At 37.8% G+C, this 52282-nt stretch overlaps 2 protein-coding genes and 1 long non-coding RNA gene across 5 annotated transcripts; all 3 read left to right on the top strand.

Annotated features, from left to right (window-relative positions):
- Window positions 1-12905: 12905 nt before the first annotated feature.
- On the top strand, window positions 12906-13831 carry LOC137012033 (uncharacterized). The gene is made up of 3 exons (XR_010893533.1): window positions 12906-13098; window positions 13179-13433; window positions 13523-13831. It is a non-coding gene; the product is annotated as an uncharacterized lncRNA (long non-coding RNA).
- Window positions 13832-16196: 2365 nt separating this feature from the next.
- On the top strand, window positions 16197-49239 carry fnip1 (folliculin interacting protein 1). 3 transcript variants are annotated; one of them, XM_067375488.1, is made up of 18 exons: window positions 16197-16394; window positions 28828-28957; window positions 30546-30677; window positions 32456-32559; window positions 32634-32708; window positions 32793-32884; window positions 34827-34910; window positions 35246-35317; window positions 37779-37914; window positions 38254-38455; window positions 38536-38621; window positions 43666-43812; window positions 43908-44077; window positions 44497-45808; window positions 45887-46052; window positions 47231-47425; window positions 47581-47696; window positions 47777-49239. In XM_067375488.1, exons 1-18 carry the CDS (start codon window positions 16306-16308, stop codon window positions 47853-47855), a joined length of 3387 nt encoding a protein of 1128 aa, XP_067231589.1. In that variant the 5' UTR covers window positions 16197-16305; the 3' UTR covers window positions 47856-49239. The 3 variants fall into 3 exon arrangements, with proteins under 3 accessions (XP_067231589.1, XP_067231591.1, XP_067231590.1); XM_067375489.1 differs by lacking the exon at window positions 16197-16394 and adding an exon at window positions 18443-21148; XM_067375490.1 differs by lacking the exon at window positions 34827-34910.
- A 246-nt stretch (window positions 49240-49485) lies between these two features.
- LOC137013321 (gastrula zinc finger protein XlCGF7.1-like) lies at window positions 49486-51998 on the top strand. Its single transcript, XM_067377017.1, has 3 exons — window positions 49486-49507; window positions 50149-50288; window positions 51278-51998. Exons 2-3 carry the CDS (start codon window positions 50204-50206, stop codon window positions 51949-51951), a joined length of 759 nt encoding a protein of 252 aa, XP_067233118.1. The 5' UTR covers window positions 49486-49507; window positions 50149-50203; the 3' UTR covers window positions 51952-51998.
- Window positions 51999-52282: the final 284 nt, after the last annotated feature.

Raw genomic sequence — 52282 nt, 5'->3', positions numbered from 1 at the left:
GAGCCATCGTATTTCATCAAACATATCTTAATTTGTGTTCTAAAGATTAACGAAGGTCTTACGGGTGGTGGTGGGAGGGGATTGGGGCAACCGGATTTCAGTGGGGGCCGGTGGCCCCCCTGGCCACCATGTAGACCCACCCCTCCTCCCCAAGTGTAATAAAGTAGGTGAGACGCCCCTCCCCGACAGCTCTCATTAAAAATACACTGTATGTAATAAAATTAGACAATATTTATTTTCCTTTAAATATTCTATTTTCTTTATCAAGTATTATTACTGCACTGTAAAATCTAATTAGTTACACTTACTTAAAAAGCCTTAAAAAACAAGTAAAGTCAAGTTTGCATGCTGAATGTTGAAGTGTCTGTGTGTGACTCAAGCATCGTCAATTGCAAGATATTGGTACAATACAGAGGAATTATATAAAACCAATTAAAATTTTCACAAGGTGTTTATGACATAAATGCAACAAAATTTTGAAAGACCATTATTTGACATTAAATATAATATAATAACATAAATATTGCATTGCTGCGTCAATAAAAAGAGAATTTCAAGTGTCCAACCAAAGGGAACACTAAAAACATTTGAGGAAAATCAACATCAATTTATGAAGTCAGATTGTTCAGTTTGTATTGACAATTGATTATTTGAGATGACTCAAACAGAGAAAAATAACTGCAGAAGTGGAGGAAATTAGTGAAAAGAGAAAAGAACTGACCCACCTTTTTTTTCTTTCTTTCTTTTTTTTTTTTTTGCTTGACGAAATTGCAGTCAATTAATCTTAACTGAGGAAAAAGGCATAGTATGTGAATAATACAGATCACTAGATTTGTACAATTAAGTTAAGACATTATGTAAAGTAAACAGAATCACTGTTGGATTTTACAGTGTGTTTGAATAATCAATTAAATAAAAATAATAAAACGTATTTACATTCACAATCACCTTCAATGTAAAAGTTGTAAATTTTACACTTGCAAAATATAAAGTCCTAAGTGATACCTGAAAAATGAAAAACCCTTGTAATGATTCTCAACGTGAACAAAACCTAGGATAAAGATCACTTTGAAAAACATACACAATGAAATCTTACTTCAAAATGAGCACTTAAATGAAATGCCCTTATAAACATTCACTCACAGTTCACTTTTCTTCAGTTCAAAAATAAATTAAATAAAAAAAATTTGAAAATACCAGTCTATAGAATGATGAATAGAGATCATTGATGCATTGAAATGAACTTGAGATAGAAGATGAAGCAGCTAACTTTATAGTCCACTAAACTTCAAAGAAATGTCCCAAATGAATCAAACTGTGGATGAATCGAACTGAAATGTTGTTTGGATGTAACAAAATATTCTGGAATCTTCCCAAAATTATGTCTCTGTCTAAACTGCTTCACACAGCAGTTTCAATTTCACGTGTGGAAAACTCAACTCAAACTCCATCCAAACTCTTGAAGTACAGCAAGAATGTAACAAAACTTTTTATCAAGCAAAATTTAAGCACACACGGTTCTCGTGGCTTTCACAGCATATTATTTTCATTTTCAAATTTTGCATCAAAATAATTATGGAAACCCAACTGAGATGGAGCATATGTTTCCTTTTCCTACTGCACTAACTTGCCAGATCCCATTGTTCTGGAATCTCTGAATTTACAAATTAAGCACTGAAAACATGTAAGATGCAACAACAAAACTTAATAACAGAACACATAAAATGCAAAGCCCTGAAGCTCTTTCTGATTCTGATTCTGATTTTGTTTCTGATTTTAATACTTTTTCAATTATGTCTTTTGTTTTCTTAAAGTCATCCATGATGTTCTGTAACTCCTGAATTACTTTCCTCATTTCAACAATGAATTTCCCAGCATTGGACTTGATCTTACTTTCACTTATTTGGACATTTTTTGCAAGACTGTCCATGTCATTGAGGACCTCATTATCATCGATAACTGATAAAATGTCGAGCACAAGGCCAACGCCAGCAAAAAGTGTTGTAAAGGTTCTAGTAAAACGTACAGTTTTAGACATCTGTGCAGCCACTTCACCAATGTCATCTACACATATGAAGTGTAGAAGCGCAAAACTTTTACTAAAACCACTGATTACTGGTTTATTCAGGTGGCTCTGTATTTCATTATCATATTGACAAATGCCTTTCATGATGTCAGCCAGAGGGATGATTTTTTTTTTAAATTTTTCAAGCCCATTTATGATGTTTTGACTTAATTTTTTCTGCTGGTTCATTTTCATGAAGTTGAAGATTCCACCACCGATTCCCCCACCCAAAGCCACCGCTGCTCCTGCTCCACCGACAACAGCTGCAGCCCCCAGAGTGAACGGAGCTAAAGCTGCTCCTGCAATCATGGCGACCCCTCCAACTACTCCTGCTATTCCTCCATATCTGGATGCTTCAGTAGCACTTCTGAAATCTTCTTCAAAAGTTTTAACGAGATGGCTCAGTCTCTTTATGCACTGCTGGAGTTCAAGGTGATCTCTCTCATAGAGTCTAATGAATTCCTCTCTGAGACAAATAACATCAGATATAAAGAGAACATTAAGAATGTATTACTCTATATTATACAATTTGTAATATGAGTATTTTTAACTGTAACAGCTGATATGTTGATGAAAGTTTCTTTAGTTTATTTTGATTCTTTATGCTAGATGGCTTCATAATAAAATAATTAAATTTTAGCTTAAAAAACAATTCTGGTCCATTGAACCAAGTGAGTAATTCATAAGAACAATCTCTTACAGCACACTGGGACGTTCATCCACGCTGCTGCGCCGGCGCCGACGTGATGATGCCATTGTTGCTGTGATTAACAAAATACAAGTGAATACATTATCTGTTTGCATTTATTATATGATCACATAATATAACAATAAACAGGTTTTTGATAAAAAAATTGTTTACATTCTTATTTCACATTTCTTTTTCAAAATTGTTTAACAGATTTTAATAATTTAAAAATTGTTTTTGCTTTTTCCAGTGTTCAAGAACAATCAAATCTGTTCCAAAGAAATAGATTTTTGTTATTTTTGTTAATTACAAACGACTTACTTCTAGTTTCTGACCAGGGCTGTGTCTCAATACTAGTGTTACTTGATCTCAGTGCTGCGTTCGACACTATAGATCGTAAAATACTCCTAGATCGAATACAAAATTACACTGGTATTCAGGGACAGGCATTACGGTGGTTTAGATCATACCTATCAGACTGTCACAATTTTGTTTATATAAACTGGGAAAAATCTAAGATAACGATAGTAAACTATGGAGTGCCGCAAGGATCAGTGTTAGGCCCTCTGCTATTTTCAATCTACATGCTGCCACTCGGCAATATTATAAGAAAACATGGGATTAGTTTCCACTGCTATGCCGATGATACTCAGTTATATATTTCAACACAACCAGATGAAATCTCTAAATTATCCAATCTGACAGAATGTGTTAAAGAAGTAAAACTTTGGATGACTAGTAATTTTCTTCTATTAAATTCAGATAAGACTGAAGTATTACTTATTGGGTCAAAAACCTGACAGAATCTCTCAGACTACAATCTGCATTTAGAAGGATGTACTGTTACTCCATCCTCGACAGTTAAAGACCTGGTGTTATATTAGACAGCAACTTATCCTTTGAAAATCATATTTCATATGTTACAAAAACAGCCTTCTTTCACCTCAGAAACATTGCTAAAATACGGAATATATTATCTGTTTCTGATGCAGAAAAGTTAGTTCATGCTTTCATGACGTCTCGACTAGATTACTGTAATGCATTATTAGCTGGTTGTCCTGCTTCCTCAATAAACAAGCTACAATTAGTACAAAATGCAGCTGCTAGAGTTCTTACCAGGTCAAGAAAATATGATCATATAACACCAATCTTATCATCTCTACACTGGTTACCCATTAAGTTCCGTATCGATTATAAAGTATTGCTAATGACCTATAAGGCCCTTAATGGTTTAGCTCCTGTATACTTAACCAATCTTCTATCGCCCTACAATCCTTCACGCTCTTTAAGATCACAAAACTCTGGACATCTGGTTGTACCTAGGATATCTAAGTCCACTAAAGGAGGGAGAGCATTTTCACATTTGGCTCCGAAACTCTGGAATAGCCTTCCTGATAATGTTTGGGGCTCAGACTCGCTCACCCAGTTTAAATCTAGATTAAAGACGCATCTCTTTAGCCAAGCGTTCACATAACGCATCTCATATCAGATCAATTGCACATGACTATCTTTGCTTAATGTTATGAACAGCAGCTACGCTAATTATTCTCCATCTGCTTTTACCTTAAAATTAAACTGCTAACAGTGACTGTAAATTAAATTGCCTAAATTATTACATTGTTAGCTAACTGCATGATTATATATACATTTCTGAAACCACATACATTGGACAGTCACCACCAGATTTTCTAAATTGTAATGTTGTCATGCATTCTCTGCAAAGCTGCTTTGAAACCATATGTATCGTGAAAAGCGCTATACAAATAAATGTGAAAAAAGACACACGGGATAAAACCAGCACGGGGCAAAAGATGCAAATACTTTAGCTAAAATAATATGTTTTTAATAGTGTGTCATGATCACCAGCTGGAGTGCCTTGGTCGTCCACTAGAGGGCACTCCACCCCAGACTACTGCCACTCAGTATTGGACTTCATTTCCCATCATCCTCTGCCCAGTTTCATTTTCACTTATTGTTCACTGCTGTTTCTGATATATCATTACCCCTGCCTATAAAAGCCTGCTATCTGTCAGTCACTCTTTGCTAGGTCTTGCATGCCTGTTTGTTTGTGCATTTCTGAGCCTTATTATCCGGTTTCTTCTGGATTTTGATTTGTTTGCATGATCTCCTGATTTACCTGTTTTTGCATGTGCCCTGGACTTTATCTATGTTACGACTGTTTACCTGTGGTTTGACCTATACCTGGCTTTTTGGATTATGTTTGTGGATTACCCTTCTATTAAATACTGTGTTTAGATCCTGCATTTGGAGTCTCTGAGCATTTTCATTACATAGTGTCTAATTAATTAATACTTGTTCAAAACATTCACTTTAGCAAGGTTTGTGCTATTTTCTGTTTTTGATTAATAAAATAATTATTTTTTGTTCAATACATATACTGTCATTAAAATTTTCATTTTAAAAATACAGAAACAAAATTATTTAAAAAGTAAAGATTCTGAAAGCAGTGAATGAGATCCCATAATAATTTATATAGGTTTATAGTAGTAACAAAGAAATATATGATATAATTAATATCTTTTTTTTTTTTTTTTTTTTTTTTTTTTTTAAATATAATGGTTTCATTATGAATATGGTGATTTATCTCTAAGGTGAACACAGATTAATATATGATATTTACCATCCGAATCTTAAGTTGTAATGTCAAAAAATGGAAAAGTCAGCTGTTAATTAATTACAAATTAATTATTGTGCCTTTCACCCCAAATACCATACTTTTACATATTCTTCCATTATTGAAAAACTGTTGCTTTAATTACTTTGTACAAAACTGAAAATCATTAACAATACCTTTGTCTCAAAATATAGAAAATAAAAATCTATTCTCATTTGCTATTTAAATTTACAACAATTTAAAAAACATTAAATATTAGATCAAATTATATCAGAATCAACCTAAAGCTATAATATGTAGTTTTTTCACTGCTAGAGGTCACTAGAGGCCTGTTCAAAACAAAGGCGTAGCTTGATGATGCCAAGTTTGAGTGTGGAATCTTGAGACATGTGGTCCTCACATCACAACCAATGGAAAAGAATAGGGATTGGACTCGGGAAGAAATCATGTTCATGGCTGTGATTATTAACGTTACTGTAGTATGAAGCAGAGCAGGAGCGAGTGTTGTGGAGCTGAACGAGGAGCTGGAGCGATTGATCAACACACGCCTCACGAGCAGCGGGACTTTTATTATGACACAGTCGCCGGCGCCGCTGCCGCTTTTCCGGTCATGAGTATGAGGTAACGCAGCTCTGTTTATCATATTAGATACATTTGAGTGTGTTGAAAATAATGTTATAACGTTACTCTGTGCGTTCGCTCGGCGGCTGCTGTGAGACACTGTTACACAATGCAGTAAGATAGATCCATTTTACAATATCACATTAAATGCTGGATGATTGTGTTGATAAATGGCATGCAATTCATTTTAAAACATATTGTATGATGGAGAAAATGCTGTATTACTTAATAGTATTTTTCTCTGAGGTCTTTACCGAGTACTCTCGGTAAATCAAGAAAACTTGATTTAAACACTAAAATTTAACATGTTGAGCTATATAACAATAATTCATTTTCTGTCTATAAATATATCAAAACAGTTGTTAAATTAAAACATGTAACATATTAAAGCGTCTTTGGTGTTTCCATGGTTTCTACTAAATAAAACTGAATATAACATCACAATTATAAAATTATAAAATCACAATTTTCTCACGATTTACAAATAGTTGGAAACATTTGGGATATTGTAAGTACTCAACTGAACAAAATATATAACACTGGCCAAGTGGTTTTTGGATATTTTACTGCAAAAGTCTTACATATTGTGCCTTTAATCTTGCTGTCTGCGATCACATCAAAGATCAGCCAAATTTTCCCATGCATCTTGAAAAGCCGATGTTAAGAAAAGTACTGAGCTGAATTTTTGTGCCATCTAGTGGTTTAAAAGAGAATAAAGTCAAATGCGCTTTTTACCCCGGTGTGCCTTTAGCCCTGTTGTACCCTAATGTTCATTCATGTTTTCTATAGCTTATTAAAGTAAAGCACGTCAAAGTAACATCCGACTCGGATTTGCCTAAATAATCACAAGCTCACGTGTTTTTATTCCAAACAAAGTCTAAAAAATAATTTACATTTACAGTTATATATATATATATATATATATATATATATATATATATACTTTCAGTTTTCGCCTAGTTTCAGTTTCAGTTTGGCTGTTTTCATTTCAATGAGTCACTTAATGGCAAATTCAAATACAAGTTACAGCAAACTGTACATTAGTGCCATTAGACTAGACCAACCTTGTTTCAATCTTTCAAGATCTTGTGTGTTTTGCGTCCTAATGGACAATGAGATGAAACCGGAGAAGCTCGATTTTGATGTCCAAATGATGAAAATCAAAAAACAATCAAAAAAATTAAATTACACTTAACACATGGAACCAATGTTTTAAAACATTTACTTAACACAATAAAGTTAAAAGTTTAGAGTTATCCAAAATGAAGTCGGAAAAACAACAGCAAACTTTCACTTCTTTCTCTTCACTTCCTACTATTCCCACCCCAAAACAGGTTAAACAGGTTAACCTAACGGAGAGGACAACATGGAAATGATGTTTCATAATATAAACTTAATAAAAACTGTAACCATATTATGCTGCTTAACCAGGCCAAATTTACCAAATTTACTCAATTAATGTCAGTGCTACAGGTATATGCAGTAAAGTTTGTAATCTCAGTTACAGTAATCTGAAACTCACTGTACTTCTTCCTTTGATCAAAGCTGAGAAGAGACACACTAACTTCAGCGGAGAAAAGACAGAGAGACAGTATAGGCCTTTCATGCCAATATCTAAACCAACATGCACCCAAAACACTGTTTTCAAACACACTTTCATGTGTGGTAAAATAACTTAACACAATGGGAAACATGTATAGATTAGGGAAATATATACGATAATGATATTCTGAATATGAATGTTTTTTTACTCCACTGAGAACAATGTCAGAAACCCCAAAAGTAATTCCCAAACCTGTCACGACTCCTCCAAATGTTCCTGATATTTTTCTATCGCTATTGCCTTTATTAGCACATTTTCTTTCAATATTTTGTCAAATAAACTCTTCAACATTAAGAACGATTATTTGTATTAGTGTTTTAAGTTGTTTAATAAAGAAGAAATAACCCCACATTTATTATTATTCTACCCATGCTAGACGAGCACTAAAAATAGCGTTATAGTGATTACTATTTTGCAGTAACTTTAGGACTAATGAGTTACTCGCGTTGCTTGGTTACGTTCCTCGAGCGTGGACCACGCCCACTTTAAGGACAGGACTACCGGTAATAAAGTAGCGATGCTGATTTCAGTGTTATAGAGTAAAAGTGTGTCTCAGCTCGATAGCTCCAGCATGACTGTCAGGAGATCCTCCAGAGCAAGCAGCGCCGGGCGCAAAGTCACGCCGATGAGAGCTGCAGCTGCCCCGCCATTCTCCTGTACGAGACTCGCGTGTTTATCTTAATTCTGCCTTAATCAGCGACTCGTTATAAATGTCATTTTTAACTCCTAGATTTCCAAACACACGGCGCTAAACGCAGTCGAAGTGCTCGTCGAGGTCGCCAGCTTTCTAAGTTAAAAGGATATGGATGCAACAAAGACAGGTGCGATTATTTACAACACGATTTCTAGTAAAGTTACACCTGCCGAGCAGAACGAATCATGAGTTGTTGTTATTAAATATTATGAAATGTTTGCTCAGCAGGACTGTTTACTTTACACCAGGGGTGATTCTAGGATTTCATTATTAGCGGGGCTCAGCCCCCAATGAGGGTATGATTTCATAATAATATATTGTTTGTATACTAATGTGGGCATGAACAACACTAGCCTACTAATCAAGTCAATCCCTGAATATTGAATTAATTTCTAATCATTTTAAATAACCAGCTAATATCTACATTAAGATTATAGACAAACTTTATATTACTGGCAATATAAAATATTTTTTAAACGCATGTAGGCCTAATGTTTTAAACACATATTTTTTTTAACTCTGCATTTGTGCAGTAAAATTAACTTTAAAGAAGATTTAAATACATTTTAATTCTTGTAGATAATATGGAAAATGTGTCATGCTTTAAGCCCAAAGTATACTTCACTTTTTACACATACGAATTTCGTCATCAGAAGAGTATGTGCGTACTGTACGCGCACCGCCGGATTTTAGTTACTGCATGTACTTTGTAGATCACACATGCGCATTAAATGTTTTTGCAGTAATTAGTTTATCCACAAGGTGGCAGTCGTGCACTGGGGGCGTCGATTCACAAGGTAGTCAAAGAAAAACGCATGACATGAAATTACCACTATAACCAGTAGATGGCTGCAGAGGAACACTCATTAGCTTATTTGCCATTTCCACGCCCTTATATAGTTCTTTTTTTGTGTTTTGCTTTTGGATTTATTATAAAATGAATATTATAACAACTTTTAAGATTTTTATTACACTGAAGTATGAACTATAGCAAGAATAAATAAAAAATTATAATAAATAATTATCATAAATAATAAGCCCAGATTTGACAGTGGATAGGAAACCGTCTTGAATGCCTCCCACATTATATTAAGTAAACTGCATTTATGACAAAGAACTTCACAGATGCAGATATCAAAACAATCTATCAATAAATGTACACATGTTCTGCTGCTGTCGCTGTGCTGCTATGGATGAACATGCGGAATAACGCAGACTATAATACAGGGATGAAGTCTGCAGCCTGTTTCATTTGAGTTTTATCGCAGACTGAGGCGATCACAAATTAGTGTACGTAATAATTACAAATTATTAGAGGGCCTGGGTGGAAATTTAGGGTAGCTAAAGAATAAATATGATCATTCTGATGTGAACGCCAGCACAAAGTGGTAAGAGTAAATACGAACTTCCCAGCAGGACTTGAACTCAACATATGGGAGTGGACCATACTAACTCTGTGCATAATGTTTCTTCATTTCTGTTGTCATATTGTGTGCATTTCAAGTTTCAGAGTAATGAAGGCAGATGGAAGATGTCTGAATGGAGGAACGTTGACTTTAGCTCATGGCGAGGTACGAGAGCTCTGATGTCACTGACTGAACTCTATCTAGGAGTTGTTGTGGACAGCTGTACGGAGGATAAAGAGCGTAACTATACTCTCGTCTGCTCTCAGCAGGGCACGTCTGCTGCCGGCGCCTCCGAGGACTTCAGCCAGGACTCCACAAGTTGGTTCTGAAGCTCCCAGTTCAGTGTTTTGTGCGGTTTTGTTTCCTCACAGGACTGTGAAACCCGTTCTCTGTCACTGAGCAGGTATAGTGATGCCCTCCGGTGTCTCCAGCTTCCTATTGGATTGCTTGGATGTCGATTCTCCAGCTTCAGATGAGGACTCGACGCTTTCATCCATCGAGGAGTTTCGCAGAGCTGACAATTATGGTATAATTAATACGTTAGTGGTTTACTTCACCCAAACATTACAATTGTTCCAAGATGCAGTTTCTATAAGATGCTAAAGATTCTTCAGAGTGTTTCCTTTGGGATCCCACAGAAAAAATAACAGCATATGGGTTTGGAATGATAATTCTTAATTCAAGCCAAAGCCCTTCATCTCAGTACAATTCATTAAATACAGTGTTTCTAGTGTTTTCATTGAACTTGTTTGTGTGTCTCTCAGATGGAGGAAGTGCTTTACTTGCAGATGGATTGATGAACGGTGTGAAGAACTCCACTCTTCTTGATCTCAGTCACGCGCAGGATATCGCTCTGCAGCCGCTTCCAAACCTCTCCTCCATTCTCGGTGTGTCATCATGGCTGCGTTTCATTCAGATCTGATCATTTCACTCAAACGGTTCAGTGCATGAAAGGCTGTTTCTCGTTCATTTCCTGCAGAACTGTCATTAGACCCTGCTGAAGAGAGAGAGAAAGAATTTTCTTTGTCACCCATTAGGTAAAGCTTTTATACACACATATTTACACCGATGGGTTTGAGAAGTCTAAGAGCATTTTTTAAACAATTTATTTAAAAAACTTAGTTTAAAATGATGACTATTCAAATATATATGTATGTATATATGAACAATATCGCACCCGTAGCCGTGTGTTATGGCTGTATATCAGCACGGCTGTGGTTCGACTGTAGGTAATCACAGTGTGTTGATCTACAGCCATATTTTTGCATGGCTACGACTGTGACTAATTATAAAACATCACTTTAGAGCTAGTAACGAATGAATGTTGAGTCGCTTCATTGAAGCTCATTGTATTTTGTACAGTATTAGAGAGAGAGAGAGAGAGAGAGATGGCCTGAGCGAGCGTTACCTGTGTCTGATAAAACATTCACTCTTCAGTTCGATGTCCATAATATTATATTCATTATAAAAATCAGTTTGAATGTCCGCTGAGGAAAGCGATCTTTGTATTTGTCCTTTTTACAGTTAAGGGAATTTTCCACAACAGCGCTAAAACAATGTCCTGTGTTTACAAAAGTCCCTTTCAGTTTAAAAGCCTCTTGCGACTTGCGACTTCACTCGTAAAACTAATGGACTCTTTCTCAATACTGAATACAACATATTTATGTAAAATAATATTTATATTAACAACAATAGCTATTATAAATGACAAGGAAATAAACACAATTGTACAATTCAGTCAAGCGTACAAAAGCAGTGCTCTACAGGATGCCCTGTAGGATTAAATATAGCCTTAATATTAAATTATTAAATTTAACAAAGCCCAGTTTGATTTGCTCTGGAACAAGTAATAGATTAATAAGACCAAAGATTTCCCGTTTCATGTACCCAAAATGAATTATATCTCATGTTTAACAACTATAAAAGACAGCGGCAAATCCCCAAAGCACTGGCTGAGATGAAGCTGTTCTCGGCGGGTACTCGAGCACTGAACGACCGCTGACGCCCTGGAGCTCGCATCTCCGAAAACATCTAAACAAATCATAAAATAGGCGCTATGATTAAATATGAGTCACATATTTCAGGTCTAAACAACTACATTATCGACTAAACTCTTAAAACTACGGTTTGTACGACAAGTGGAGTATTTGTAAAAATACGGTGGATTTGCTCGGCCGCCATGACAGTCCCTTCAAGCGGAGTGATGCAAACGGTGAAATGGTTATCACTAGAATATCACATGGCTCTCAGCCAATCAGATTCGAGAACCAGAAAGAACTTTATGTGTGTATATATATATATATATATATATATATATATATATAAAATATACACAGTCAAACCAAAAATTATTCAGACATTTTTGGTATATTTTTACTAGGGTGTTCAGGACACTATAGTTCATTTCTGTAAGTGAGGATAGCAAAATAAAGTAAACTGTGACATATTATACCTAAAAATTCTTCATTCAGTGAAATACCAGTAAAATTGATACAAATTTGGAACCAAAAATTATTCAGACACTTTGACCATGTTTTGCTTAAGTGTTATCTGACATAATTAAGATGATTTTTTTTCTGACACAGTTTAACTCTGAGATCTTGTCATATTTTATTACCATTATTTTTATATACCGTTAATGAATGAAATGTTCAATATGTCTGAATAAATTTAGGTTTGACTGTAGTTGCAGTGTCCAAAAGAGGAGATTTGTTTTCAAATACCCTACAAATTTATATTAATATTTAATATATTTTAATGTATTATATTAATATTTATATATTTTTTCAAAATTAATATTAAAGAACAAAACATTAAACTTGGTTAAATTATTTATCTGACAAAATTATTTGACAAACCTATAGCTACAGATTTTATTTTACCATGCAAAAATAAAAAAATGCACAGAAAAACAAAAAACTGACAGGAAAATGCATTCATTGACTACAACATAATATTTATTAATATTTTGTTTGTTCTCTCTTGTTTTTGCATATTTTCATAATTTCTGGCCAAAAATTGTCACAATTTGTCATGTTTCATCACAAATAAAACACTGGACTCCAAGCACAACTACACAATATGCTTAGAAAATCTTTCAGTAATATTTGATTTTCAGTATTTCTATAAAATATTTCTGGTGACCACTGCTTTATACACGTGTGCTGATCTGAAAGATGATATGCTGTATTTCTCAGGCTGTCTCCTGTACGTGTGTCCTCTGAACGCTCGGCCTCAGGTGTGGCATCAGGTACATGTTTCTCTGCGTGTGTCAGTTACAGTAGATCACATGACTGAGTTAATACAGATCTGTTTCCTTGAGATCAGTGCAGGAGAGAACACCTGTGAACACCAGACCTGTCCTTCTGTCCCCTGCTGGGAAAAAGGTGATTAATACTCAAACTGTGTGTGTGTGTGTGTACAGTATCATAACATCCACAGGATAATGAGAACATTTTCTTTTCAGTGTTTTGCAGAGAAGAGAAAACTAATAAAATGCAGAAAAGTGACGTTCAGTGATATTGTGAGGGTTCGAAACGTGTCAAGCCATAGACGTGATAAGACAGAGCAGCGGGACGAGCGGGTTCAGCCGAGATCAGAGGAATCCTCAGATGTTCCCTCAGGGCCTGTGAGATTCTTTGTCTTTGCAGACGAGTGTGAGAGAGAATCCTTCTTCCACAGACTGAAACAAACACACTCGTTTATGTTTCCTGCCAAACCGGTAACTCTCTTCCTTATTCCCCATAGAGACACTTTTGACACTGAAAGGGGATTCATGATCCCTTCGGCATGTGTTTCTGTTCTTTATAGATCCTCTCCACCATCAGAGAGCACTTCAGCACAAGTGCAGTTTGATCGGGAGCAGATCTGACCAGCAGAGGGCGACTCAGACTCGCAGTGAACAGCGTTAGATTTCTACACATATTTTTATCTGAATATAATGCCCATGCAGTGTTTTTAGCTTTGCTGTTCTCTTGAAGACCTCAAGAGTGATGAATATGTATTTATCTGGGTCAGACTGTTCAAGCAAACAGCAGGGATGATTAATATACAACTCGTCCTCTTATGGAACATATATGAAATGAAGTTATGTAATCTGCACTTCACTGATGCTTTTATGATGAAGCCAACGATGCCTTGCAGTGCCAGCTAAAGTGGAATATATGACATTTTACATGTAATTTAATGGGAATAGAAACTTATAAATGAAATTATTTATATTAGATGTTTATGTGTAAAAGATTAACAAATACTAAAAGACAAATAAAGAATATTGTGCAACTGATCTTGATTTACAGAATTCATTTTTTGTGCATAAACAGGATGAAACGCTCGTGTCTCATGAGTTTAATGCCTCGCACTGGGTGGAATATTTTATGAAAAATCATGCTGATGAATCATAAATACAACACGCTAAGTCTTAATTTTGTATAATCTTACATAATCTTTTGTATATACTATAATTGACGTCATTATTATGATAAAATGTTGAAATTATGACATTGTAATAATTATGAGGTTTAAAAGTCAAAATGATGTGAAAAAGTCGAAATTAGTCATAATTATGACTTTTATGATTATGATTTTACTTCATAATTTAAACTTTTCATCTCATAAATATGATTGTTTGTCATAATTTTGATTTTTTGTTTCATAATTATGAGATTAAAAATACCAAGTCATCATTTAGAGCTTTTGTCATAATTATGGCAAAAAAAATGAATGAAAAAATGATACTATAATTGACATAAGATAAAAAGTTGAAATTATCACATATATATTACATAATAATTATGAGGTTTAAAAAGTCAAAATTATGAGGAAGTCTAAATGAGTCATAAATGTAACTTCTGATTATGACTTTTATGTCAGTTTTGATTTTTCATCTCATTAATATGATTTAGTGTGTCATAATTTTGACTTTTTGTGTCATAGTTATGACATTTATTTATTTTATTTATTTATTTATTTATTTTTTAAAAAGGACAATGCACATTAATTAACACAAGAAACAAGTCTCTTATGTAAATGTGCCAGATTTAGCCATTCTGGCTAATTTTCATCTGCAGTCATACTAAGTTATATTCATGACAGTCATAATTATGAGATTAAAAATACTGTCATTTGAGCTTGTCATAATTATGACAAAAAATCGAATTTGTGATATACTGTAATTATGACAAGTCATTATGAGATACGTTGAAATTGACATACTACATAATAATTATGAGGTTTAAAAATTCGAAATTATGAGGGAAAAGTCTAAATTAGTCATAATTATTACTTTTATGCCATGATTATGACTTTGTACGTCATCATTTTTAAACCTCATATATTTGACTTAGTGTGTCATAATTTCAACTTTGTGTCATAATTATGACATAAGTTATATTTGTGATATACGTATGAGATTTTACTTATAATTATGAAATTAAAAATATCAAGTCATCATTTTTAGCTTTTGTTATAATTATGAAAAACAAACAAAAAATTAGAAGTTATGACATATTACGTAATAATTATGATGTTTAAAAAGTCGAAATTAGACTTTAATGTCATGATTTCGACTTTTCATCTCATAAATAATATTATTTATATTCATTACATTACATTACACACAAAATACCAAGTCATCATTTTGATCTTTTATCAAAATTGACAAAAAAAAAATCGAAATTATGATATACTATAATTGACAAGTCATTATGAGATAAAAAGTTGAAATTATGACATACTACGTAGTAATTATGAGGTTTAAAACGTCGAAATTATGACTTTTATGTCATGATTATGACTTTTTACATCATAATTTTGACTCTTCATCTCATAAATATAAGTTTCATAATTTCGACTTTGTGTCATAGTTATGACGTACTAAATCATATTGGTGACATACTTAGTCATAATTATGAGATTAAAAATACCAACTCATCATGCTTTTGTCATAATTATTACGAAAAAAATAAAAATTATGATATACTAGTATAATTATGACAAGTCATTATGAGATAAAAAAGTCAAAATTAGACTTTTATGTCATAATTTCGACTTTTTAAACCTCTTAAATTTGACTTAGTGTGTCATAATTTCAACTTTGTTTCAAAATTATGACATACTAAGTTATAGTCGTGACATACTTATGAGATTTTACTTACAATTATGAGATTAAAAATACTGTCATCATTATGAGATAAAAAAAGAGTCGAAATTAGACTTTTATGTCATAAATATCTCATAAATATGATTTAGTGTGTCATAATTTCGACCTTTTGTGTCATAATTATGATTTATGATCTGTGGCGGAAATTGATTTTCATAATATAGATGAAATGCATCGGATTTAAATTCAACCCCAAAACATCAACACAGCCATTCTGACCACGTGGTCCATAAACAAAAATATCAGCCAATCAGGAACGCGGAGGGGAGCGCAGCAATAAATCGACCAATCGGAGCGCAGTGGCGTTGCCAAGCAGCTCGTGTGACTAATGGCAGTCATATGACTGTCCCACAAATGGAGTCCGTTCGCTGGAGTGGAGTGTTCCTCAGGAACTGAACACAAACGGGCTTTTCCTCCAGACTGAGGGTCGATTATGGCCCCCACGCTGTTCCACAAGCTCTTCAACAAGAGAAACGCGCTCTCACCGCCCGCGAGATGCAGCAGAGAGGACGCGGTGTTCAGGTACGCGTCGACGAGCTTCCGGAGACACTCGCTCGAATCTGTTCTGTGGATGTGTGTGTGTTTTAGCTGAGGGTCGTGGTGTGTGTGTGTGTGTGTGTGTGTGTGTGTGTGTGTGTGTGTGTGTGTGTGTTGTGTTGTGTTGTGTTGTGTGTGTGTGTTTATATCAGCTCTCCTCCATCTGGAGCTTGACGCGATCGCTTCAGTCGACCGTTTGTTGGCGCGCGTCACTGATTTCCTCTAAACGTGTGATTTATTCCTCAGAGCTTGTGTTATTGTGTTGTATTTAACGCGATGTTGTTGACCGCCATGGAGGCCAGATTTAGTGAATTTAATGTTGGTGATGATGATAAAAGCGTCTCGTGTTTGTCTGATAAGCCGCTGACGTGCGCGAGCGAGACTGGCACGTGACCGTGTCATCAAACCGCCTCGTGCTGTCGATGGATTCAGCTCCATTCCTTTTGCTTCAATTCCTTCATTCCTTTTAGATTAATTTCTTCATTCCTGCAGGTGTTTATTAAACCCATCATGTGTTGACTGTGAGGATGATCTGCTGCAGGAAGCTTCTGCAAACTCATTTCTGCTTCATACTGACATCATCTTTAGCTTGTTTAGAGTGTTAGATTATAAGCTTTTGGAAATAAGTTAAGGATTTAAATGATCTTTTTGACGAGCAGTGGCAGTATTTTGAAAAATTCAGTATTCAAAATAACACCCTAGAAAAGTGGGGTTTTGGACAATATTGGCATGAATCCTTTTTAATTTGTGATAATTTTGCACTGATGAGGGACAACACAAACTACGAAATCATATTTTATTACATAAACAGTTTATACATAGAGAAAAATTAAATTTGATTAATCAAAATATCCAGCATTAGCAGCTATCTGACCTAAACTGGGTTCTGATTGGTTCATTGTATTCTAAACTTAATTGGCAATCAATTGTTGGTTTTATATTCGCACATTCGGACTTCTGATAAATTCAGACTTTCCAATAAATGTGCAGCGACATGATATTATGATATAACTTACAACATTTTTCACAGTCGATCAAAATAGGCAAGTGTTGTTTTAATGGCATATTTACTTGTGAAAGTCCACTGAATGTCCAATGTAGTGTGATTAACAATGCTATTGAATATGGATGTCCGAATGTGCGAATATAAAACCAACTTTACCGAAGTGCTATTAAGGTGTGCTGCCCCAAAAATCTTTTACAAACCTGGGCCAAGTTTAACCAGTAACCAGCATCACAGCTGGCAAAGGGGCATGTCTGACTTTGACATACTGCCATTATTATGTAAATGAAAATTATTATTGCTGGTCTAATGTCAAGTTACATTAATTTATTTGCACCAAAAAAAATGAGGATTTATGCTGATATCGTCCAAAACCACACTTTGCCAGGGGTGTTTCCAAACCTTTGGAGGGCTATATATATATATATATATATATATATATATATATATATATATATATATATATATATAATTTCTGACCTTTCTTCATCTGAAAATCACACATTTAAATTTCCTTCATGCAGCGTGTCCAGATGTCAAGATAAAATTAAATTAATTATTTGTTAAGGGAACAGATTAAAATGACAAATTATGATCTCAACTTACATCTTGATTTTTAGCTGTTTTAGTTTATCTTACATAATTTTAAACCATTTTGTGCCCTTTCTTTTAAGGTGTGTGAAACTGAAACATTTTCTCAAAATCAAGATGAAATAAAGTAAAGGAAGGCGTGACATTGTCGGCAGAAATGTGTCCGGTCAAATAAAATACTGTAGTGAGTGGCTGTGGATTGATAATGAACATGTTCTGTTGTGAAATATTTCAGCACGCATTGAAAAAGTGTGCACATGCTGTCAAACCGTATCCTGTATAATCAGCCACACTGTTATCTGGAGATGTGCTGGTATCCGCGCAGGCTGTTAAATGGGGTCAACCACTAAAAATATGTGTTGTCAGATTCACTAGTATCACATGTTAGACGCGTTGAAGTTATCTTGATCGTGACAGCGGGTATATGAAACACAGGTCACTGCTGTACTGGAGCGTGACCTCTTGACCTCATGACCCCGTCCCGATCTGCTCCGCACCGCTCTCTCTCCTCACATATGTTGAGCTGTAGCATGCATTCGTCTTCATCACGGAGATGCTTTCAGCAGGGTGTTCAGCTCATGCTGTCAGTGTGTTGTTGTGAAGATGGTCGTGTTGAAGGAGCCGGAGCACCTCGGACCCGCTCTCAGGAGCCTCTCGCGTTTCTTGTTCTTTGGCAGGACAGATTGTTCCTGATTGAGGCGAAAGCTTTTGTGCTCTGAAGAGACCCTCCGCTCCATCCTCCTCACTCACGTCAGACGCGCTTCTGGAGTAAATATAATGTTTTTCATGCAATCCTACCGACTCAGGCCATTACAGATGAGGTTTAAAATAACGAACCGTTCATTGGCTATTGTTTATGTAATCAGCTTTTAAATTCACAATTCCATTTTTTTTTTTATTTGAAGAAAAAAAAACATTCTGGATTAAATTTTAATAATAAAAAATGATGTCAAAACAATTGAATTAATCACTTTTACAATATAATAACTAGAGCTGCACAATTAATCGTCAAAAGATGATCTCAATTCAATCCTATTCTTAAAGTAATCAAATTTATTTTATTTAAAAAAATAAATTAAATTTAAAATTAAGTTTTAATGTAATTCTTTGAAAAGTACATTCATCCATGCCCTTTGATTTATTCATCCAAAATTTGACATTCTGCATTATACAGTAAATTATTATTGTCTGGAAGTGTGTGTTTCTGTGCGCTCATGACCGGAGAGAGTGTGTCAGATGATGAGATGATTCATGATGACAGCATGTCATTCCTTCACTGCTGGATCATGTGAGTGATGATTGTGATGATTGTGGTTTGGCAGTCAGTAGTTGTTATTACAGTACAAGAAGTTATTTACAAGGTTTATTTACCCTTTTACTAAAGATTAATCATTAAAAGATTGCAATCTCACTTCAGACACCCAAACCTGAATGACAGTCTATACCTTTGAAAAAATCACAGTGAACATTCAGATCTGCGTTGGCACTTTTTGTCATGTATGAAACAGCTTTTCAGCTGCACAGTAACCACACTGTTCAAACATGTATCTGTCACTGAATGATTCATTCAAGAGATTCCTTTAAAAACTCAAGGCAATGAAACAAGAGAAGTATTTATGAGCGAGTCATTCATTCAAACCATTTTGTCAGATTCATTAAACCTTGTAAATAGACTGCAGCAATTAATATTTTGTCAGAACCTATAGTTAATAGTAATGTTATTTTGTTAATTTGTATGTTCAGAATCGTGGGAAAGGCAAAAAAAAAAATTGATTCTCAATTTATTCAGAATCATGCACTGCACTCGCAAACAAATCAAAAATCACAAACAATCAGAAGAGCATGTGGGCGGAGTCTCTGTAGGCGCGCTGCACTCGCATTTAAATCAATCAAAAATCACAACCAATCAGAAGAGCACGTGGGCGGAGTCTCTCTGCAGGTGCACTGCACTAGCAACCAAATTAATCCAAAATCACAGCCATCCAATCAGAAGAGCGCGTGGGTGGAGTCTCTCTGCAAGAGCAATCAAATCAATCAAAAATCACAGCCATCCAATCAGAAGAGAATGTGGGCGGAGTCTCTCTGCAAGTGCACTGCAAATTTACAACCGGCAAGTCAGTCGGACTTAAAGCAAAAAAAAAAAAAAAAAAAATTTGAGTCGGTCCTAAATTGACAGGGTCGGTCGGGTTACGGCAAACAAAAATATTTTTAAGGATGGCCTTATTAAAGATCTGAGGTGAAATATCCATTGTCACCTTCAGTACGACTACAAAGGTCACGCAAAATGATATTCAGACTCGCATTCAATGAAATAAAGCACATAATCAGCACCTAAGATTATCATTGTCATATTTGTATGTTGTTATTCCAGTTGCGATTGACGTCACAGAAATGGAAACCATTTCTAAAATAGAATCGTTGCATATTGTTGTCGTGGCTGTTTGGACAAAAACTCTGACTAACATGGAAAAGAAGCCTTTTATCGCGTGTCAGGTGACTTGTGTCTGGTTAGGACACAGTGAAATGGGTTTGGGATGACATGAGTGTGAGTTGATGACAGAATATTCATTTTTGGGTGAACTAACCCTTTAATGTTTTATGAATTAATTTGATTGAACATCCTTTTGATTATTCAAATGTCATTAATAAAATGGAAAAAACAAGAGGTCCGGCTTGTCTTGTTGTTGTAACACTGCTTCAGTGATGCTGTAACTGTGCCGTTGACCAGCAGCTGTGCTCCTTCACTACTGAAGTTCAGCTATTATTGTCCCGTCGGCTCTGGTTAAGCGAGCTGATAGGAATCCGGCCTGGAAACATTCCCACTGCATGCATTCAGAAAGGGCTAGCGGACAGGAACTGCGTCACGGTCTGGATGGTTTCTTTATGTAACGGCCGCTCGCTCCCAACATGATCTGCGCTGACCTCCACTCACAGGGAGAGCGCTGGAGAGGACGCGCCGCACTTTCTTCAGTTTCACCATGTCCGACTGCGTCTCCGCATGTCTTTGTCCCGCCGCTGTCCAGCTCGGCCTGGAGGTCACCTCACAGTCTCATGTTGTTTTGGGAATTTAGTTCAGCGCTATTCTTAGCAGCTGCGGACTAGCGAGGATGGGGAAGCGCGCGGGTTCAGTCGCACAGAAGCCCAGGTACCTGCCGCCCACTTGGGTTTGCAGTCGCTGCTTGTAGCTGCTGTAGTGACAGAGGTTTTGCTGTACAGTTGTTGTGTGTGTCCTCCTCGCTGATGATGATCGGTCTTGTTGTGTAACGGCCGGGAGATTACGGTCAGCAGCTTAAGGACTCCTCATTCTGAAGCAGTGCCAACAGGCTCACTGTCAAGCCGTCTAGATCTTGTCGCCCTCGCTGTCACCTGTCCTTCCCCCTGAAAACAGCTAATCCACTGTAATGAGGACAGATAACCTTCTCATTCCAGTGTTATGTGGAAAAAATGGCAGTCGATATTACTAATGATAATGATGATGATGATATTTATTATTAGTAGCAGGAAACAATTGTTGCAATTGTTAATTAATGCTGTTTTTCAAACAAAAAAACAGTTCCAGCAGTGTTGGGTGTAATGCATTACTAAGTAATTTAATTACTTTTCCCTTAAAAGGATAAAGTAAAGGATTACTCTAATTTTTCTATAATTTAATTACAGTTACTTGTGATGTAATTGCATTAAATACTTTATAGACTAAAAAGAATTGAGGTAAAATCACAGAATAGTAAAAAAAAAAAAAGTTTCAGTAAAGGAAGAACCAAAACTAATAGGGCTGAGTATAATAGAGAGTAATAATCAACATTAATATTCAGGGAACTTCTCTTTTCTTGCTTTCTGTGTAATTCAGTCACAATTTGAAGAAAAGCTTTTGATTTTCGTGAGACTTTGACTTTTCCTGCTTCACACTTCAGTACAAATGTTCCCAACTTTAACAAAAATCTATTTCTTGATGACTTGATATTTTATAATAGTAATTCCATAGTGACTGAATATACATTAAAAAGCAAAACGTGTAAAAACAAATAAATAAATTAAATAATAAATTAATTAATTAATAAATAATAAATAGGAAGTGGAAATGGCTAACAAGCCAATAAGTGCTCCTCTGCTGCCATCTACTGGTTATAGTGGTAATTTCATTTTTTTTATATAAAATAAATAAAAAAATTATATATATATATATATTTTTTTTTTTCGGAGCCCTGCAAATGACATGCAGGAGAATAAAAGTAAATGGTTTGCACGATTTATTTAAGCATTCCCTCGATTTTTTTTTTTAAATCATGCGCGCTATTTACTGTTTCGTTCCCTCGATTTGCTAAATCATGCGCACAATTGAGCAAATCGACAGGATGAAATAGTAAATTGTGCGCATGATTTAGTAAATCAAGAGAACAAAATAGTAAATTGTGTGCATGATTTAGCAATTTGAGGGAATGAAATGGTAAATAGTGCACATGATTTTAGCAATTCAAGGGAACGAAATGGTAAATAGTGCACATGATTTAACTAATGTTATGTTCTTGTAAACATGTTTTTCAAAATGGATTTATGTATTTACACTTACCTTCGTCTGAGGTAAATCTCTCAGAAATGACCGAAGGTCAAGCAGCCCCTCACACATGGCTGATATGTATACATATTTATTATATTTTTACTTATATCATTAAATAAAGTTGTTATTATAATAAAAAAATGCATTATATTTAAATTGTTATTTTTAAATAATACTGCCAGCTGATAGGGCTCTCTGTATGTTTACAGCATTAAGTTAGGTGAGTTGTTTTTTTCTTGAGAAAAATTAATGCCTACCTTGTGTAGCCTAGCTAATATTTATCCAAATGAGTCAATATTAAATCAAATCACAATAATAATTAAATAATAATAATTGAATAAAAATAATAAAAAAGTGTAGCTTACCAGAAATTGTAGCCTACCATGTAAACATTCTAACATGTCACTAAACCTAATAAAATTCAGCTTAGTTACTAAAATGTTTTGACAATCACAATACACTTAATGTGATGCAATAAAACTTTTTTTTTTTTACTTTTTTTACGACCTACCGACCATTTTTTTATTTTTTTACGGCAAACCAAAATATTTTTAAGGATGGCCTTAGCCACGACCAATTGTAGCAATAAAATACATGTTCTTATAGGTATTCAAGATTATTTTATTAATCATCTGGCATGCGATGAGCATCTCGGTTATGCGTTTCATCCACTTTTGACGCACTTGGTCCTCCGCTCGACCAGGAACTCTGTGCAATCCGTATGGCCGTAAACATGGGCAGTCAATGTGCAACAAAGGTTTGTGGATTACACAAACTGTTTTATTCCAGGCCTGTAGTTTTGTGCTGTTGTATAAACAACCAACCACACAACACGCTCTGCCTGGCATCACTGGACAGCATACGTACTAAAAAAACTATATAGCTAACATCTGCTACAGCCTACGGGACCAACACGCTACTTCTGCTACTTCCTTAGCAGCAAGGCACGCAGTAATGGCAGCACTGCTTTACATCCGTGTTTCGCCGGATTTGTCTATTTGCCACCTGATGTCACCTGATGGAGTTTGGGTTCCTTGCCGCTGTCGCCTTTGGCTTGCTTAGTTGGGGACACTTGACATTTGATATTCAATAGTATTATTGACATTTATTCAACAGTGCTTCTGATCTGCCTGCATTGACACTATTATTTAAGAGCTGCTGTGCAGCCAAATTATGTACCAGTTATCACTGTAAAGCTGCTTTGACACAATCTGCATTGTAAAAAGCGCTATATTAATAAAGGTGACTTGACTTGACTTAAATAGTGCACGTGATTTAGCAAATCAAGGGAACGAAATAGTAAATAGTGCACGTGATTTAGCAAATCAAGGGAACGAAATAATAAATAGTGCACGTGATTTAGCAAATCAAGGGAACGAAATAGTAAATAGTGCACGTGATTTAGCAAATCAAGGGAACGAAATAGTAAATAGTGCGCGTGATTTAGCAAATCAAGGGAACGAAATAGTAAATAGTGCACGTGATTTAGCTAATCAAGGGAACGAAATAGTAAATAGTGCACGTGATTTAGCTAATCAAGGGAACGAAATAGTCAATAGTGCGCGTCATTTAGCAAATCAAGGGAACGAAATAGTAAATAGTGCACGTGATTTAGCAAATCAAGGGAACAAAATAGTAAATAGTGCACATGATTTAGCTAATCAAGGGAACGAAATAGTAAATAGTGCACATGATTTAGCTAATCAAGGGAACGAAATAGTAAATAGTGCGCGTCATTTAGCAAATCAAGGGAACGAAATAGTAAATAGTGCACATGATTTAGCTAATCAAGGGAACGAAATAGTAAATAGTGCGCGTCATTTAGCAAATCAAGGGAACGAAATAGTAAATAGTGCGCGTGATTTAGCAAATCAAGGGAACGAAATAGTAAATAGTGCGCATTATTTAGCAAATCGAGGGAACGAAATAGTAAATAATCTAAAATATTTGAGTATTTCTGCTACAATACCATGGTTACAGTTAGCGTTACTACATTAAAAACATGCTGAATGTTGGTGATTTGTGGAATGAAAAGCCTTGTATAACTTGTTCATTCATGGCGCAATGCTTCTCCTGGTTCATACGTCAGAGCTGTTTGATCTGATTTCTGTGGTTTATAACAGAGAATTCTGCACTGAATTTGAAGGCTTCTCACTAGATCTCTCTGTGATGTTCTCTGGCGAATTCAAACGCTTTCTCGCGGGATCTCCTAGTGCTGTATAGTAACAGTGTTGCGTGATCGAGATTGCCTGCGAGAAAATGTTCTGATGTTTCTCGTATGCAACAGAAATGGCAGCTCTTATCAGTTGGCCAACGTGATATTGGCACCAGTGCAACCTCTAATAAAATTTAGTCGCACGGTAGGAAAATGGTCGCAAAATGCAACCCTTTGGTCGTAGCCTGGAGCCCTGACGACTGAATGTTTGATATCCTGGAGAGTCGGATGGCTGCTGTAAAGCAAATATATATGATATCTGATCACTGTTTAATTTAAAGATGGTGAATAACAATAATAATGGTAAAATAAAAATTTCATTTTTTATTCAGTATTTTTTAAAATGTATTTATTAAATTATTTAAGTGCAGCGTACTTTGACAAAAAACAATTAAAGTTGAAATAAATTCATAGTAAAGGTTTAAAGTTTATGCAGGCTACAAATACACTCAGAGGATATCACAGCGGGATTCGCCAAAGTTTGTTTAAATGCATATTTGCTAAATGTCAACAGTATTTGATAAAGTGTACTAGTTGATGACTGTCTATTACTAATAATAGAAAGGTAAACGTATGTCTGTTTCTTTCTTTAACAGTTCTGTCTAATTTACAAGACAACTGGTAAAGACCGTAAACTTGTGAAGATGGAAAATGGGAGCTCAAGTCCTGGCATTCTCAGCTCTGTAAAAATAAAAGTCCCGCTTATGACAGCCAAACAGAAAAAACTGATCGGCTGGTACTGATAATTAAAAAGTGCCAAATACCGGCCTTGGCGATGCATCGGCCGTAAATCATGCATGATATCATGTGTATATCTGTCACTGGCCACTAGTTATTATGAGCTTAAGACGAGGATGTCAGAAGGTTGAGATCAGTATTTGGTCAGTTCTTCAGATCAGCTGTGAGGATTATGGTCTGTGATTGGGTTTTCATAATTTGAGGTTGTGTGTCATGTTGTTTTTGTGTTCAGCTATATTTTGTGTTTGTGTGTGTGTGTGTGTGTGTGTTCGGTTGCCTGTAGTGAAGTTATTCTTGGCTCATTTGAGGAATGTTGAAGTCTCTCACTGCTATGTAGTGTTTAAGCAAAGCCCCGAGTGTGTGTGTCTTAAACAACACTCAGATGGCAAGTCATTCACAATGACGCTGTTGTTTGTCTCGATTCCTGATAAAGCTAATGATGTGGACGGAGTATGAGTCCAGTCGTTGGGAATGTGACGAGTAAACAGCCTTGCGCTCGCCGCCTTTCTTCACCTGGCCTGATGCAGAGCACAGAAATAGACGAGCCTTTATCCAGCACACGGCTGGTGCGAGAGCTGTTAGACAGGGTCCCGCGGGTCCTTAAAAACTCTTAAATTCAGTTGTATCAAATTTAAGAGCCAAAAATATCTTAAAAGGTATAAGAAAATCTTTTTCATTTCAAGAGGTCTTAAATTTGGGGAATCGTGATTGTTAAACTACGATTTAATTGTCAATGCGGCACTGTTGCTTTTTCTACAGATTCACGTTTTCAGTGTTTGCGTTCTGGTGAGCATCGACGGTTTCTATTTACGATGCGTTTTACAGCTTTGAACAATGTAGCCAATCACAGACATACCTGTTGATTCCTTGAACACAATGGCCAATCAGAGATGTTTTAGTCAGAATCCACTCACCGTTCGAAACAAAGTGGAGAGCTGATGAAAATAAGAGATTAATTGTGCAGTGTAGACAGCTTCATTGATTATAATGGAGGTTTGTGAGATGGGGATGAACTGGGATGAGTGATAGCTTTGCTGTGATTGTAACGGGAGGCTCTTTGCAAGCTTTCTAGGCTAAATATAATCCATTAAGAATTTGAATAAAAGTTTTGTTTTCCACACTGCAAAGTTTCTGAAGTGACATCCACATATAAATGCGAGAACCACTCTCGAAATCGCAGTATTAAAATAGCATTAACCATAGCAATTGATGGGACAAAGCAATGTCAAAATAGATGTGCATTAAGCAATAAAAATGTGGACTAATAAATAGAATTTTCATATCAAATTATTGTTGTTTCAATTTTTTGTAGATGGAATGACTTATAAATCTTGTAATATTGTAAGTCTTATTATCAGATATCGAATTATCAGAAATCGGGTCGAAATGAACGAGACTTTGGGCCGTAAATGCCACCGAAATAATTATAAATGCCACCAAAATCGAGATATGACCGCAAAAATGCCTCTGTATGAGTACTTGTTTTTAAAGGTGCCATCGAATGTTTTTTTTACAAAATATGCCTAAGGTGTCCCCTGAATGTGTCTGTGAAGTTTCAGCTCAAAATACCCTATAGATTTTTTTGTATTTATTTTTTTAACTGCCTATTTTGGGGCATAATTAGAAATGCACCGATTCAGGTTGCGGTCCCTTTAAATCGCACGCTCTCCGCCCCCGGAGCTCGCGCTTGCCTTAAACAGTGCATAAACAAAGTTTACACAGCTAATATAACCCTCAAAATGGATCTTTACAAAGTGTTCGTCTCAAAGTATTGTATACTGTTATATTGTTTACATTTGATTCTGAATGAATTTGAGGCTGTGATCCGTGGCTAACGGCTAATGCTACACTGTTGGAGAGATTTATAAAGAATGAAGTTGTGTTTATGAATTATACAGACTGCAAGTGTTTAATAATGAAAATAGTGACGGCTCTTGTCTCCGTGAATACAGTAAGAAACGATGGTAACTTTAACCACATTTAACAGTACATTAGCAACATGCTAACGAAACATTTACACAATTTACAAATATCACTAAAAATATCATGTTATCATGGATCATGTCAGTTATTATTGCTCCATCTGCCATTTTTCGCTGTTGTTCTTGCTTGCTTACCTAGTCTGATGATTCAGCTGTGCACAGATCCAGACGTTAATACTGACTGCCCTTGTGTAATGCCTTGAACATGAGCTGGCATATGCAAATATTGGGGGCGTACATATTAAGGATCCCGACTGTTACGTAACAGTCAGTGTTATGTTGAGATTCGCCTGTTCTTCTGAGGTCTTTTAAACAAATGAGATTTACATAAGAAGGAGGAAACAATGGAGTTTGAGACTCACTGTATGTCATTTCCATGTACTGAACTCTTGTTATTCAACTATGCCAAGATAAATTCAATATTTAATTCTAGGGCACCTTTAATATTTATAATATATGATATAGTTAAGGAATATCACACAAGCAAGACTGCTGTTTTCCCCAAATATCAGCACGATTGCAAATTTGATTGTTGGTGTACAACAGTTTAACAGTTTTTTTTTTTTTATTATTATTATTAATATTAAGTACGTTTTAGGCACAGTATGGTCTAATTTTGCTCCATTTCGTCAACAAATATGGTTCCAAGTGGTGTTTCGTTGATGAATGAATCTGTGTTTTTGAATGAAACGGGTGAGTCAGTGATTCAATGACCCATTCATAGACAGTCACTTGCTTCGTTCCTCAGTGAATCAGTCATTTTGAACAAATCAATTGAATGAATGATTCAATCACAAAGACAGTGACATGCCGCCACCAGTTGGTGGTTGGTTCAGTAATTTTAATAATTCTATATTTAAAACTTTATATTTAAAACCATCTCATAACATTATTCATGCCACCTCTAAGTCTCATTAAACAGTCTGTAAATATACCAAATGCCACTTTTGTGTGCTTCTGTGCCACCTCTTTTATTTGTGCAGGTCTTAGAGGCCATATAATGCCCTTTTCCAAAGTCTTGACGTTGTTGCTTGATGTGTTTAGTCTGCATATGAATTATTTAAACGAGGAATATTGTGAAGAAAACTCGAGACTACAGTGGAGGCGTTTCATGGAGTTCAGAAACACTGACACATATATAGAGAAGAACTCCTGCTGGAGGGACTTTGCAGAGCTTTACACACTGAAGAACTTTAAAAAGCCTTCATTTTGATTGTAAACACTCTGCAGATACTCTGGTTGGAGCGGGGCGGCCCAGGCTTCAGTGTGTTTGGGGTGTAAGTCCGTGTACTGGAGCTTTGCCACGTTCTCACTCATGTTCATGTCCTCCTCAGCTGGTCCTCGCCAGAGCTGGAGCCCAGCCAGATCCGCCTCATCGTCTACCAGGACTGCGAGCGGCGGGGCAGGAACGTCCTCTTCGACTCAGATGCCAGAAAGAGAAGCACGGAAGACGCCCCCGTCACGGTGAGTGCTGTGTGAACCAGCGCCCTTATCTCCAGTAATAACAGCGTCAGCTGACACTGAGTGTGTGTGTGTGTGTGTGTGCATTCTTTCACATTCACATGACGGGAGGCGTGTCTCTGCTCTCTCGCTCTCAGTCACGTCTGCAGGTTGTTTGTCATTAGCTGTCATGTGACCGCAGGTGCAGCAGTCACTTTGTTGTTTTACCCAAAAACGAACGTTTTCCAAACCTGATATAGTCATGTGACTGCAGTTTCAAGCTGATGTTGGAGTGTAACGCAGCCAGATGAATAATAAACGGCCTGTCTGATGTATTAGGGTGAGTCTGGAGATCGCTGACATGGAGCCGAGCTGCAGCTGCAGTCACATGACGTTTTTGGCAGAGGATATTGTTTCACTAGAGAGAGAGAGAAAGAGAGAGAGAGACAGAAAGTCATTGAGAGAGCAAAGAGTAAGCAAACGGCCCCAGCTCACGAGTTGTTAAGGAAGTCATATGACTGTCTCACATGCTTGAGTTCCTTTGTGCTCTTTGCAGGGCAGGATGAGACTCCCATGAGCCATTAGTGACACGCACAACCGAAACACTTATTCACTCGATCTCTTATCTAACACTTCACATTCTTTATTGAATCACGTTCACTAAATGCATTGGAGTTAAAGTGTCTGTGTAAACACTGTGTCACGTGATGGTCAATGTGCAGCAATAAAACATTCATTTTACTACATATTAATGCTTTCCTTAGGGTATGTTTTACAAAACGGCTCTTTTAAAGAGACAGTTCACCTAAAAATTAAAACTCACCATCATGTCATTCCAAACAAATAAGACATTCGTTCATTTTTGAGAGATTCTGAGAGATTTCTGTCCCTCTGTTGACAGTTTGACACTTCAAAATGTTCATAAAGAGATGAATCACATATGAATGAAGCAGTTTAATCCGAGTCTCCTGAAGAGATACGATCACTTTATATGATGAACAGATTTAATTTAGGCTTTTAATTACACATAAATATTGATAGAAATTAAATCTGTTCATCAAATAAAGCGATCGTGTCTCTTCAGAAGACTTGGATTAAACTGCTGCATTCATATGAATTATGAGCTTTTTACAGTGTCAATTTTGGAGGGACATAAATCTCTCAAAACATAAATTTGGGTTTTTGTGGGTTTGGATTAACATGAAGGTGAGTAAATGATGAGTGAACTCTTTAAACTCCATGTTCATTCGGTAACTACTCTGATGGATTCAGTAAATGAATAATCTGACTGAATCAACTACATTTGTGAGTCTTCTTATATGATTCATTTAAAGAACCGACTTGTAGTCATCTGATAATGAATCATTTAACCGCTCACTCTGTATGTTTGTTTTTGCATGCTGATATTTTGCACTAGTGCCTCATCACATTCATTTCGCTCTTCCTTCACGCTTTATAAATGTGATTAATGACTGTTGATTCACTGATTCACTTGATTAACTGGTGCAAAGATAAATCTTAAATGTGTTTTTGCAGAGCGCTGGTCTTGATGAACGGGTAGCGTGTGTTTGTGGAGGTTTGTTGAGTTTGTGTGTGTGTGTGTTGTTTACAGAAGGTGTGTGGAGAGACGCAGGCGAAGATGTTTGGGAAGTGTTGTCAGCTGAGGCCTACAGGTGGCAGCTCCAGTTCACTGGACAGCAGCTCGTCCTGCGCCTCTGAGCCCAGAGAACAAAGCCGCTTCCAGGTGAGTCTGAAATGTCTGCTCCATAATGCACAGTGGCGTTGTGTAGCATTTGATTGGATAGGGGTGTGCCATATTAACCAAAAAAACTCTATTGATAACAATAATTAGATTATATTTTGCTGCGTGTGCTTTTGTGCTGGTTTAGTGGACAGATGACTCCTGAAGCTTTTCATATTCTGTGCAGTGTCAAAGTACAGATAGTTTTACCAGAGTAATATTTTAATAGGGTATATGTACTCATTTTCAGTTTTAATTGAGTTAAAGTTCTTCATTTGTAATGTACTTAAATATTAAAAGTAAAACGTACTGAACATTATTCTAGCACTGGAATAAACTAGAATAACTAAGACCTTTGTTCATCGTCAGAACACAAATTAAGATATTTTTGAAGAAATCCGATGAGGCCTGCATAGCCAGCAAGATCATTTTCTTTTTCAATGCCCAGAAAGCTACTATAGACATATTTAAAACAGTTAATGCGACTGCAATGGTTCAACCTTAGTGTTATGAAGCGACGAGAATACTTTTTGTGCACCAAAAAAACAAAATAATGACTTTATTCAACAATATCTAGTGATGGCCGATTTCAAAACACTGCTTCATGAAGCTTTACAAATCTTTTGTTTCGAAACAGTGGTTTGGAACACATATCAAACTGCCAAAGTCATGTGAACTATTGAAATTTCAAAACACTTATGATGAAACGAAGCCTCCTTTACTGAAATCACGTGACTTTGATGCTCTGAACCACTGATTCAAAACAAAAGATTCGTTAAGCGTCATGAAGCAGTGTTTTGAAATGATATTGTTGAATCAAGTCACAATATTTAGTTTTTTTGGTGCACAAAAAGTTTTCTCGTCGCTTCATAACATTAAGGTTGAGCCACTGTAGTCACATGATCTATTTTAAATATGTGTTTAGTAGCTTTCTGGGCATCTGAAAGTTTTAATTATCTTGCTGTCAATAGAGGCCATCAGATTTCATCAAAAATATCTTAATTTGTGTTCTGAAGATGAACAAAGGTCTTACAGGTGTGGAACGACATGAGGGTGAGTAATTAATGGCAGAATTTTCATTTTTTGGGTGAACTAACTACGCAAAGGAACACTACACAAACATACTATAGTTTATTTGAAACTGCTACAGCAGTGGGGAAGATGCATAGATATTAATTTGCGTTTGTGATTGCATCCGTATTTTTGTATTTTCCGACCTGAAAAGTGTGAATTGCATAATCCTAGAAAAAAGACCTTAAACAATTACAAAATAAACTGCACGATTTTACGTTTTCTAATACATTTATTTTGCTGCACAAGCTTGTGGCGCCATCTACGGGACACCCTTAGCATAGCCAGGGTTTAAAACGCCACATGCAAGTAAAAGTCAGCATTGAAATAGTGTTACTCGCCTGTTGCCCAGAAACTTTTTTTTTTAAATTTTGTCAACACATGTTTATGAGAATGTGAGATGGCTTAGTGCGATCATCAAATCTCAAGGGTTGTGATGTAATTGTATAAATGTATAGTCTGATGTGCTGCATGTTTCAGAGTAAAGCAGAGCACTGTGTTCATTCACAGTAAATGCTGCTCTGTAAGTGCTTTGTGTGTTTGGGTCGCTTATAACTTTCATTTGGGAACGCAACATGCGCCAACCGTCTTCAGAAATTCATAATGCCAACATAGAGGAGCGTTAAGGTCTCCCTGTGCAATTATTTTGCAAAGTGAGTGACGTTCTCTATAATCTTAGGTGTACTCCAAACTTTGTCTGTTTCCCACAGGCCTCATCGCGGTGTTCTTCAGACGCTAACATGCTCGGAGAAATGATGTTCGGCTCAGTGGCCATGAGCTACAAAGGCTCAACACTGAAGATCCACCAGATAAGGTGAGACTGAAGTGAAGGGTGTGTGGATGTGATGACGGACAGTCTTTGCTGATCAGGTGTGTGTGTGTTTCCAGGTCTCCTGCACAGCTGATGCTCAGTAAAGTGTTTACAGCCAGAACGGGCGGCAGTGCCTACGGCAGCCTGAACACGTAAGCAGCGCGCACTCGCTCGCACGCTTACCGCCGGATCGGCTATGCTCCGTTGCCTCATTGCTGCTCTTGATTGCTTTACAGACTGCAGGACAGTTTGGAGTTCATCAGTCAGGACTCCAACGCGCTCCGGCCCGAGCAGAACACCACGGCCAACGGCTTCCTAGGGAGCATAGGTAACCAAATCACATCCTAACCATCATAACGTCCTACACCACATGCACTTTCAATCCCAGATTCTTGTTACCAAAATGATTCTTGAGCCACGTTTGTAGTTTTAAAAACATTTGTTACAGTTTTCTTACTTTCAATGCATAATTCTTCTTTACATTTTGATTTCTCCATGTTACATGTAAATGCTTTCTTCTGTGTCTATCCTCTTTCATTGTGCATAAGTTTTCATATGAAATCCTCACAAGGCTGCTTTAAACATTGTGATATATTTGTTTTGAGGACACATGGAGCCTCTTGAGAACATGTCCAGGTCAAAATTATTTTGCATTGCATCCTATGCTTTATTTTTAGTTCACGATTAACTGCTTGCAAGCATTTTTATCTGCCATTTTTCATCTAAAGAAATTAAGATAGTAACGTGATTAAAATTACAGTCACTGAGAAAAGCTTCATTTGACTGCTGATTCACACGATATGGTGCTGTGAGCTCTGTCACGCGCCAGTCATCATTAGCACCACTAGTACTTGACATTTGATATTCAACAGTGTTTTGATCTGCCTGAATCGACACCATTGTATGCAAACAGAACTGAGCTGGATGATGGCGTCACTGTTTACTCCAGTGCTGATATAGATAAATTAATATTTTAATAATATAGTATTGTTTCTTACATCGGAATGAATCAATACTGAATTTACTTAAGATGGATACTGACACCATTTTCTTTAAGAATTATATACCATTTATCACTGTAAAGCTGCTTTGACACAATCTGCATTGTAAAAAGCGTTATATAAATAAAGGTGACTTCATCATAGTTTAATCAACAACGTGAACTTTTGACATTAAAAATCTCAAAAATAGCACTTGTATCCCTTTGGTACATTGTCACTATCATTTGTCATTCTATGTAAGCTTATTTCCGCCACAAAATAAAAAGGGTAATTGCGCATTTTATCTCACAATTCTGACATTTCCCTTAGAATTGTGAGTTTAAAAAGTCAGAATTGTGAGTTATAAAGATAAAAATGTGAGTTGGAGATAAAAATGCTTGCGAGATACAATGTCCAATTTGCGAGATACCAATTATTTCTGAATTGCAAGTTATAAAGTCCGAATTGCGAGATACAAAGTCGGAATTGCGAGATACAAAGTCCGAAATGCGAGTTACAAAGACCGAATTGCGAGATATAAAGTCTGAATTGCGAGATACCAATTATTTTTGAATTGCGAGATACAAAGTCGGAATTGCGAGATACAAAGTCATGAAAATAAAGTACAATGCGACAGATACTAACGGTCCTAAATATAGCCTTGATTTGAAATATAATTTCTGGTTTTAGAGTGAACCATAACCTGCACATGTTTTTGTGAGACCGTTATCATGTATATTTGAGTTCATTTTCACATAGTCGTCCTGTTTTGAGCAGCGTTTGTGTGCATCACCCACAGAATCGACTGCACTGTTCATTGATTTGAGCCTGAATGAGTCGAGTTGCTGTAGACTCAGTCAGACACACTGTGTGTTCGTTCTGTGTGGTGTTACCGTACATCTGTTTGTCTGCTTCATCCTGACAGCTTCAGATACACTAGCGCTCAAAGGTTTGGAGTAATTAAAGATTTTATGCTTTTGAAAGTTTCTTCTGCTCACCCAGGCTGCATTTATTTGATCAAAAATACAGTAAAAACAATGAAATATTATTACAATTTAAAACAGTTTTCTATGTGAATATATAGTAATATATATTACTATATATATAGTAAAATGTAATGTATTCCTGTGATCAGTGCAGCCTTGGTGAGCAGAAGAGACTCTTTCAAAACCATCACAGAATCTTTAATCACTCCAAACCGTTCAGATGTCTCTGTGTCCTGTACTTGACTAACAGATGGATGTGTGTCTTTCTCTTCATTTGTCTTCCTGCTCTCCGCGGTCCGTACAGGTTTCTCTCAGCTCTGCAGCCCGCGCCGGGCGCTCTCAGAGCAAGGTCCTCTCCGGCTCATCAAGAGCGCCTCTTTCTTTTCAGGTTGGCGCGCATGTGTGTGTGTGTACGAGTGTGTGCATGTGGCACTTGTGTTTTGTGCATGTGCATCTAGTGCTTTGCTCGTGACAACATCACGTCTCTTAAGACGTGTAGATCTGAGCTGGTGTGAACTATAGCTTTGACAAGCCCAGGTTTTCTTTCTGCCCCGTCCCCCATAAGCCACCGGTGTGCCCTCTCCTGCCTGCGCTGTGTGCATGTGTGTGTGCTGATGTGTTGTAGATCACAGTGGTGATGAGATGCCTTGACAGCTGGATGGGTGGTGGTGGGTACGGATGAGCAAGCGTCTCTTGCATGACTGTTTCTCTGCTTCCTCTCAGGTCACAGCAACCCCATGGACATGCCCGGCCGAGGACCGTATGACGAGCGAGACAGCGGCATTGCTCGCTCAGGTGAGCTGCAGGAGTCACACACTTCAGTTTGGACATGCAGATGTTGAAGAGTCTGATTGGTCTTATGGGACACATGATTACTGCATTTTGTTTAGTTTTATTTCTGGGCTGTAATTAAAAGTTCAACTGATTGGCTTCTCTCCTGTATGATTTCATGAGTCTCTTCAGACCTTACTGTACATGATTTATGAGCTTCTACAACTTTTGAACTCCCAACAAATTGATCATAGAAATAAAAAACACATTTTTTTCTTAGTCTCATTAAGTGCAAACAATAAGTGCAACCATAATCACTTAATAAGTACTTTCTCAATATTCAAAGTGCAAATAGAGACCAAATTTTTCTTCAATTATGATACAGAGCTGAAAGATGCTTACAACTACACAACCCAGCCTAAGATTGCTTTCATATTGGGAGATATTTGCATGCATCAGGGAGCTGCTTTCAAAATGTGGGGTATTGAAATCGCTTTTGAATGTGCGTTCGCGTTTTACTTTCGCTTTCTATTTGGCATTCGCGTGAACTGTGTGAATAGGGAGCGCCGGTGCCGAGCGTCAATTCTACAAGATCAGACATTTACCGGACGCTTTTAGGCTTTGTGCAACAAATCCCCCGCCATGATCTCGTAAGTCATCTTAGCACTTACTCTTGTCACATGACCAGTGATTCCTGCTGCACTACGTACATCTCTGCGGCTCGTATGAAATGAGCTTGATGGGATTGCATGCAACCTTTATCCAACGTAATTAATTGTTTTTTATTTCTTTAAAAAGCAAAACGATAGTGGATGTGTAATGTAAACGTAGCAGTGGCATCCTTATTTCACCCTCACACTCCATCATGGCAATATCGTGAGACAGCTTTTCACCCTTACTAAACACCCAATATACTCTGATCTCCATGTCTAGATGCTCTGAAATCTCAGGATGTTTTCTTATTAGAGACGTTTGAACACTATTGATGTCAGCATGAAAGGGAAGTTGCGCTCATCTTTTCTTCCCTATTGTGATACATATCCGAGTGAAACGGCTTCTGAAACGAGAACAAATAATGTTGATTTTGTCTCTGGGGAGTTGATTGGACGGTTGTGGTTTGCTATTGGTGGATCTCATGTGAGTGACAGGTCATCAGAGAAGAGAAAGAGATGCTGCAAGAGGGAAGAGAAGTTATTCTGATTCAAGATTATGAGAAACATGAATTTAAAACCACAATGACATGCATGGAGACATCTCTCTCTAAATGATTCAGTGATCACAAATAACTTCATATGAACATGTCCTGAGTAATCCTGCAGTGGTGTCGGGATGTCCTGAAGCTCAGCCTGTGGTCGCGGCACAGGAATATCTGAGATGTGCAGCTTTCTGAAAATGCAGAGGACCTGGAAAAGCTTGTGCAATGGAAAGTGCCGTGATGGCCTGGGCAGCATAGCTGGGATCTCTCGTTCTGGCTAATGCAGCATCACATGCACTCACAGTTATATTTAGCCCTTCCCAAAACTGCCTGCCTGCACTAGTAAACGAGGAGGCTAAATCAGGTCTGGGTCGGCACATGTGTTTCATCTCCGTTGAGCTGTTGGAGCGTCTCCCTTCATTCTGACATCTCTGAAAACATAGAGGCTAAATAACATGAAATCAGTTTTTACTTGGGATTGATTCTTCAGTCCAAAGGAGAATGCATTTGTCTGATTAATACTTTAAATTTTAATTATGTGCTCTGCCTCTGAAATTACTTTCCTTGTTGGACTGTTTAACCAACACAATGTTAATCAATAGTCAAATATCAGTACACTGTAAAAAAACAAACAAAAAATCATAATTTGTAAATAAAACTAATTATTGGAGTACGTTTTACTAGAAAATACTGTTTCTACTTCATTCAAATTTCACGTTTAATGTGTTACTTGCTGTTTCTTTGTAATTATTTGTGTAACTTACTTGCAAATTGTTTTCTTAGGTTTTTTCAAGTAAGTCCTACACCATTTTTTTTTTTTTTTTCTCAGTGTAGTTGCAGCATGTTTAAAATCTTGAAATCAGTGTTGTTTGGACTCTTCAAAACATTTTATTTTCCAGAGAGGAAAGAAAGTCGTACAGGTTTTAAACGCTGGTTTAAAACAAACCAGTTATGCACATTGAAATGTAATAAATTATTACATAACGAGATTAAGTGATGAGATGACTGACAAGACCATGGCGGACGATTTGTTGCCTAAGCGTCTGACAAATCTCTTATATGCAAGATGCACATTAGCTTATGCTATGTTGTCTATGTACAGGGATGGAATCATGTTTTTTGTACGGTCCATATTCAAATAAACCAATTCATAAATAAAAAATGAGGGCAAGTATATGAGGACATAAGGTTAGTTTAAGAGAAGTGTGAACTGTATGTGTGAGTGTGTTGCGCTCCTGTGGGGTGGACGTGTGAACTCGCTGACCCTCTGCTCCTCTCTTCCGCCCACAGCGTCTTTAAGCAGCCTGTTGATCACCCCGTTCCCATCGCCAGGATCCTCTCTCACCAGTAGCTGTGCCAGTAGCTATCAGCGGCGCTGGTTACGCAGCCAGACCACCAGCTTGGAGAACGGAGTCTTCCCTCGATGGTGCGATTAACACACTTGTGTATTACACACACACACAGCTAGGGGTGGACAAGATGACCAGAAGTCTTACATCACCATATTTATTTCACAATAAGGATAACACCATTTATTTCACATCAGGCATAACATCATGAGCACTGACAGGTGAAGTGAATGACACTGATCCTCTCTTCATCACGGCATCTGTTAGTGGGTGGATATATTAGGCAGCAAGTGAACATTTTGTCCTCAAAGTTGATGTGTTAGAAGCAGGAAAAATGGATTTGAGTGAGTTTGACAAGGACCAGATTGTGATGGCTAGGCGACTAGATTTCCCAGTGTAACTTGTTTGCATTGCAGGTCTGTGGAGGAGAGCTTCAACATGTCTGATGAGAACAGTGGGCCGAGTCTGGGCGTCGCCAGGAAGAAGAAGATCGCTATCGGCGTCATCTTTCTGCTCTCGCCCAATGAGGAAGAAAACGCCAAGTTCCAGGACTTTTTCTTCTCTCACTTTCCGCTCTTCGAGAGCCACCTGAACAAGCTCAAAAGTGCCATTGAGCAGGTTAGACTTGATTTGTGTTTTTGTGAAAAGGTTTACTGACTCTCTTTATTCTCTTACGACGTGTGGCTCTCTGTTCGCAGGCTATGATACTGAGCCGCAGGTCAGCTGATGCCAGCCAGAGAGCTTTGGCTTACAGTCGAATGGTGGACGGCCTCAATGAGTTTAGGTGAGTTTGTGGTGACACGTCTGTGAACGCTGTTCAGCAGGTGTTTTGTTTATTTGCATCCACTAAATGTCCAGCCAAAAGTTTATTGGACCCTTGACCCAGTAATCCACTCATGTGACGCGAGACACACAACACTGATCTGGGAGCGCTTTCACTCTTCACACACAGTTTCTTAGCGCTATAGTATACTGAATCATTGCAAGTGTTTAATCTACTTCTGTTCTGTCACAGTTTCCTGCTGCTGCCCTGAGCACGATGACCTTTGACACAATTCACACGATAACCCTGGCATCATGTTCATGGCGGCAAGAAACATTATACATTTCGAAGAAGTAAAAACAAAAATCAACCTGTCAATCATACTTAGATTCTCTTAGAGCAGCTCCGTCAGAACACCGATCTGTTTGTAAACGTAAACGTTCTTTTTAGGTTTTATTTTTTGCAACCATAAAATAACATTTCCAGAACGTTGCAGGGAGGTTATTTTTCAATAACCTAAAAATAACTTGTACAGAACTTTCCCTAATGGTTATTTTTAGGTCATTATTTTTATAACTAACCTTTAGTTTAGTTTAAAGTCAGTTTAATACAGCAGTTGTAGACATTATACAGCATAATATAGACATTAGAATGAAAATGATCAGATAAATCCAACTTTATTCATGTTTTAAAAACCACATACAGTGTTGAAGTCATTGTTGTTTGGTGCTGAAGAATTTTAAAATCTGGGTACCCCGTGAAAATCTTACATATTAATGGACAAATTTAATATTAAATCTTTCATATGACGGTTGATGTCCTCAGACTAACCCTCAAATTATCAGTCCTACTATAGAGAGAGTTAAATTTTCTAAAACATCTTTGGTCAAGAAACACAGTATGTGTGGAGGCGTGAATCATCATGAATAATGGATGATTCTCACCTGAGAAGACAAAAGAATTGCATAAAGAGCTCTAATGAGCTGCATAAATAATGAGCTCTTTCAGTCAGGTAGGCTGTAAAAAAAAACCCTCTGTGATCATGTCTCAAATCTCATCATAATGTAAATCAAACATACAGAAAAAACAGCAATACTGTGAAATATTATTACAATTTAAATAATGGTATTCTATTATTTTCTTTAAAATATAATGCATTTCTATGATACAAAGTGTCTGAACAGTTATGTTACCTCTATAGCATTTCATATAGGCTTTTAGCTTAAAAGCATGCACATTTGGAGAAATATTGATGGATTCTCATGTTTATGTCAATTTTCTATACAGAGGAGTATTTATTCATTATTTATTGTCATCACTGTGAACGCTGGATACTGTTTTCAATTCATACTTGCAGCCGGAGAGCGCTCTGTACACTTTTAGTCCACAATTGCCAATGCTAAAGAAGAATAGGCAATCCAGGAAATAACTGAACTAACAGAGGCCAGAGATCGCTAACTATGGCTATTCAAAACACTTTTCAAGACAATAAATACACGATTGAGACGATGTATGCATGTATTGACTCAGAATTAGCGTCTGAATAGCGCTCCCTCCGTGGGCATGGCCGCATTAGCGGATAATGAGCTGAATCAAGGACTTCTGACATGGCTCTCTTTTCATACAGATTACATAAACACAGAATGTTTGTTTTCGATTTGACTTAAACTATTTAAAACCTGACATTTCAACGTTTCTTTAGACATAAGTCTAATTTTTTTGTCATTAGTATTCACTAAGTTACAGTTCATTTTCTGAGAACTATCAGATTGGAGTTCGCTCAGAGGGAGACGAGAGATCACGCATCATGTTAGTTTTCTTTATTTTACAAAAAGCACAGAATTTTGTTTTTACTCTGAGTGTACACAAATAAAAGAAGATATTCCACAGATTAAAATGGTGTATAACTCTTAATTGTATGTGCAACATTGACAGAGTATTTTGAGTCTCTTTCACACTGGTAAGAAAAAAAACGCGAGGGAGTTAAGCAACAAATAAAACAAGTTTTGTTTTGATTAAAACAAAAAATATAGGCTAATTATTAGCAATTTAATTAATTATTACTTGTACTAAACGGATGTTATAATAACATTATAGGAATGTTAAATTAACATTAGAATAACGTTCTACAAACCAAAGACTAACGTTCTATTTCCATTCAAAGAACTTTCCTGGCTAATCAAAAACAAACCTTAAAAAATAACGTTCTGGGAGCCAAAACTAACGTCTTTGGGAATAAAAATTGTTAGCTAGGTTAGACAAACAGCAGCACCGGTCTGTTTGGTTGAGCAATGGCAGACGAGGGAAGTGTTTAAAGTGCTCCTGTTAATCTTTTTTGATTGTGCAGATAAATGGAGTTATTGTCTCCCTAAAACGAGTCGTCAGTAATTCCAGTCTTCCTGCTGAACCTACTTTGGTTTGTAGCTAATTTGCATAATGCCAGCCTCTGGTCTTGATTGGCTGAACAGTGTCTCTTTGCCCCGCCCTCAATCACTGTAGTTGTATCTGAAACTGGAAGAGTTTGGTTCGTGTTGTTCATGTCGAGAAGACGCTGTTTTCTGCTGCCAAAGCAAATTCATTTTGATGAGATTGATACGGTAATACCGACACCATCGTTACTGTTCGAATCACTGTGAATCAAGAGCTGAGATTCAGATATGATAATGAGCGTTTGGTTTCTGACCAATCAGAGCAGAGCAGCTCTCAGAAAGGCGGGGTTTAGAGAGACCGAATCCTTGATTAAACTGTTTCAGACACTGAGAGAAAAGAGCTGATGCTGCAGTGGATATTATGAGAAAATTAAAGTGTTTTGACTTGGATGCATGTAAACCTGTTGTAGGAAAAGGCCAAATAAAATTAGGAACCCTTAAAATAGAATAATAGGGGCACTTTAAAACAGCAGAAATGGCATGCAACAATCAATTAATTCTATGTAGTATGAGCTTTAACCTGATCATTAATTTATTGGTATATAATAATAATAATAATAATGCTTATAAAAAGGAGCAGAACTATTAACCATATCAAACATATCCTTAAATCTCTTGTGGAGGAACCGGAGCAGAAGGCCACGACTGCTTCTGGTCTGTATAAAATAAGCTCCGTCCATGTCAGTGCTTCAGATCTGATCCACTATGAACCCTCTCATACCTCCAAGTCATATGCTTGTTGGTCTGTGGCCAGAGCAACCTGACCGCAGTGCCACAGAAACCTTATCTCCCTCGCATACTGTCAGGACGGACCAGAATAGTCAATAATATGCAAGCGAACAGACAAACAAATATTTCAGATTTCCCACCTCCAGTGGGCTAATTATACACCGGAGCTTTAGCGTTCCTCCTCAGGGTTGTGAGGTCAGATCTGTCAGAAGAAGAGGAATAGAGGCTTGATCATAGTGCATCAATATGAGGTGTTTTACTTGCAGTAAGATTAGGTTTTATTTAATATAATTTTAATTTAGTGCTGTTTTACATTTAAATTAGTGTTTACACAGCAGTATAACAATACATAAACATCAATATTTATTAATAGTATTATCATCCAGTGATATTCAATGCATTTATTAACTTTTAGTAAAATATTGTTAATATGTAGTAGGGGTTTATGCATGTGAAGAAGTGTTATTGTGACTTCCTCTCATATCTTATTGCTTAAATAAGAATCACCCAGCCCTGATTTGAAGTGACGGACATTTAGCGCGTGTCGTTTTCTGTCAGTCCTCATTTCAGGGTTTATGAAAGAAGACCTCAGAGCTTCATAACTCTTACCTAATCCAGTGCTAAAACTGTTCTGTCTGTTAGCTGCTGCTTCTGCATGAGGCTTTTTATAGGTCACTGCAGACTAACTTCAGTACTGGGAAGTATAGTACGACTTGGAAAGGGAGTATTTTGTCTCGTTTCCAAGTGTCAGGTTGTTAGCAGTACGCTCAGGTGTTTGTGCAAACATCTGCATCTTTCCCAGTGCCTAATCAGCACCAGTAATGGTAAACAACATGTGGGAGATCTCCTCACTGTGCTCCAGTTCACTTTTGCTGTTACAGATTAGTATATAAGGATTAATTCACTTCAGAATTAAAATTTCCTGATAATTACTCATGCCCATGTCATGCAAGATGTTCATGTCTTTCTTTCTTCAGTGGAAAAGAAATGAAGGTTTTTGAGGAAAACATTCCAGGATTTTTCTCCATATAGTGGACTTCACTGGGGTTCAACGGGTTGAAGGTCCAAATGTCAGTTTCAGTGCAGCTTCAAAGAGCTCTACATGATCCCAGACGAGGAATAAGAGTCTTATCTAGAGAAACCATCGACCATTTTCTAAAAAAAAACAATAAAAAATTATATACTTGCACTGCTCTGTGATGCGGCATGCATTATGTAATCACGTTGGAAAGGTCATACGGAAGTACTGATCCAGTGTTTACAAAGCGAATGTGCAAATAGTAAAACAAGGATGTCGGGCGATTTTGTAATTGGAGGAGAAAATGAGTGTTTCACCCTACTGCAGTACTTTAGCTTGCGTCATGCGTGATCTTTCCAACGTGATTACGTCATGCGTGGCGCATCACAGAGCAGTGCAAGACGAGCATTTGTGGTTAAAAAGTATATGTTTATTTTTTTCTGAAAATGGCCGATGGTTTCTCTAGATCAGACTCTTATTCCTCGTCTGGGATCATGTAGAGCTCTTTGAAGCTGCACTGAAACTGACATTTGGACCTTCAACCTGTTGAACCCCAGTGAAGTCCACTATATGGAGAACAATCCTGGAATGTTTTCCTCAAAAACCTTAATTTCTTTTCGAAATACATTAACATTTTGTTGAGTAAATTATCAGGAAATTTTAATTCTGAAGTGACTCATGACGGCACAGTCTTTTCCTGATCTCCTAGTGTGTTAAACTCTGGACTGCGGCCCATATTCCCGGACTGCATGACATTTCCAGACGTTAAATATGCTGAAAGGTCTTTCCCAGCCGGGGCAGCCCCGTTCAACTGAAACGCTCTTTGTTTCAGCTGTTGACAAAAGCTCTTCTGTCTTTGTGTGTGTGTCTGTGTGCGGATGCCCTGCAGGACGACCATCTGCAACCTGTACACGATGCCACGTGTGTCAGAGCCCGTCTGGCTCACCATGATGTCGGGTCCACCCGAAAAGAACCAGCTTTGTGGGCACTTCATGAGGGAGCTGGCCCTGCTCATGGAGCAAGCCTCCAAGAACCAGTTGAGTAACGTCATGTGTACTTCTCAATGCTGTGATGAGTTTTGGGTGGTTTCGTAACCATGTTGTTGTTGCTTGCTTTCTCTCTTGCCTTTAGATTCCTCCCAGCGCTTCTCACTGCAGTTCTCACTAACCATCTTGCCTGGGTGCCCACAGTCATGCCCAACGGTCAACCACCCCTTAAGATCTTCCTGGAGAAGCACTCCTCACCGAGTGTGGACATGCTGGCAAAAACACATCCCTACAACCCTCTCTGGGCACAGCTTGGTAAATAAAGCTTACAAGAGTGCAAAAATATTAGTGCATTTCGCCATCTAGTGGAGTGTAGATGCAAATAACCACAGTGAACCATATGCTTTAGAGTAGAGGTCTTCAACCCTGCTTCAGTAGACCTGCAGTCCTGCAGAGTTGAGCTCCAACCCCAATCAAACACACCTGAACCAGCTAGTGTTGAAGCCAGTTTAAAATAAATTAGCATTATGATTTCAGGATTTTTTTCTTGTGAGGTCTTTCTTGTCTCGGCCCAAATCCTTCCAACTTATACGCTTACAGCCTTAGAACCAACAACTCTAAGCCTAGCCATACTTGTGAAGTTTCTATAGTGCAGTGACGTCATATCCATAGATGTCCATATTTGGGCAAATGTGTATGAATTGTCTTGGATAATAAGGTTGTGGTTGCTCTAGGTGACCTGTATGGGGCAATCGGCTCACCTGTGCGTCTGTCCCGTACGGTGGTGGTTGGCCGACGTCAGGAGCTGGTTCAGCGTCTTCTCTACGTGCTGACGTACTTCATCCGCTGCTCAGAGTTACTGGAAACGCACCTGCTGGAGAGTGCCGAGGACGAGGCCATCGTCATGCCCGGCTCGCTCATCACCACCTCGCTGCGCCGCGGAGAGGTAGAGGAGTCCGACTACGTACTGGTCACGGTACACAAGCCGAGCCAAGACTACCTGTCCCAAGGTGCTGAGGCAGAGGGCGGATACCCCTCTGATGACCGCAGCACGGACGCAGAAGCCCCAGACGAACACAAGCGTCCCGCGGTACCGGAGGGAGACACACCTGTCTGCAGGGAGGCGGGGAGCCCGCGGCTCGAGACTCGGGTGGAAACCGTGGTAAAGATCGGATCCACCTCGCCGTGTGAAAGAAGAACCTCGCTTGAGGTTTCAGAGGATGTGCGGCCTGAGGTTGAAGTTGGTGGCATGCCCATCAGGATCCTCCATTCATCCAGTGTCCCACTAGAGAAGAAGCCCCCTGACAAAAGCTCAACACTCACAACCTTTCATCTCGATGAGAACGAACCCTCTGCCAAAGTCACATTCCTCATCGGAGACTCTATGTCTCCTGAATCTGACATGGAGAGTCGGCAACTAAAGGTGGAGGAGGAGATCAAGAAACACAAGAAGCTCCTCAAGGACATCCAGCAGAGGCAGAGTAACGGCGAGGCGAAGCTTAAAGTGGACCAAATCAAGACCAACGATAGCAAGAATGGCGGGTTTGTAAAGTGGAGTCCAAGAGTGCAAGGGGACTGCACGGACATGTTCGATGAGTATTTCAGTGATGACAACCCGGTGGAGACAAGGACTATTGATGATGTCTTCCCAACACCTGCACAAATGGGGACAAAAGGTGCCCCAAATCTACAACGGTGCCAAGTTAGGGTGCATGGACTGACCTCCCCGCCGTCGGACAAGGACGGGTGTGGGTGCAATGCTGGAGATGTCAGTGTGGGCTGCTGTAAAACCTGCTGTTCTGCCGAGCAGGACAAGGGTATTGAGATATCGCTGTGTGTCCCTTCACAAGGCACAGCTGGGGACAAAACGAAAGCCCTCCCACTGAACGACTGGGAGATCCCACGCAACGAGAGCTCCGACAGCGCGCTGGGGGACAGCGAGAGCGAGGACGCCGGACAGGAGCTGGCAAGGCAAGAGTCCGATGGAACGCTGTACGGCGACGACCAGGCCGACTGGCAAGATGAGCTCGAGGTGCCGTTACCTGGGTAAGCCACTGGCTGAGGATCATCTGAACCATTGTATAACAAAAATGTCAATAATGAACGAGATTTTCTGTTTGCTAGGGCGAAGCTGGTGGAAAACTACTCTAAACCGAGCATTGCAAACTTTGGGAGGTCATTGTTTGGTGGATACTGTCCTACATACGTTCCGGACTTTGTTCTGCACGGAGCCCCCAATGATGAGAAACTGAGGCAGAACCTCGTGTCAGACCTGGCCCATGCTGTGCAGGTAAACACCGCCTCCAGTAGATCACCTGACTACTACTGGCTGGCACTTGCTAAGCGTTAAATCACTGTCGCTCATAGCTATGCTAATGGATAGAATCAAAAATATTAGTTAATGATGAAAGTATTTGTTTGACCTTTGATGCTGATCATGTGTCGGTCAAATTTATTTATTTATTTTATTATTAATTTTTTTTCAACGAAATGATTGTACTATATCTATATTTTAGATTGATTGTCTATTAGTTATTTATTTATTTTTTTTAGAGGATTTTATGGTACTAAATTATATTTATGGAGTACTTATAACACGTTTTGGGCATAGACCTGAAAATAAAAATGTCCACCTTAAACTTGCAGAAATCTTGAATACTTTGGAGCACAGACTGTTTGGTCTCTTTTTAAAGACGACACTTGGCAGATTATTGCCGAAGTGAAAAAAAAACTTGAAAAAAGTTATAAAATTTTACATTTATTGTTATGAAAAATGCACAAAAGTGCAATTTTTGATTTTTACATAAAATATATATTTTCCAAAACGTAAAACTGAGAAAATCAAAGCCATAAATCTGAACAAGTTGTGTTCCAAATTTGAGGTTGATATCTCAAAAAATTAGCTTTCAGTAAGATTTTGTTTGGGCGCAGTACCAAACACTTCCACTAGATTAAAATAATTTTCAATGTTCTCATTTTTGACCGCGAACAATTTAACTTTTTCGAATCATGTCCATGATTTTTTTACCTTTACCAGGTTTCGTACCATTCCAATAAAGTAAAAATTCAAAAAAATATTTTTTTACTCAAAAATCTCCAAACAGCACCAGAGGGTTAATCAGGGTAGTGCCATATTTAAGTTTTGACAGGAATGAAAACGAGGCTGTGAGGGTTTGAATTGCATTGCGTTTATTAAATTGAACTATTGTTTAACAACAGAACAAAACTACCTTCAGTAGACAGTTTTAAAGACTGCAAGTATATCACTCACAACTTCCTTTTCTTTCATGTTTTAAAAAATCTGACTAGTGGATAATAATCGTTAGTTGCAGCCCTACATGCAATCCCCAATCATTACTGTTGAAAATAGACCCTTTTTCACATGCGTCCCACCCATGGCTCCTGAGCATCATGGTCTTAAATGAACAAAACTGAAAATCTTCAATGTAATGTTTTGTTGTTGTTTAGCATCCTGTGCTGGATGAGCCCATCGCCGAGGCTGTCTGCATTATCGCAGACACAGATAAGTGGAGCGTACAGGTGGCCAGCAGCCAGAGACGACCCTCTGAAAAGCTGGGACAGGAAGTGCTCGTGTCCAACCTCGTGTCCAACCTGCTCCAGTCCACGTACCAGCTGTACCGACTCAACCTGTCGCCGAACTTCGTGAGTGCAGCTTTCTCACATTTGAACAATGGCAGTGTAATCAATAATGACCAATCATGTCATTCTTCAGTTCGCTATCTGATGATGTAAACGGTGACATTAAGAGCATTAAAAGCTCATCAGTCTGTGTGTGTGACACACTCTGTTTTTTTTAGTGCATCATGCACCTGGAGGACCGGCTGCAGGAACTGTACTTCAAGAGCAAAATGCTGGCGGAGTACCTGAAGGGACAGACCAGGGTGCATGTGAAGGAGCTGGGCATGGTTCTGGGGTAAGAACTTCTACCAGTCGTGATGCATGTTGTGCTGTCTCTGACCAATGCCAACAATCTGATGTCCTTCATTCCCACAGGATCGAGTCTAACGACCTGCCCCTGCTGGCGGCCATAGCAAGCACACACTCGCCGTACGTGGCCCAGATCCTCCTATAGACCACATACAGAGCGAGAGAGAGACTCCATTCCCGCGCCGGCAGCTGTGCCGGCTTCTCCAGGTTCGGGATGCCTGGAAGAGCACCGTGAAGCTCCTGGGACTCCTGGAACGGAGCAGGGAGGCTGGGTGTTCACTGGGATCGGTCTCAGGGTGAGCAGACTGCAGGACAGATGCTCTGCCATCAGGTAGCGGCGGCGGACGAAACCCGGAGATTCCCAGAAACACTCTCGTGACTGTCACTTTTTGACAAACAGACAGAGTTTTTTTTAATTCCATATACCACATTATGTTTTATGTCTCGTTTCTTCACACAATGTCAGAATGTAGAAGCCAAAGAAGATATCCAAGCATACATCACGAACAAACACTGAAAGCCGTTCACGGCACCTTCTTCTTCAAATCATCATAGGAAGCAAAGACTTTATTTAGAACTTATAAAATCAGTTTTATGATTTTAGATTCATGTGTTCTCAATGGATTGTGGCGGTGAGTGATCATGTGATATCCGTTTACAAGAGAACAATCCCTGTCGTTTCCAGAGCTCTACCTCAGACCTTCTCACACACACACACACACACACTTTTCTAACATGTTAAATTACACACTTGAGGTAAATCCACCCAATAAAGATAAAACCATGGCACGATTTCCCATGAATGAGCTCTGAGGATTCGATTTTTTTTGTTTTTGTTGTTGTTGTTTTTCCGGCAAAGTCACTTTAACTATGTGGGGGGAAAAGGTATTTTTATTTGAATAGTCGTGCTGTGTGATGTTTGTTTGTGGAGGAACACATTGGGAGAGAGATATGTGATGGTCACCACTCACTACATTGGATTTGTGCTGGACTTTTATTGTAACACTGATCCAGGGACATTCAACAATCATTTATTTTCAGGATTGAAATGCTGAAACTTCATATAATGACTATTCTTAGCTTGCAGCCACATTGTTTACTGATGAAATAACAGAGAAATGGATGAAAGATGCAATGATTTAATATAAGCGTACATGTTTATGATTGGTTTGCTTACTTTGTCTGGGTCGAACCATACAGTCTTAATCAACGTGACATGGAGAAAGCAGGCTATACGAGGCATTGCAGGTTAAATCATGTACGAGATGCTTCTGTGGGGAAACTTGCAATGTATTTCATTGTGTAAAGAAACAAAAACAAATCTGTATCCACTTGTCTTCTCCAGAATATGTATTTATATCTAATTATTTCTTTATACAACAACAAACATTTTAATTTATTTACTTGGCATGCGTTGGTAAATGTTTGCTGTATATACTGCTTAGATATTATTGATGTATTTGTACATAATGTTTCTCCTTTTGATCTTTGTTTCCCAGTTTTTATGGGAATATTGTGCAATAAATATGCCAACATACAAATGTGTGATGTTGATTGTAATGTAGTACAGCAGAATTATCTGTGTCTGTGCATGTCCGTCTGAGAGACCCCATTGAGAATATGAATTTATTTAAAAAATGAAGTTTATTTTGGCATCCAGCATCTGATTATAATTAGAAACTCACTGGAAAAAAAAGTAAAAATCGTAGCGCGTAAACGGGACTTTTATTTTGATATGGCGATGTGACGTCATAGAGCAGCACCGCACTCGGTCTGTTGTGGTTCATCTGAAGAAAGGTTTGTATTTTTACGCATTTAAAGTGTTTAAATCAATGCAAACTGTTCAGTCACTTTAATAATTTTTACAGGCTATGAATAATAGTGAAATAATTTAATTATTCTTGGACGTAACGTTGTAATGCTTTATTTAATACGAATGAACTGTTTTTGTGAGTAAATATCCTCCACACTTGTGTAACAGTCTCATTTCGCTCTCTATAACGTGAATCAGTACATCGTAAACACGAATTCAGGTACTGGAAAGAAGTGATGAGAGAAACAGTTTTTTTAAACTCCGAGTCAATTGAACCGAATCATTCGTAAAATGATTCAGTGATTTGAATCGCTCGAAACACCCCACGCTGACGACACCTGCTGGTTGAAATATGAAAACAAATGTTCGTCCAATCATTGTATTCGGTCCGAATGCAATCATTGGTTGTCTTACATGTGATGCACAAATAATTGAATACCAAATCATAAAAACCTACTTATGAACTTTCTGTATAATTTATATTTTTAAATAAGATAATTTAAGGCCATTAACTATAACTCAGACAGAGTCCCTTGCCAGTGCACTGACTACTAGGGAACTGATTGAGATGCACCCAGAGATTTATTTTCGTTTCTGTTCATAATTTTCATCTTAAACATGACAGAGTCCAAAAACTCCTGGAGAAGCATCTGAGATCCATGTGACACACTATTATAAAGATGGCGTTGATTAAAGAGGAGACTGAAGATGTGAAGATTGAAGAAACGTTCAGAGTGAAACATGAAGAGACTGAGGAACAAACAGGTTGGTTTCATTCTCACAGCTGAACTCCTTATTCAAATATCCACCGCTACTGAAAGGAATGATATTTTTGAAGAATGTCATATGAGTGTCCTAATTAAAGCACAACTATGAACACAATCTTAGAACACCAACAAACCTCAAACTTTCACATCAGAATCAAATATTTGTCAAAAACATATTCTTCACTGTCAGAATCAAACCTTGGCCTCAGATGATACAAAACCTACAAATATCAAGTGTCACTACAGACTTGTTGCTACAAATGAATTAAATATTATACAGATCATTTATCTTTGTTGTTATTTAATGATATTATAGATTACACTTTGTAGATTATCCTGTATAGGGCACTTGATGATGCTAGTGTGTAAGAATACAGTATCTCACAAAAGTGAGTACACCCCTAAGTGAAAATGTCCAAATTGGGCCCAATTAGCCATTTCTCTCCCCGGTGTCATGTGACTCATTAGTGTTACAAGGTCTCAGGTGTGAATGGGGAGCAGGTGTGTTAAATTTGGTGTTATCGCTCTCACACTCTCATACTGGTCACTGGAAGTTCAACATGGCACCTCATGGCAAAGAACCCTCTGAGGATCTGAAAAAAAGAATTGTTGCTCTACATAAAGATGGCGTAGGCTATAAGAAGATTGCCAAGACCCTGAAACTGAGCTGCAGCACGGTGGCCAAGACCATACAGCGGTTTAACAGGACAGGTTCCACTCAGAACAGGCCTCGCCATGGTCGACCAAAGAAATTGAGTGCATGTGCTCAGTGTCATATCCAGAGGTTGTGTTTGGGAAATAGATGTATGAGTGCTGCCAGCATTGCTGCAGAGGTTGAAGGGGTGGGGGGTCAGCCTGTCAGTGCTCAGACCATACGCTTATAGTGCATATAGGATCTGTTGTTTGTTTTGACGCTTTAATGCTTTCAGGTTGGTGCTTTGTGACATCAAACTGGTGTTAACTTGTATTTGTCTTTTTCCGCTTTAGACCTGATGGCGCTGAAAGAGGAGAGTGAAGTACTAGTTGAAATGGAAGAGCAAGATGACTCTGAAAAGAGCTCAGAAGAAAGAGCTCAGAAGACCAAATCTAACAGTAACTTCACCTGCCATCAGTGTGGAAATAGTTTCACTGAAAAAGGAAGCCTTAAAAGCCACATGAGAGTTCACAGTGGAGAGAGGCCGTACACTTGCCCTCAGTGTGGACTGAGTTTCAGGCATAAAAAAAACCTTTATACCCACATAAGAATTCACACAGGAGTGAAGCCTTTCACATGCCCTCAATGTGGAAGAGGTTTTACACATAAAGGAAGCCTTAATGACCACATGAGAATTCACACTGGAGAGAAGCCTTTCACCTGCCAACAGTGTGGAAAACACTTCACTCAAAAACAGAACCTTACGGTCCATATGAGAGTTCACACCGGAGAGAAACCGTACACATGCCCTCAGTGTGGACACAGTTTCAGGCATAAAAAAAACCTTTATACCCACATAACAAGTCACACTAGAGAGGCCGCTTTCAGCTGCAAACTGTGTGGGAAGAACTTCTCAAGTAAAGAAATTCATAATGCCCAGATAGGACCTGACACTGGAGAGAGTGTGTCGACCTGCCAACAGATATGCCAACATCTGTGCTCAACGTGGACAAATTGTCATGCATAAAAAGCCCTTGCAGGGTTCCCTCGTGTCCTGAAAAACTTGGAAAACTAATGTTCTTGTGTTTTCCTTTAGCAGAGAACAAAGAGTTTATCACTCTCTAAAACAATAAATGTAGCACAAAGTGTTATTTTCTGAGTCAAGTCAGCTTTATTTCTACAGCGCTTTATACAATACAGATTGTTTCAAAACAGTGATGAACAGGAAAATAATGGTTCAATGATGCAAACATTCAATTCAGCTATAAAGCAGCTCATCCAGTAGTGTCAGTGATCAAATCAGCAATATTGCTGAATATTAATTGTCCCCAGCTAAGCAAGCCAGAGGCAACAGTGGC

This window comes from Chanodichthys erythropterus, chromosome 22, assembly GCF_024489055.1.
Source record: "Chanodichthys erythropterus isolate Z2021 chromosome 22, ASM2448905v1, whole genome shotgun sequence".
NCBI lineage: Eukaryota > Metazoa > Chordata > Actinopteri > Cypriniformes > Xenocyprididae > Chanodichthys > Chanodichthys erythropterus.
Note: the sequence above shows the minus strand (reverse complement) of the source record. Positions and strands in the feature narration are given on the sequence as shown.

Coding starts and splice junctions, on each gene's coding strand:
- fnip1 (XM_067375488.1), top strand. CDS start 16,306: ATGGCCCCCACGCTGTTCCACAAGCTCTTCAACAAGAGAAACGCGCTC. Junction 34,911..35,245: donor GAGCGCCTCTTTCTTTTCAG/GTTGGCGCGCAT, acceptor GCTTCCTCTCAG/GTCACAGCAACCCCATGGAC. Junction 44,078..44,496: donor CCCTCTCTGGGCACAGCTTG/GTAAATAAAGCT, acceptor TGGTTGCTCTAG/GTGACCTGTATGGGGCAATC.
- LOC137013321 (XM_067377017.1), top strand. CDS start 50,204: ATGGCGTTGATTAAAGAGGAGACTGAAGATGTGAAGATTGAAGAAACG. Junction 50,289..51,277: donor AGAGACTGAGGAACAAACAG/GTTGGTTTCATT, acceptor TTTCCGCTTTAG/ACCTGATGGCGCTGAAAGAG.